Below are 60,948 nucleotides of genomic sequence, written 5' to 3'. Positions count from 1 at the left end.
ATTTTATCTCTATACATAATGCACATGGAACTGTTCTTTGATAACTAAAAGGGAAGAACTGAATTTCATTGTCTCTCTCTTAACCAAAATCACATGCAAAACAATCCAAATTTTAAAGAAAATGGCCTTAACCCATATATAATAACTAGCTAGTCTGGAGGTTTCTAGAATTATTCCTGTTTCCATCGCCTCATACATCTGCTTAAATCTGTACTCCTATAGATGCAATAGTGATTACTCTACAACACAGTAGATTTAGAGAATATATACATAGTTTATTCTCCAAGGTGCTATTTTTCCAGAAAATAATATTAGACACATATATTTAAAGATACATATTTAGATATATGTTGTTTTAACAAAAGTAGAAATAGGATTTAGGACATTTTATTATCATGCCTTCTTCTTTCTTATCTGGAGGAGTAGGATAACAAAGCTTATCACAGCAGTAAGCAGGAAATCCATATCATCCCACTCTAGATAATTTAGAACATAAAAATAGCTTGTTTTATATGAAGAATTTCACTGTCAGATTATAGTGCAGCCACAACAGTATCTTTGTGGATAGTCCAGGGCATAGACTTTGTTCTCTGTTCCGTAGATATAATAAATATATGACTTTGCAGCATATCGATAATGGACTTCAGTCACAGGAATTAGCTCTATGGTCTGTCGCTGAGAAAACAAAATAAAATATCATTGTCATCAGATATAATAGAGTTCTCACGCTGAGGTCTGCACTCTGCTATCTACTGGAAATTCTATCTCTTGTTTTATTAAAATATATGCATACTTTGGGCATGCACAATTAGCATCTCATGAATATTATTTTAGTTGAGTTTTCTGACACACTAATGTGGACTCTAAAGTTGTGGGCATGCTTTAAACAATGAAATCTACTGTGTGTCACAATAGAACCCAGAAATAAAACAGATAATGCTAATGTGTTTTGTGTTTTCTCTCTCTCTGTATTATTTTCCATATGTATATATAGAAAATATATAGTAAGAAATAAGTGGATTGTGGACTGTGAAATTATTATCATTACATTTAATATACTGGGTATAATTGGGGGGAGGCACTGTATCTTGTATCCATACAATAAATGTATCAGAGTCTTTCTATTAAGGGATTTGGCAAAGTAAACCCATGTCTACTAAATGTGCCATTTGCAGGCTAAAAAGAAATCCAAATCTGGATTTGTGGACTCTGATTTCTAAATCCATCATATAAAAGACTCAACAAAATTATGAAATGCATATCATATGTTTTAGTTTCCTGGGTTATTGACGCACAGGTCAAAACTAGAAATATTTAATAACTGTCCCTATAAACTGAGAATATTATTGAATGTGTTCCATACAAGAGTTTGACACCCCTTCCACCCAATTTAAAATACCACATGAAAGTATTGATTGTGTGACTGACATAGACAATTGGTTGAGCCCCTCAGCAAATAAACAGTTATCCTGCCCCACAAAACATTGCTTTATTGGGCTGGATGCTATATGTGATGGGGAAATATTATCTACATTACATACTTAATCTGTACTAATACAAAATATATTTTTATAAGTTCAGCATGAGGATTTCCATTTTTCTACCATATGGTGCGATCCTTGTGCATGAAACAAACATGCCTTACAGGAGGCAGATATTTGGCAATGTACTCGTGTCTTTACTACATCATTGTCTTATTCACAGGGATAAAAGAAGCAAGAAGGATAGATGTAAATAAATAGTTGAACAATTTACTGCCATTGTTTAAGTACCTAAACCATTATGACTGCCTGATTCTCCTAGTGCCAATCTTAAATGCCAGAAGTTCTGGAAGAGGGAAAAATGTAGCTCTCTTTCAAGCTGCTGACATCTTTATCATTCCACAATTTAGACAAATCCAGCCATAGGTTCCACACAGCTTCAACCTACCACATAGGTATTTACATCACAGTATCTCAGAACCTATGAGAGATTTATTTATTTTATTTACACATTGATTAAAGTTTTATCCTGCCTATCTACCCTACAAGGTGACCCTGGATGAATTACAAGTTATAAAATAAGTAAACAATATATAATTAAAACATTAAAACTGCACAGTTAAAGTATGATTAAAAACAGTACTAAAATTGAAAATTAGAGATGGACGAGACTGGATGAGGTCTTCTTACCCCATCAGCCACTTCCAGTGGTGAATGGCCCTAGGCCAGTCAGCAAGCCAGATTTTAACACCCTTCCTTTAACCCTTCTTTTAACAGGCCAAAAGAGAGGGGACAATTCTCACATCTGGCAGTAGGATGTTTCACAGGGATGGGGCCACTGCAGAAAAGAGTCGTCTTCTCCTTGACCTACATCTGCTTCAATTCCTTAGCATATGGGATATACAGCAGACCTCTTTCACTTGCATGAGTGGGCTGAATGTGTCCCATTAGGGAAAGACAGGCTCCTCAGATACCCTAATCCCATGCCATGTAGGGCTTTATAGTTAACAATGAACACCTTGAATTGTACCCAGAAGCAAAATGTAACCAATGCAACTCGCACAATAGCAGTGACGTGTGAAGTCTTAGAACTTCCCAGAACTGTCCATTCTAGCTACAGCTTCCAAATACTCTTCAGGTATCGCACTCCTCATGTAGAGACCGCCTTCTGCCGATTACCTCCCTCCGACCGATAAGATCACACAGACTGGGCCTCCTCCGAATCCCATCCACCAGTCAATGCCGACTGGCGACTACACGGAGGAGAGCCTTTTCTGTTGCAGCTCCGACCCTGTGGAACGATCTCCCCATCGAGATACGCACCCTCACCACCGTCCAGGCCTTCCGCGTAGCCCTTAAGACCTGGCTATCCCAACAGGCCTGGGGATAAGTCTCTAATTTGCCCCACCCGAGTGTTGAATGTTGAATGCAAGTTGTGTTTTTATTACGTTATTTATTTTGTTCACATATTGTTTGTTTTGAATTGCACCCCCTCCCTAATGATTGTAAGCCGCCCTGAGTCCCCTCAGGGAAAAGGGAGGCCTATAAATCCAAATAAAATCTGAAAATCTGAAATCTGAAGGCCATCCCTTTTCTCTAGTCAGAGGTTTGTACAAGACAGATTTCAGATAGGATGACATCACTGTCCTTACCCAACCGAGTCTCAGTTATATATGGGACATGGATGGATGAACTTTTATTATACATAGATCTAAAGTTGACCTGCAACATTTTGAAGCAAGGAATTCTGACAATGTGACAACCTACTTCCCAGAAAGGAGTTATCTGCTCAAGAGTGGAGATAAGTGGATTTCCGTTCACATGGAACAATTTATCTATTAGTCCCCAGTTCACTTTCTTTGCTGAGTACTACTAGGATAGAGTTGCTATGCTACCTTGTTTCCATACTGTATTAATGTATCTCCCCTCCAATGACCACAATGCTGGTGACTTATAATGCTAGGATGTTCAGGTTCCTCTCTCCAACCAGGACTGCCTTATAGGAACAGAAACAAGAAGCCAGGAACACAACAAGTGTTGGACACAACAAGTCTTGGCTCTCCCAAGTAGTTTTAAAATTGTGTCCTACTCATTTTCTGCTATTTCTCCAGTTCCACCCTCTCTGTCCCATGTCTTCTAGTCCATCTCTGGTGGGGAGAGGACAGTAATGTTCCCTTAGTTCCATAATGTATCCATTTTCCCATCGGTCTACAAGCAGCTCTAATATCCCTCCAATACTCAATCTAAACTTTCCTATATTAAAAGCAGAACTATTTGCACCCTTATTCCATGTTCGGGGGCCGTGGGGAAGGCAAGTAATGTTTACAAGAGAGAGTGGCAAGGGTTGAGAGAGATGGGGAAATCAAAAGTATATATTCCCTTTGGTTCAATTTTCTGCTTAGAAAACACTTTATTTGGGGTGTTTTTTTCACCTTTATATACATCCCAACAGACAGAGAAAATACATTTCTTAAGAGGAAGAGTACTTCTCACTTGAAAAGGCTGGTGTCAGAGATACTTTTAAAGATGCTTGCTTTTATTTATTCTCTCCTTGACATGAGCAAACCCTTTCCATTAAGTGAAAAACAAGCTGAGTGAAAGCAAAGTGAAGGAATAAAAATGATTCAGTATGCCATAATTTCAGAGATATTCTGCTAGTACCATAAGTGTTAGCTGGTGTCATCCATAGTAGATTCCATCTGCCTGAGTCCTTTAAACTTAAAGCTAAAAGCAACTTTAAAGAAAACACAGAAAACATTTCCAAGCTATGGGAGTCCTTTGAAGCAGGGATCTTCAAACTTGGCAACTTTAAGACTTGTGGACTTCAATTCCCAGTTTTCCTCACACTGGCTGGGGAATTCTGGGAGTTGAAGTCTACAAGTCTTACAAATTTGGAGATTTGGAGAGCCGTGCTTTAAGGATAAACCAGATCCTTTGACTGTGTATCCTGAAGTAAGATTACAGAGTTTTACACAGGTTTCTTCCCAAATAAGGGTGACAAGAGTAGAGTTTTTGGAATTCATATTTTCCTCAACTACATCTTATTTGCATTGGCATCAACAGAAGTGTTCAAAAAAGGCAACATGATAGTGGCAATAGTACAATGGAAGTCCTACCTCATATGATAACCATAAATACCTTTGTGTAATTCATCCAATCATTGACTGTAATCTGGATTATACAACATAATGTGTCAACTCCTCATTTTCAGTTTCAGAGCACAAAGATTTTTCAAAATTATATAATGAATTCATAGCCTAATCCATTTCTTAAAAACAGGAGAGTGACTTTCTTTCCAGTCACATAGGATTATCCTCTTTGCTTTTCCTCAAAGTCTCTCTAATCTTTAGTACCTCCATCAATCCTCCTCTTAAAAAGGGACAATAAATAGAAAAGGCTCCCTACTTATCACATCCTTTAACCATTATATTCACATGGAGGCCTTGATAGGTTTCTAAACATTTAACAATAATTGATTATTGCAGCAAATATCTTGATGCTCACTCATGTCTCCTCCTGAGTAAGTATGAAGACTGGCCTGTGTGAAAGACAGAATCAAGAAAAGTGGAACTGCATAAATTGTGGTTAAGGATTAGAAGAGCAATGTCTATATATACTAGGCCTTGTTTGAACTAGTAAATGATTTCTATTTGTGTTTTAATATGTAAGGATCTTCTTTTCAAGTCTAAACTGCAACAACACAAATAAAAATAAAATCATCTTCAGCTCCAGATTTATTTCTGGTAATGTTATTGACACATCCATGCTATTTTTTTTAGAAATGGTTCAAAAATGGTTTGCCTCTATAATACCTTCTAAGCAAGTTCATGATCAGCAAGGGAAAAAAAGGTAAGTCAGAGAAATTGTTCTTGGTTGTGGAGTGTTTAAATTGCAGTATTGCAGGCAAACTCTGCCCAGAGTTTGAGATGGGATCCAAAGTTGACTCAAGCTTCCATCCTTCCAAGGTGGATAAAATGAACAGCCAGACTGTTGGGGTCGATATACAAATAATGCTCACATTGTAAACTGCCCATAGAGTGCTATAAAGCACTATGGGGTAGTATAAAAGCCCAAGTGCTATTGCTAATTGAAAAGTATGGGATTAAGAAAAGATATCCATTAGTTATGTTTTTCCATAACTTTCTATCCTTGCAACCCATCCTCACTTCCACCATGTCCATATGCTGTTCCCTTTTTTATAGTATCCTTTTTGAGGATCTCTTCCCTACTATGACAACCCTTGTCTCCCTTTTCCTCTTACTATTCACTCTTCCTTCATATATTTGTCTTGCAATTTGATTTTCATTCATTTTCTCTCCATGGCCAAACACCTCAACATCATTCTTTCCTAGCTGCCACTATCTTGCATATTCAATGATCGTGCATATATATAATATATCACAGAAGTTGAGTACACCCCCCTCACATTTTTTAAATATTTAAGTATATCTTTTCATGTGACAACACTGAAGAACTGACACTTGGCTACAATGTAAAGTAGTGAGTATACAACTTGTATAACAGCATAAATGTGCTGTTCCCTCAAAATAACACAGCACACAGCCATTAATGTCTAAACTGCTGGCAACAAAAATGAGTACACCCCTAAGTGATAATGTCCAAATGGGGCCCAAAGTGTCAATATTTTGTGTGGCCACTATTATTTTCTAACACTGCCTTAACCCTCTTGGGCATAGAGTTCCCCGAATTTCTATAAAGTGATATACCAGTGTATTCAACTCCACATAAATGTTTGTTGCAATGTAAGCATAAGAAGGGTGGTTTTTAAAAAAATAACTTGTGGTGGACATGTGATAAGGCAAAGAAATATTGGGAAAAAATTCATGATTTAAATCAGAAGATTTAAAAAATGGACTTATAATGGAAAGCAGAAAGTTTTCTTCTAGGACTATTAGTTAAAAAAATGGAAGGAAAAATGGAACTTCATGCTATACATATTGATAGCTGTAAGAATTCTATATGCCCAGATATGAAAAGAAATGATAATTCCCATAATGGAGGAATGGATTGAAAAGATGGCAGAGATGGCGAAGCTGGGTCCATTAATTGGGGACAAGAATGTAAATAGTTTTGGGGTTACAGGTTGTCCTCAACTTACAGTTACAATTAATCCCGAAATTTCCATTGCTAACAAGAGAGTTGTTAAGTGAGTTTTGCCCCATTTTATGCCAATCTTGCCTTCATTGTAAAGTGAATCACTGCCATCGTTAAGTTAATAACATGATTGTTAAGTAAATCTGATTTTCCCCATTGACTTTGCTTGTCAGAAGGTCATAAAAGCTGTTCACATGACCCCAGGACACTGCAACCATCACAAATATGAATCAGTTGCCAAACATGTGAATTTCAATCCCATGACCATGGAGATGCTGCAGAGGTCGTAACTGTGAAAAATGATCAAAAGTTTTTTTTAACTTCAGAAAGTCACTAAATGAATGGTTGTAAGTCAAGGACTACCTGTATTTCAAAGATGCTTCTGGGCCTCTGCATGAAAGAGGAGTTGGGGGAGAGAAACTTTGGGTTTGGGTTTTGCCAATTAAATGGATGTCTGCAATAAAAATGACTAATACAGTAGACCTTCTGGTCACAACCATAATTCATTCCATAACTTTGGTTGCCAACCGATTTGGTCGTGACATGAACCTAATTTTAGAAATGTGGTGCTTATAAAAAAAAAATGGTGTGGAAGGGGAAATTGACCGAGAAAACAAAATGTGAATTTTTTGGTTGGAACCCGATTTGATAATGGTGAGAAGTGTTTGTGACCAGAGGTTCTACTGTAGTAACTATTTGGTATAACTAAAAAGTTGATACCATAACTTTACTCCGTATCTTAATGCACCAAAAAAAGTTGGAAGTTACTGCTTTTTGCTTCTTTTTTAAAATTTCTTACTCTGTTTCCCTTCAGTTTATCTCCACAATCCTCTTTCCTTCCCCTTTTCCATTGTTTTTATTTCTATTTCTATTTTATGTTAAGAAAACAAACTTTTAATAAAATATATTTTAAAAAGAGATAATACAATAGAGAAATTAAAAACAGCAGGCAGGGTAATTAGGATAATGCATAGCTCACAAGGGGACACAGTTCCGATCACACTCATTCACTCCAACTATCTCTGTTGTTGTGGGTATAAAATGAAGAGAACGGTGTGCACACTACATTAGCCTCAGAGGAAGAGATATAAAGGCAATAGTAACATAATAATTACAAAAAAATATGCAAATCCTACCACAAAATAAAATGCAACTATGTACCCACTCTGTGCCAGAAAAAATAAATTTCTTGAAGTGCAATATGTGACTAATTCTTTAGCAGATTAGATTTCTAAAATAACTCAATCTAATTTAATATATATTCACCACATTTCCCATTTTATTCCAAATTAATTCTGAATCTTCTGGTAGGTTGATGAGTCATCTCTTCATGTTGCAGAAGATACAGTATTCGTGTTCAGATTCCTGGATTCCTCTTGTCCACATTTCTGAGTTCTCAATGTACATCTTAGTTAATGTACATCAAAATATTGAGCAACTATGATATAACTGATTATATACTAACATAGTAGGGACACTGTGGCTCAGTGGCTAAGATGTTGAGCTTGTCGATCAGAAGGTCAGCAATTTGGCGGTTTGAATCCCTAACGCTGAATAATGGAGTGAGCTCCCATTACTTGTCCCATCTTCTGCCAACCTAGCAGTTCGAAAGCATGTAAAAATGCAAGTAGAAAGAATAGGGACCACCTCTGGTGGGAAGGTAACAGTGTTCCATGGCCTTTGGCATTTAGCCATGCCAGCCACATGACCACAGAGATGTTTTGGGCAGCGCTGGCTCTTCAGCTTTGAAATGGAGATGAGCACCACCCCACTAGAGTCGGGAATAACTAGCACATATGTGTGAGGGAACCTTTAGCTTTACACTAACATAATATGGATGATGATCACATTCAGTTGTGTGATAGAGAGACATTTTAAAACAGAAAGTGTATATTTTTAAACAACTATTCAATTAAAATGTTTGGCAAGAAGGGTTTTTGTTGTTGGGGGCAATATGCTGACTCTGTAAACCGCTTAGAGAGGGCTGAAAGCCCTATGAAGCAGTATATAAGTCTAACTGCTATTGCTATTGCTATTTTTTTTAAGAGCAACACTGAGGGTGAATCCCTTATGAGGGAGAAAGTGCTCTCCGATCATGTAGTCACTCTGCCACCTGGTGCATAAATGAAACATTGCAACAAGTCTCTTGATCTGGTTTCTCCTGCTAAATTTCCATCTGATTTTGTATCAATCTAATCTAATGTATCAATCTATGATGAAAACACGGCCTATTCCAAAGGATTTATGGAAGATTAATGCACATCTTCCAACATTATCTTTATTTCTAAGGTTTACTCTGTCCTTCAAAACTGCTATGCCTCCTTACTGTAACTTTTGCAAAGTCTGAAGATGCCTTTTCATGAGAAAAGATTTGATGTGTTGCATAAATAATCCAATTGTGGCTTATTCAGGAAGTCATTGTTAAAATCACCTGTTTCAGTGGGATGTGTGCCAAAATTCAGCAAGTTTCCAGCCTCAATCTTTGTGTGAGTGGTTTTAAGTGAGTAATGTTTAAGTATCTTCCATTTTAGCTATTACTGCATTTGATGATTGCAATAATGATTTCAAAGTATATTTCATTTGAGCCATTCTTGCAACTGATTAATGTTTATTGGTATTATTTTTACTATGCTTTTGACACATATAAACCACCCAGATTTCCTCCAGATTAAAATGGGAAAAATATTTATAATCTCCCACAGAAACCAGTCTGGGGAAATATTTCTCTTGGAAAAGTATGCAGATAAAAAAAAAGGTTATGTTCCCCATCTGCCAACACCACTTCTTAAATTAGCTACTTATAAGTAAAACAAGCAAACATTAAGATCTCCCAATTTGCATGGTCACCGGCCCCTGCAATAACCAATTATTAGGAATTATGCATTTCTTCCTTACAAAACACACAGCAGATACAGTGAAATACTATGTTTTCCCCAAAATATGACCTACCCGAAAGTAAGTCCTAGCTTGATTTTTACATGTGCACTCAATATAAGCCCTACCACCCCCAATAAGCCCTAATTAAGACCCCTCCACGCCAGGGTGCACGGGTAAAAATTAAGCTAGTGTGGTGATGGGGGTGGAGCTGCCCTACTACTTACCTTTGGATAGTTGCAGCCAGGCCTCTCACACACACCGACACCGGACTTGCTGCCCCACTTCTTCTGCAGCCAGCAAGGCTTTACAGCTGAAGGCCTCTACAGCTGATAAGAGAACTCCAGATTGGTCCGGAGCTCTGTTATCGGCTGCAGAGGCCTCCAGGAAAGCCTTGCTGACCACAAAAAAATAAGTTCCTGATGATCTCTGACAGCAAATGCACACAGTGAGGTGAGCCAGTGGATGACGTCCCCGCCAAAATAAGACCTGGTCCCTTTTTTGGAGGCAAAAAATTTGACAGGGTTTTATTTTGGGGGAAACACGGATATCACTAACAGTTATTTTTCCCTGCTTGTTGTTTCTAACGTAGTGTTGTGGTTTCCAAATTTCTCATATGTACTGAGTTTAAAGTTTGGATAGGATTCATGATTTGAAAATCCTGTTTTGATATACCTGCCGTAGGATGCGAGATGTGCTGGTGAGTGGGCCATGATGTTCTGCGATAGCTCTTTGTGAAGCCAGTGAGATCTCAGCATTAGGGAAATCAACAAGAGGATATACCTGAAACATTAAAAAAAAACCTTCAAAAACTATACGTTTTAGCCGAGGTGGCGCAGTGGTTAGAGTGCAGTACTGCAGGCCACTTCAGCTGACTGTTATCTGCAGTTCAGCGGTTCTAATCTCACTGGCTCAAGGTTGACTCAGCCTTCCATCCTTCCGAGGTGGGTGAAATGAGGACCCAGACTGTGGGGGCAATATGCTGACTCTGTAAACGGCTTAGAGAGGGCTGAAAGCCCTATGAAGCGGTATATAAGTCTAACTGCTATTGCTATTGTTTTATTCCTCTGAGTTGCCGCTGGTTTTTTTTTTAAAGTTTCCCTTCCTTCCTTTCCGATCATGCCCACCCATCCATTGTTTTTATTAGGACACCAGGCATATGAGTTGGAGTAATGTCATTACTTTACAATTTTTTTTAAAGATTTAGCTTTATTGATTAACAGAACAGGCATATAAATTTAACAAAATAAAAAAATATGGTGCAGATGTTTATGAGACGCCAAGCTATGAGAGTGGCATAACTACCAGCTGCAAACCAAGATCAAATATATTAAATACTAATCAAAGACTTATAAAGACAGTTGAATCTTGTAACAAAAGCAGGAGCAAATAGCTGAAGTAGGCCATTTTCTCTGAAGTGTTCCCTTTCCAGTGGATTGGAATATAGCTCCAGAAATTAGAGGTTTGGAAAAACCATTCTAGTAATTAATTAGCCAATATATGAACACAGTTTAAGTATATAGTCAAAATCACAATGAAAGCCCAACTGCGTTTAATATAACAATGCTAGATAAAGTTACATGGGGTAATACATGAATTACAGTGATGTGCAGTGAGGTTTATGGCTGGTGAGGCAAGCAGGCAAAAGCCGCCCTATGTCGGACTCAGCGGCAGGGCGTTCGGACATCCTGGCGCTGAGCACCCCACCGCAGTGTCCGCCATAGGGGCGGGACGCCTCTATGCTGGATGCCACAGCGGGGCGTTCGGATACCCCGGCGCTGTGTCCGCCATAGGGGCGGGATGCAACTACCTCAGCCTTTTTCCTTTTACATTTTTTTTCTTTTCATGATGACAGTGGTGAGGCCCTGCGTCCCTTGCCTCCCCTGACTGCACATCCCTGATGAATTATAACATTAAATCATGTTGTTGTTTCTAGTTGCCTTTTTTACTGGTACTAGTGATGATGATGATGATGATGATGGAGGAGGAGGAGGAGGAGGAGGAGGAGGAGGAAACAATAAGGATCTGGAGGTATCATTTGCAGACACCAGGAACTGTGCCTTAAAGAAGTATTATTGTACTTACCAGAGTATTTTCATCTTTAAGTACATTTTCCCCCATAGCTTTACTGAGCAGATCTCTTGGAAAGCTTAGCTGATGTTCAGAAATGAATTCATATACATTGTTTTTCCTGGAAGATAAAAAAAAGTTTAGAGAAGGATGGGGGGGGGGGAGAAGGATTTAATATGAGGTTTCCCAAACTGTAAGGTGTACTAGGGGAGGATGAAGAACTTTGTAGTTAGATTGTCACAATAAATCCACCTTTCCCAAATTTTAATTGCATTGTTTTCATTGTTCATTTGTGTTTGTGTTGGATTTTTAGGAAAGGTGTATCTTAAGAAGACAGTAAAGGAAAGTGTGATGGTGAAGTTTTGGATTCCCTGATGCAAAATCATACATATATACATACATACATACAGGTAAGGCACAACACCGCAGTTGGTTTAAAAAGATAGACGTATTCATACCGGGCGTCAAACCTGCGGCCTGCGGGCTGGGATGCGTCACACGCTCGCCACACCCACCTCAGTTTTAGTGAAGGGGAAAAAAGTCACAATTCGTCATGTGACAACATGACGCCACGAGTTTGACAAACTGTATTAACAGTTTGCTCTGCGCCGAATGGATAACTGGACAGGGAGGAAAATAATCAGCTTGTGAAAGACAAGTTAAGAGGACAGTAGCACAGCAATAAAAGAAGAGGTCAGCTAAGGTAAACTAGTTCATAATGAAAGCCCACAGTCAAAACAAGATTCAGAGGAACTGGAAAGGATAAGCATGGATTTAAAAGTGAAAGAAATAGTCATTCAAAGGCCAAGCTCTTCGTTCTTCATCTTTTTTGTGTAAATGTCCTTGGTGCAAGTAAATTTTGTTTTCTGATCAATAAGGTTCTTTTTCCTATTAGAAATAAGATGGAAGGAGTGTTTGGAAAGTAAGCAGAATTTACTATAGGGTGAGCCATGGAAGGAGCGAGGGAGAGACTGAGATAGAGAGATTGTCGGGGTTCAAAGTAACATCCCTAACGAAAGAAGATTCTGAAGCTTGAGTTTTCTCAAAGTTCCATTTTATTAGAGATGTCATATTGGCACATCTGGGAAAACCCATGTCTGAAAATTTTCAGGTTTTCCCCACCGAAAAGAAAGTTCAAGTTCCTGCCCAACACCCACATGTCCATCACATGGTCCAATCAGGCACCATCCAAAACTGGAGATGCCTCCCAGTCACCTCATCTCATCGCAGCTGCAAGGTGTCCTTGACTCTCTGAGAAAGAATGTTAGTTTGACTATATATCACCCACACTTTATATAATCCCCCTCCCATTTTCCCACATTAGAAAATGTAGCAGGCCTGAAGTCTCAAAGGTAAAAAATGGCTTCCAGGTCTGACAGAGATCGTAAAAGGCTGGCTTCAAATAGCAATAGCACATAGACTTACTTATATACCACTTCACAGTGCTTTACAGCTCTCTCTCAGCAGTTTACAGAGTCAGCATATTCCTCCCCAAAAAATCTGGGTCCTCCTTTCACCTTGAGCCAGTGAGACTTGAGCTGCCGATCTGCTGATAGCCAGCAGTCACCAGAAGTAGCCTGCAGTACTGCATTCTAACCACTGCGCCACCACGGCTCTTAACATTATTCAAAACAAATAATCCCTTTCTGACATTCTCATTTAATTTTAAAAATACAAACCAATCCTATCCCGATGCTTCTGAAAACAAAATACCTTGCTTATTATCCTGGTAAAAAACTGACAAGGAAGTATAACAAGTATGTAATTTTGAATAAAGGCAACCGTTGTCTTGTGAGAAATCATGTTATTTATTACAATTAAGTACTTGTCTCATGCTGTTTTAGTCAAGTGATAAAGGGTTTGTTTCTCAATGAGTTTCAAAGCAAAGGGTATCCTACAGCATGGGTGTCAAACTTGATCATGTATTATGATGTGCTTTGCCTTTATGAAGCTGGAGTGGGTGTGGCCTGCACATGATGCATCTGGCCCACTGGCTGCCAGTTTGACACCCCTGTCCTACAACTAAACCACTCCAATAAGCCCTGGTGGCACAGTGGTTAAGTGCAGTATTGCAGGCAAACTCTGCCCACAGTCAGAATTTTTTGGATTTTTGGACCAAGATTTTTGTGCTAACTTACAATGTGTCCACTGTCCACCCATACTTTGGAAGAATATCTTCATTAGTAAAACTGATATATTCTCACTGCAACTTAATCCAGGCTTAATGAGTGTGTCTGCAGAGATGTGCAAATGCTTACATAGCTTCAGCACAATTAAATCAGAAAATAACATTGTGTAAATTCTGTAATAAAAAGAGAAGCATAGAAAACTGTGGTGTTTGTATTAGAAAACTGGAACACTATTATGGGTTGCCTGTGGTATCTGTATTTGTAGGTTGCATTCATTTCTAGCACTTAGAGCCTAGGATTTTATGTATAGTTTTACAATCTGTATTTTGGCTTTCACATAAGAGGACTTGAGCAAAGGAGGTGGAGACATGATATCAGTGTTCCAATATCTCAGGGGTTGCCACAAAGAAGAGGGAGTCAAACTATTCTCCAAGGAACCTGAGGGTAGAACAAGAAGCAATGGGTGGAAACTAATCAAGGAGAGAAGCAACTTAGAACTGAGGAGAAATTTCCTGACAGAACAATTAATCAGTGGAACAGCTTGCCTCCAGAAGTTGTGAATGCCCCAACACTGGAAGTCTTTAAGAAAATGTTGGATAGCCATTTGTCTGAAACCGTATAAGGTTTCCTGCCTAGGCAGGGGGTTGGACTAGAAGACCTCCAAGGTCCCTTCCAACTCTGCTATTTTATTGTATTGAGATTAAAAAAACAGTAAATTTAGGTATTACTGGGCAAGTCTGTGAACTGTTTGGTCCTCCTTTGAGAAAAAGGTAGTGCAGTCTGATTTGACCAAAATGAACCATAAATGTTAGTCTGTCTATATTTACCCCAATGCTGGACCTACCTGTGATGAAGACCAATTCTAAGAACATTCTATATCATAAATAAAGAAATAATTAAGATCTGGGTTTGGAACTTTAAGATATCTATCATCATTCTCAAAAATCTATACACTGGTAAAACTCCCATTATGTTTATTTGTTCATGTTTGTATCATCAATTTAGCCTAAATGGTGGAATTTACCACAACAACCTTTGGATCAAGATATATAACATCCACTCATAGGCAAACAAATTTCAGTAAGGTCAATATTTACTTCCTAAACAAAAAAGCAGAATGATCTCAGGCAAACAAAAAAGAAGTGGGAATGGAAGAAACCTTTGATTTCCTGCAAGCTTCCTCTTTGATTTTGCTTGTGGAAAACTGGCAGGGAACATCGGAAATCATGATTAACGCCTGTGTGGATGTTGTAACAGTGAGAACTTTGCAAATAAAACTGATGTGAACATTGTAGAAATTTCAGTTCCATGGGAGTGATAAGTCCCAGAATTTTCATGCATTCTTTAAGTGAGAGGATCTTAGGTACCTTGATTCAAAGATTGTTGTGGCATAATCCTATCATTTGGGCTAAATTGATGAAATAAACATGAACAAATAAACATAGTGAGAGTTTTAGTAGTAGTATATAGATTTTGAGGACGATGATAGAGATCTTAAGGTACCAAACTCAGATCTTAAATTAATATGCCATTGTAAGTATGTGTGACTTTTGTGATATATTATTTAAATAGAAATAATTATATATAAATCTCTCCCTCCAACCTCAGAGAGAAAAAGAGGTAGCTGAGAGTCCAAAGTATAGACTCTCTTCTACATTACATTTTTTTTAAAAGCACCCAAATTCAACATTTGCCTTATCCCATCCTTTTGTGAGGTACCAAATATATCAACAGGACAGCCGATGCAATATCAGGCTAAACACTGGGAAAGAGGACTAATTCCCAGTATAGTTGAACAGTGAAAAAGAGAATTTAAAGTAGTAAGGACAAAAATGAAGGCACACAGGGAAAGGATGCAAAATTAAGAGTTGTTGAACATTCATCACATAGGTGATGAAGAGGCTTTAGCAATGGCAGCAATCGATTTTTCATGCTAACATCAACATAACAACAATACCAACAGGATTACATACCAAGTTATTATCAACTGGATGAAATGTAGCAACTTTTTCACCCCTTGGCAAGTGGAACAGGTTTTGTTGCCTCTTCCAGAACAAGTGTTGCACCTTTTAGATGTAAAAATGAAACCTGTTTATTTATTTATTTTGGTTTATTTTAAATATTAAATATAAAACTAAACATAAAATACCTGTTTTTTTTAAAAAAGATCTCTATATACTATACTATACTATACTATACTATACTATACTATACTATACTATACTATACTATACTATACTATACTATACTATACTATACATACATACATACATACATACATACATACATACATGTGCTTTAAAAATGTGACTTCTATTGTTGGCAAATTCCAGTGAAAGTAAAATTCCGTTTGATTGAAATATTTAAGAGATATCTAGGAAACCAGGAAAAAAAAACCTAAAGACACAGGGATTTTACATGAAGTGGATTTGATATTTCAAATCAACCAGACTGTGGTGAAAGTAGATCCTTAATTGGAATTAATGGTATCAATACTAGTAAGGGCAATTTGTGTATCATTTATTTTGTAGCATTTCTCAAGTCTAATTTACAGAGTAATTGCATCAGTCGAACAAGCATTTAACTTAGCCCAGAAAGACAACAGGGGAGGAAAAATCATGTTCCCCACCCATCTTTTGGCATTTAAAGAGACAATCCATCAGAGGAGGAGACAATCCCTAGGAGGAGGGAAATGAGGAAGAAGAAGGAGAAGGAGAGGAGGAGGAGCAGGAGAAGGAGCAGGAGCAGGAGGAGAAATATAACAACAAAACAACTTGGTTGACACCTAGGATGCTGGCAGCAACCCCTATCAACCATCAGAGCCAGACAACAATATTTGTGATACATTTTTAAATGTTTAGTTGACTGAATTTCATGTTTAATGAGTAAAAGATAACAACAACAACAAGAATATGGAACACCCTTCTCTCAATTAGTTTCACTTCCAAATGTGTCATCCTTTGCAGATCATTTGATCTACATAACCTATCAATGCATCATATTTCCTAAGCTGTTGTGAATATCTTTGTAAAATCTCACACTATCGTGGTTTCTAAAAATTTATTAACTCTGGAATTTTGAGAAATGTTGAAGAAGAGGAAGAATTAAACGTAGCATGGCTGATATGGGTCCACTGTGTGACATTACCATTCCGACTACTAAGATAAAAGTTTAGAAACTAAAGAGATAAAATCTGGCTTGCTTCTTAATTAATTCTGACTCAACAGCTAATTGACTAAATTCTGTGATTTATTCCACTAATACCGAGATCATTTGAAAACAAAGATGGCAGCATAGGTATTATAACTGAAAAAAACCAGGCAGGTCCTTTAAAACACTGTAACCTTTTATTCAGTAGCTGAAGTAGTGTAACAAAACTCGCAACAATGTATTAAATGAAGCCGGCTGGGCGGCTGCAGGAACAGCTGAAACAATAGAGCAATCAACAAGGTTGTTGCTTTAACAAGACAGTTAACTGTTTAAACGGCTTGCCTTTTATACTGCAATCACCTGGCTCGTGTTACAGCTCGCGCTGATGACAGCTCGGCAACTGACAGGCACGTCTGATTGGCTAAGACGCACCTGGCTGCTTCCGAGCTGTCATTCGTAACAGCGAGGACTTTCTTCAATACACAACACTTCTTCCCCCCCAGCTGTGCGCAAGCACGCGTAGTCTTTTAAATAAGCAGGGGAACGACGGATTCGCTCAGACCGCCTTAATTCTATTGCAGGCGGATCCTGGCAACGATGTCCTTGTGGTAATTGTGGAGGAATTGCATAACTAAAAGGTGAAGTGTGTGGATGAGACATGGTGGCAGATGATGCTGGAGGGGCATGAGGCTGGTAGTCTGCCTCTGAGGGGTTTGGGCTATATATATAAGGATCTGGAACCCTTGGAATGGGAGGAGCATTTACATCGGCTAGATTTTGTTGAACTTGCAGTTGAAACCCTTGAACATCCGATTGAGAAGCTACGGCTGCTGTCTTCCGTTTCCTCAATTGATCCAGGTGTCTTCGCCATGAGGATCCATCGGATAAGTCAACCCTATAGGAAACGGGTCCTGTTATTTGTGATATAACTGCTGGAACCCATCTCAAGTCCCCTCCATAATTTCTAGCCCAAACTAGATCCCCCAGTTGGAAAGAACAGGATGGGGTTGGAGGCCCCAGGTTGCCAGACTGAATTCCTGAATAGACGGGATGCAATCTATCCAGGGTGGTCCGCAGGCGCCTGCCCATCAACATCTCCGCGGGGCTCTTCTGTGTCAGAGGGCAAGGTGTGGAATGCTGTGCCAATAAGTAAGCATCCACCCTAGCCTGCCAGTCACCACGGTTTAGCCGGCCCAAAGCCTCCTTGGCCGATCTAACCGCCCTTTCCGCTCGGCCATTGCTTGCCGGGTGGTAAGGGGCAACCAGCGCATGTCGTATCCCTAGTTCAGCCAGGAAAGTTTGAAAAGTTGTGGCTGTAAATTGCGGGCCGTTGTCAGACACCACTGTGTCTGGCAACCCATGGGTTGCGAACAACCGTCGCAAAGCTCGCACCGTGCTGTCAGATGTGGTGGAGTGCATTAGCAATACTTCCACCCATCGAGAGTACGCATCCACAACTATAAGGAAAACCTGCCCATGGAATGGACCAGCGAAATCAATATGTAACCTAGACCAAGGCCCTCGAGGCATCTCCCATTCCCGGGAGGGAGAGGAAGGAGGAGAAGGCCGAGACTGTTGGCATGTCTCACATTTGGCAACCCAGGCTTCAATGTCGGCATCTAACCCTGGCCACCAAACAAAACTGCGAGCAAGAGCTTTCATTCTACTGACCCCAGGATGACTTTCATGAAGGCGTTGCAAAATCTGTTGTTGCAGGACCGTTGGGATAACCACACGGTCGCCCCACAACAGGCAGCCGGAATGAATTGAAAGCTCTGCTTGTCTGTTTTTAAAATGTTTGAATTGAGGTGGTAATGTACCAGAAGGCCAACCTCTCAGGACCCAAGTAAGAAGTTTTGCCAAAGTAGGGTCAGACCGAGAGTGGGCTGCTATGTCTGTAGCAGACAAAGGCAATTCTAGCTCTGCAATTGCCAAAACTGAAAGGCAAGGAACTGGTTTAACTTCCTTCAATGGAAGTGGGCAGCGACTCAGGGCATCTGCATGCCCTATCTGCTTGCCTGGACGGTATCGTAAGGCGTAGGAGTACGCCGCTAAGAATTCCGTCCATCGTGTCATTCTTGGGGATAGAATAGGAGGGGTCGGCTTATCACCTGCCAAAAGCCCAAGGAGTGGCTTATGGTCTGTAAACAAGGTGAAATGCCGCCCGTATAAGTAATCGTGGAATTTTTTAATTCCTGACACTGCAGCTAGAGCCTCCTTGTCAATTTGGCTGTAATTCCTTTCTGCTGATGTCAGTGTCCGGGAGTAAAAAGCTATGGGAGCTTCTGAACCATTGGGCAGGACATGGCTCAGAACGGCTCCCAAACCCACGGGCGAGGCATCACATGCTAGAGTCAGAGGCATCTTGTCACTGTATTGGACTAAGACTGCATCTGACGTCAGCAGGGATTTGACAGCTGCGAACGCTTGTGCTTCGCGGCTGCCCCATTGCCAAGGCGCTGATCGGTCCAGCAACCGATGCAGGGGCTCGGCCAGTGATGCCTTGTGTGGAATGAAAGGTGTATAAAAATTTAAAAGCCCCAGGAACGATTGTAACTGCGCCTTGGAAGTTGGAGCAGGTGCGTCCCTGATAGCTGCCAATTTTGAAGGGGTAGGGTGAATTCCCTGGGCGTCAATTGTGAAGCCCAGAAATTCCACTTGGGGAACAGCAAAGAAACACTTGCTGCGTTTCAATTTAAGTCCCGCGCTCCTGAAACGGTCGAGGACTTTCCTTAGAACTTTGATGAGGTCTGATCGGCTGTTTGCAGCGATCAGGACGTCATCAAAATATGGTACCACTCCTGGAAGCCCATGGAGCAACCGCTCCATGAGACTCTGGAAAATCCCCGGGGCAACGGATATGCCAAATTGTAGGCGGCGACAACGGAAAGCCCCCCGGTGGGTGACGATGGTTTGGGCAGCCGCCGCATCGTCATCCACAGGAAGCTGCTGGTAGGCTTGCGCCATATCCAGTTTGGCAAAAATACAACCCTGCCCCAGGGAATGGAGCAGATGTTGTACAACAGGGACTGGATATGGGTTTGCTTGCAAGGCGAGGTTGATGGTGGATTTGTAGTCGGCACAGACCCTAATGGAGCCGTCGGGCTTCACTGGAATGACAATTGGGGTCTCCCACGGTGAATGGTCGACTGGCTCCAGTATGCCCTGTGCCACGAGCTTGTCGAGCTCGGCTTCAACCTTGGGCCTTAAAGCAAAAGGCACCCTGCGGGCCTTCAGTCTGATGGGAGCAACCTGGGGATCCAAGTTGAGAGAGATAGGGTTACCCTTGTACCGGCCCAGCTGGCCATCAAAAATGTCAGCGTAATCTGACAAAACTAATGCCACATCAGCAGAAGTGTCTGTCATGGAATGAATTCCATGTATTGAGAGACCCAGTGGGCTGAACCAATCCAAACCTAGAATGGATGGCAAGGGCTTAAGCACAATTAAAACAGGCAAAGTTGTACAATGCTGCCCATAAGAAACTCTGACATTATAGGAACCAACAATAGAAATGCTAGACCCCTGATAGTCCTTTAAGATAGAGTCAGGAGGAGAAAGGTGACAGCGTTTAACATGGGGGCACAAAAGAGAAAATTTGTCCCACGATAACAAGGATTTGGAAGCTCCAGAGTCTACTTCCATGTCGCAAGGTTGACCTTCGATCAATGGAGTGACAATTATCTTGTTCGTACCCTCTGAGGAAGAATTGATGGAGACATCAGGAAGTGGCAGGCCAGCTTGCTTGACGTTGAAGCAATTATCCTGTCGCTGAGCAGACGCGCGGGGCTGAGGACTTCTGTTTGAAGCAGCTGCCCCATAAGGAGGTGGAGGAGCAGACGATGCAGCTGTAGCAGGCTGAGCAGCTCTACAAACTTTGGCCAAATGTCCTTTTTTTCCGCAACGGCGGCACTCTGCAGCCTTAAAGGGGCAGGAAGCCCTGGCATGCGGACCACCGCAGCTAAAACAGGCATTTGAATTAGAAAGTGGACGGCTGATAGACTGCTGCTGACGCGGTTGCTGTCTGCGGGGCTGTGCCCCAATCCTGTCCACCTGTAAATTAAGTAAATAGTCTGGAAGAGGGGCAAGCTCATCAATTAAATTGGTGATGTACGTTGGCTGTTGTAGTGGAGGAGGAACCAAGGCAGTTGAGGCTTGACCCGTTGGTAAACTGCCAGCAACTGTCATCTGCGCGAGGTAACGTTCTATCTCGCTGGATGATGAATCTGCCAACTCCGCAGCACGAGCCTCATCTATGGCATAAACTAACGTGACTTTAGGCTTGCCCAAAAGCCGGCGTCTGAGGAAAATGTCTTTTAATCCACAGACAAATTGTTCTGCAAGATTAGCCTCTAAGTCAGGGAAATCGCACTGTGCTGCAGCAACTCTTAAAGCTTGCAAAAACTGATTGACATTCTCTGCAGGCTTTTGGACGCGCCTGCGGTAAGCAAAACGTCTTGCTATTTGGGAGGGGGTAGGGGCATAGTAAGCCTGAAGCCCATCTGTGAGCTCTTGCCACGAGAGGTCATAAACCGCTCTTGGGGCGGCAAAAGACCTTGCAGTTGCAAACATTTCCGGACCGCAAGCTGTAAGAAAAAATCCGCACTTTCGCGCTTGAGAATAACCCTGGCGGTTATTTGCGATCAGGAAGCACTCAAACCTTTCCAGGAATGCTTCCCAAGTCTCACCTCCGACTCCAAAAGGTGCAAAAGTAGGCATACCAGCCATGACGGTGAGGAGAACTCTAAACAACTGAGAGAAGAAAATTGCAGTTGATTTTCTTCAGGTTACAGGTCCCCAGTCTTCGTCGCCAGTATTATAACTGAAAAAAACCAGGCAGGTCCTTTAAAACACTGTAACCTTTTATTCAGTAGCTGAAGTAGTGTAACAAAACTCGCAACAATGTATTAAATGAAGCCGGCTGGGCGGCTGCAGGAACAGCTGAAACAATAGAGCAATCAACAAGGTTGTTGCTTTAACAAGACAGTTAACTGTTTAAACGGCTTGCCTTTTATACTGCAATCACCTGGCTCGTGTTACAGCTCGCGCTGATGACAGCTCGGCAACTGACAGGCACGTCTGATTGGCTAAGACGCACCTGGCTGCTTCCGAGCTGTCATTCGTAACAGCGAGGACTTTCTTCAATACACAACAATAGGAAATTATCATGAACATCTGCACAGCATGGCTATTTTGAGATTCAACAATGGAAGATTAGGTGACCCTTTCAAGGAATGTATTATCCTGCCTGTGACATTTGCAGATGGCATATGTTTATGGTTGGTAAATTTATATAGCATTAGTGTGATACAGATCAGCAGTGATTACCTACTGATTTATTAAACCATTTTTAAGAAACTGTTAGTCCCCAAAGATCCTCATTTTCAAATTATTGTCCTGATTATTTGTTATTTTAAGTTTAATGGAGTCTTATAACATACTTTGAAAGAACAGAGAGGTATTTTGCATTCCCTAAAGATCATGGCAAACGTATTTTAGCAGCTGGAAAAACTAAAACGTAACAATTTGTGAGCTGCATATAAGCTTCAGTAAATAAATATTAGCTGAAGACAAATATTGGTAGAAAAGTAGGAAACCTAAAATCAGTAGAAAAAAAGTTTTATATATCATGTGGAGATTTGGCTCTCTCTCCACAAGATAATTATTATTGAACATAATATCTTGATCTATGATTTAAGAAGTTATATCCATTTCCTATTGAGTTCTATTATTTGCACTGGAAAAATAATAATTCAAATCCTTATATTTTATGGAGGCAGCACAACATTGTTATTAGAGATGGGAGTTGGCTGATAAAAAAGAAGAAGAAAGTAATAGCATTTGGCAGAGAACTGGTGTTTCTCTGTCTTTTCTTAGCTATTTTCTTCTCATTTGTCTCAATAAGAATAATTGTCTTCTCTACCTGTATGTACATTCGACTAGGCTCAACAGAGTAATTTACCGTCTTCCTCCTCTGTTTTATTGGCTAAAATAAATGTAGGGAGTAGTGATTAAAGACACTTGGCTAGAAACCAGGAGATTATGAGTTCTAATCTCTCCTTAGACATGAAGGCTAGTGAGTGACTTTGGGCTAGTCAGTCTCATTCAGTCCATGAAATCGGGTTTTGGTGACAAACTGGTTGGTTAATCCAGTCACAACCACTGGATCAAAACTGGGTTGATCTGGGGGGGGGGGGGAAGCAGACCCTTCAGTTGCAGGAAATCACTAGGAAGAAAAAAATGTCAGGAGAATGGGTCTACTGGATTCCCTATTTAGTTTGGATGTACTGCTGTATATTCCAGGGAAAATACCCAAGAAAGTGTCTAGCACTAATATGACTAATACTACCACTAATGCCACTAATATCTTCAACTTTGCACAAAACACATGACAAACATTTTGTTGCCCATTCTGTATTTCTGGATTTTCCTCAGAGACTGAGGTAATATACTTCCATCATAGCTGACTCCATTTTTGGTATCGGCTGAAGAGACAAGAATTTACTTTTTTTTGGCCTCAGTATTGTGAGTTTTCTTTTCTCCGATCTCCTATGAAATATATGAGGTTGAACCTTTCTGGCTAAATCCTCAGAGGTGGTATTCAGCAGGTTCTGACCAGTTCTGGAGAACCAGTAGCGGAAATTTTAAGTAGTTTGGAGAACCAGTAAATACCACCGCTGACTGGCCCCACCCTTATCTATTCTCTGCCTCCCAAGTCCTAGCTATTCGGGAGGGAATGGGGATTTTCCAGGAACCTTCCCCTGCAACACCAGCCAAGCCACACCCACCAAGCCAAGCCACGCCCACCAAGCCACGCCCACATAACCAGTAATAAAAAATTTTGAATCCCACCACTAGTTAATACATGATGAATAATGTTGCTTCTCTCAGTGCACTTCTAGAAGAAAACCTAATCTCATTTGAACTACTTAATGACACTGTACAATCCTTCAGCCACCATTTTGATGCAGCTTGTTGTTTTGGAGTATGTTTTCTAAAAATGTAGGTTTAGAACAACTTTCTTCCTGCATAGGAAGTGGGAAGAAAGTTTTATGAACATTTCAAAACTTTCAGAATAATTTATTTCTAATCCCAGTGAAAAGCCATCTACTTTATCCATAATCCACCTCCACAGTCTAGCCTGTAAGAAAACACCTCCATCATTGCTTTAGGTCCCTAAATCTGTCGTATTAATCTTTCTTCCAGCTACTTGATGGCTACTGCACTCAGGTAATGAAAAACACTTGAAAAGCAGTTGCAAAGAAAAGCAGGGGGAAACATGATGTTTATGTACCTATCTTCTATTCCAGGAAAGGGACAATGGGCAATGAAGCAATATTACTTTAAAGTATAAAGATATGCATTTCTCTATTGCCAGAAATAATCTCTGATTTTTAAAAAAATTCAAATAATAACTGTGTTCCTTTCTTATGTGGGAAGGTACATAAAATTATGTGGAATGCAGTAAAGCGAGTCTGGTAATATAAGAAGAGATGATTGGTTCAAGAATAAATGGGTGATTGAACCCGAGAACAGTATGGAAGAAGTGTATTTTAGAGGTTATAAAGAAGTCCTGAACTGCAGCCAATCGTTTCAGAAAGATCCAGTGTTTCTTAAGCCAAACTCAGGTATTCCAGTCTACAGTAGATTGCTTATGGTTGGAGTTGAGACTGAACTGTGCTCACTTTAGACCAGGGTGTCAAACTCGATTTCATTGAAGGCCGCATCAGGATTATGCTTCACCTTGGGGGGGTGGAGTGGGAATGGTCAGGGTGGGTATGGCCAGCTTGTTGTCACTCATGTTGGGGGCGCCTGTGGTGGCCCAAGTGCTCTGCCAGAGAAAACAGGCTCTTGAGTTCCGTTTTCGCCTGCGACAGCCTCCTGCAACCCTATGCCAGCGAAAATGGAGCTCGGGAGGGGTTCCATTTTTGCTGGCAGAGGCACCACAGGCCAGTCCTTTGCTGGTTCCAGGGTGGCCCTACGAGCCAGATCTAAGCACCCTGTGGGCCGGATCTGGCTCCCGGGCCCTGAGTTTGACACCCTGCTTTAGACAATGGGCAGCAGTTTGTTGCTTCTTGCCAGTAATGGGATGTGGCAATATAGTACGATGGAGAAATGTACATGAACATATGTATAAAATGAGAGCAGTCACCACTGTTATTATCATTATCTTCATCATTATCACTTTCTTAAAATCCTTACCTTTTGCGACCGGTACCTGAGCACATCTGACACCGTTTCTGATATTTTAAATGTTTGCCTTTGGCTTTCCTGGCTCCATTACAAGTGATACATCTCATCTATGGGGACACAAAATAGCTAAGACAACATCAGGATGGAACACCCCCCCCCTCAAAAAAAATATTTAAGCGTGTTTTTATTTGATTTGGGCTGAAATTCTTTTTGGTCATTCTAATTCTCTTCAGGCAGAAAATATTCAGAATGCTTTTAGCTTTGAACTAGGTATATTGTCCCCCTGCCCCTTATGTAGTGTTTTTTTATGTGAAACATTGTATACAGAAATGAAATTAATTTGAGTTCACAGAAAACTGTGTGTCTACCTGGAATTTTAGGCTTCATTATTAGCATTTTTAAAATGTGATTTTTAAACATGGCAACCTGGGCCTCTTTTCTAACTTTAGGAAAGCATGTTTTCCTTCTAAGCCAAGACTATTTATTTTGGTATGTGAGAACTTGCTTTTTCAGCAATTAAACAATAGAAAACATATTCTGAAAGTCCTTAAGTGCACTTGCAAGGCTAAAAGATACAAACCCATCTGCTAAAGACAGTAATGTAATCCATACTTTCGCCACTTGTGGAATGCTATCCACAATCAATGTTTTCTATTGTTCAATTCCCACATGTAATCAATTTGCTTGATCGCTTGCTTTCTGATATATCACACGTACCGAATGGATGTATCGTTTGTTTCTGTACTCTGTAGAAAGATCTGACCTACTTTAATAAATGTTTTTCGCTTTTCCTTGACATACTTGAGATTCAGGGCACTTGGAGGCACACAAAAAAATTCACTTTGCCAATTGACAGATTACATTTTTATCAGTTCCATACCAAACTCGGGGATCTGAGTTTTTATAGCAACTTTCCCATTAAACAGTAAGTATGTGTAAAAACATTTTTTAGCATCAAAGAATATAAAATAATAAATATACTATCAAAACTCACCCTGCCTTCACCATGGCATCCACTACATTTGTATCGTCCCCGGCCATGGCATTTATGACATTCCTGAAATAGAAATGAGCCATCTACATAGTCACTTAAAATAGACTATTGTATATCACAGTGACGGCAAACCTTTTTGTAAAGGCATGCCAAAATTGTGTATGTGTGTGTGTGCTGTCACGAATTCTCCAGTGCCACAATTCAATGTGCTGCGCCCACCTGCCCATGACCCCAGGTGAAAACAGCCTTCCCCGGCCCTCCGGAAGCCAGAAATGGATAGAGGCCAAACTTCCAGTTGGCCCATTGGGCCTGTTTTTCACCCTCCTCAGGCTCTGGAAGCTTTCCTAAAGCTTGGGGAGGGCAAAAAACAGACCCAATGGGCCAACCGGAAGTTCAGGAATGAACTTCTAGTTGGCCCGTTGTGCCTGTTTTTCGACTTCTCCAGGCTCCAGATGCTTTCCTGAAGCCTGGGGTGGGCGAAAACAGCCTCCCCCAGCCCTCTGGAAGACTGAAAATCAGCTGGCGGGCATAGCAATAGCAATAGCAGTTAGGCTTATATACCACTTCATAGGGCTTTCAGCCCCCTCTAAGCGGTTTACAGAGTCAGCATATCGCCCCCACAGTCTGGGTCCTCATTTCACCCACCTCGGAAGGATGGAAGGCTGAGTCAACCTTGAGCCGGTGAGATTAGAACCGCTGAACTGCAGATAACAGTCAGCTGAAGTAGCCTGCAGTACTGCACCCTAACCACTGTGCCACCTCGGCTCTCACATGCGCATGTGCACCAGAGCTGAAGCTCATGTGCCAGCAAATATGGCTCTGTGTGCCACATGTGGCACGCGTGCCATAGGTTCGCCATAATGGGTATATGGTGACACCTGAATTACGCAAGGCTGACTATCAACAAAGGCAGTTATTCTTACCTAATTCAAGTATTAGCATGCATCTATTCTATTATAAATTAATATGGCAAAGAAAAAAAAGAATTTCATGCTACATAAGACTAGCAGCTGCAGGAATTTCTGATAAAACAGCAAGAAGAAATATAGGCTGAAGAGCCACATTTTATTGATTCTTTAAAATTAGAGAAGTGCTATGGAAATTTTATTTTGCTCCTTAGCAGCAGATTCTATTCATGTTTTGAAATCAATATTAAATGGAGAAGAAGACCAGGTGACTCAAATTCAACATTATGATGGTTTGTTGCAGACATAGACAGTCTGGATTTGGCCTTTTCGTCCACCTGCCAAGTCCTTTTCCAAATTTGAAATATGATAATGGGTAATCTAGGCCATACCATCTCTATATTTTTAAAATGACATTATATGAAACCCTCAACTGATAAATTCCATGAAAGATCTGGAAATAAAATCCCACGAGAAATGGTTAAAGGATCGGCTATTGATCTTTTAATCTACAGGGCGGGGCATAACCTTTTCCTAGGGGGTCACAGCAACACTTGTAATAACAACACAAATAATTCATACACCATTCGAAAGCCCATCAAAAACTGAGTTTATTGACACGATTTAATAGTCAGTATGACCACCATTAGCCCTTCGAACAGCATTCAAACGAGGTGGATAAGAACACAACAAATCTTCAAACAGTTCCGTTCGATTTTCCAGATTTTTCAACACAGTTTCCAAATTCATTCTCAAAGTTTCAACCGAATATCGATTTTGACCTTGCTCCTGAATCATCAGAGCTTCCACTTCATCCTTAATTATGGCCCCAATGTTCTCTGCCGGATTGAGATCTGGCGAATTTCCCGGCCAGACGTCATTGCCCCAAAATTCGACATTGTTTTCCTTTAACAATTGCTGAGTCGCATTTGCACGCATGCAAGGAGCTTTGTCATGAAGAAAGACAGCCTCACCAACCACCAAGACATTGTCTGGATCACTGAGAAATGGAATGACATTCTCCAATAAAATTTTCTCACGGAAATAACTGCCATCCCAGTATTCCCCTTTATCCTTCAAAACCCAATGCAGTTTCTTGGCTGTGAAAATGACGAAAATCCCGATGCAAGTCGGATTGCGAACGATTTGTCAATATCGTTCATGTTTGGCGATGTCGTCGATGTCTTTAGCCCAAATTCGATCGTTCTGGAAATTCGGTTTTCGAATGGCATAAACGAAGAATTCGTCAGATGGCGCCAAATGAAGAAAATCTTCCTCGGTCCATTCAGACAACCAATCGCACAACCAAAGCCGATCTTGAACGTGTGTTTGAGTTTTCAATGGTTTGCAAATGACGTGGAATGGCTTCAAACCTTCTCGTTCTCGATATCGGCCGATTGTCCTTTGATCAACTCGTTTTCCACGAATTTGAAGGATTTCTTGGGCCACTTTTCGGTTTCCTTTTCGTTGTTTGCGACTGCCAGTTGCAATGATGGCTTTGCTTTCTTGGGACAGTTGCAGAGGACACCCTTCTCCAAATTTTGTGAAACATTCTTGGGCTGTTTTGTTCCAATTATCAGTAACCCAATCCGGATGACGTTTCAATTTGTTTGCAATCCATTTTCGATTGATAAACGTCGCTCCAGCATCGCGAGCCTCTCGAAAGGCAATGCATTTTATTCTGTCAATGATCCTTTGTTCTTCCGAATCGAATTTTCCAGCCATTCTTAAAGCAAATTTAACATTTAATAGCTCATTCAATTCAGTTTTTTATGGGCTTTAAAATGAGGTGTCGCGGAAGTTGTAAACTGCTGTCGATCTTGCTGTGACCCCCTAGGAAAAGGTTATGCCCCGCCCTGTACAGAAAGGACTAACAAAGAGAAATACAGTGGTCTTCAAATATAGGATGAACTGTTACACAAAACAGGCTTATTATTTATTGTTTTGTTTGTTGTTTGTTGCGTTAAAATTACCTTGAGTAAAGAAGAATGGGGAACACGAAACTTTTTTGTGTCTTCCTGAAACATCTGTGGAACTTGGACTTTAATGTCCCAAGGTCGAGGAGATACACCATTTTGTGGACCATCCACCGAAGCATCTGATAAAATAAAATAAATAGATGCCACAATTCAACATAAGATTCAGCATTTTTAAATCCTTTGCAATCAATGAAACTAACATTTTAAAAGTGCATCTTTGAATTATATTTATTCACATCAGATATTCCTGTCAATTTTTATATCTGTTGTGGCTTATCCATGGCACTGAATTTATTTTACTACATTACATTATTTTATATTACATTACATTACATTATGAGCTATGGTGGTGCAGTGGTTAGAATGCAGTACTGCGGGTTACTTCTGCTGACTGCCCACTGCCAGAAGTTCAGCAGTTCGATTCCCACGGGCTCAAGGTTGACTTAGCCTTCCATCCTTCCAAGGTTGGTAAATTGAGGACCCAGACTGTTGGGGGCAATATGCTGACTCTGTAAACCACTTAGAGAGAGCTGTAAAGCACTGTGAAGCAGTATAGAAGTCTACATCTTCCGAGAGTGGGCGGCATACAAGTTTTAATAATAAATAAATAAATAAGTGCTATTTCTATTGCTATTTTATTGTCTTGAGAGTATAGATTTGGGACCTGCAACAAAATCTTGTAATATATTCAGCAGGCTTGTATCATTTTATACCAGATATGGGACTATGAGGGAGCCATCTTGCTGTAGCGGCTAAGGCATCCGGTTTAAAAGAGTGTGAAGTTCTAATCCTGGAAGAGTGTGAGTTCTAATCCTGCTTTGGGCACAAAACCAGCTGGTAACCTGAGCCAGTCACTTTTACTCAGCCCTAGAAAGGAGGCACTTCTGAAGTCTTGCAAGAAAATTACAGGAATATGTTCAGTTAGTCACCAGCAGTCAACACTGACTTGAAAACACACACACACACACACACACACACACACAAATAATGGGACCATTAAGCTCAAAGACTGAATGTATATTTATTGTTGGTGATGGACAGAAAAGCTTGCTTGGAATTTTCCTGTCTTTGAGCACAACACATGTTGACTAGCGAGGAACGGGAAGAAAGTTCATTTGTTGCTCTGTCTCAGGCAGCAAAATGATTTGTTCCAGCTGTCACTTATATTGCTTTTCTCCTTCTCCCACTTCCAAGTTACTTGCCAGGCTCTTGTCATCAGCCACAGAAGAGATGAAAAAAGAGAGAAATAAAGGCAGAAACAAAAAGTTGGATAAATCCCCTCATTTCTGTGCTGTATTGCTGATATACATCTGAGAGACAGAGCAAGATTTCAGGTAACAGGTAGGACTGGAGATTGGTTAGAGATGGAAAACCTGTCTCTGCTGAATATATTTTACAAAGAATTCATCACAACTTCCAGCGGGAATCAAAGATGACAAGTTAAGGCTTATTGTGTGACGTCAACTACAACCATTAAAAATATTTCACAAATGGTATATTCCCTCTTTGTTGAGAATCAAGGGAACCAATCCAATATTATACCATTCTTTATATCAAATATTGAAAGGCTTTCTTGAAAGTCTTTTTTTTAATGAGAAGAAAATTTATAAACTGAATTTGAGGAATCAGCTTGAAAGTTTACATGGCATAAAATTCTCTCCACATCCATTTTGGTGAGTCATCTGGAATTCGCTGTAGAAATAATTCACAGATGGCATTTTACTATACAGAATTACTTTTTATTGATTGGGAGTTTTCTTGGCGTATAGCAGAAGTTACAGGCAAACTGTTATATATATTGCAGTCTCTCATATCCCTTTTAGATATTTATTTGGATTAAAGGTTCTAAGGAAATTAGGGAAAAAAATGTAACAAATTTTAGTCATTAGTCTTTCTACAGGCATGATTTCTATGTTTTCCCAAACTTATAAATGAGTGAAACAGAAGAAACTGAATCGCTATTTTTTTCTGTTATCTCCTGAGTCTATGACTGGAAAATACTGAAATATTTTCTTTGGATCAATGGCATTTTACAGTGGGAAATTGTACTTGACTGCAAAAATGGGAAAAACACAGTAATAAAAAGTCTTGAAGAACTCTTTATTTTTATTTATTTATATTCCACCTTTATTATTTTTTATAAATAACTGAAGGTAACAAACATATCCAACACAACTTCCTCCTCCTATTTTCCCAACAACTGTGATGGCGGGTGCCACAGGTGCCACACAGAGCCCTCTCTGAGGGCATACCAGCTGCCACCCCAGCCCGGCTCCACTGCACATGCGTGTGCACCTCCCACTGGCCAGCTGGTCTTTGGGTCTCTGTTTCACATGTATGGGGGATAGGGCACATGCATGGGGGGGGACATCGCATTGCATTTGGGGGCCTTGTACATTCCCCTTGCGCCCCGTTTTGTTTTGTTAGGTTGTTGTAGGAGGCTTTCCAGGCCCCAAACAGGAAGCCAAACCCGGAAGCCAAAATGGGCGAAGGGGGGTTGCATCGGGGGGGGGTCACGTGCACATGCACAGGGGGTCATGTGCATGCCTGAGGGGCGGGCCACATGTGGGGAGGATGCACGTGCATGCATGGGGGGGCATGCAGAGGGCGGGGATCATACACATTCGGCATGTGACAACAAAAAGGTTAACCATCACTGCCCTACAACAACAAGCCTAAGAGGTGTGTTGGGCTAAGAGAGAATGATAGGCCCACGATCACACGGTCAATTTTGATGGCTAAAGAGGGACTTGAACTCACAGACTCCTGGTTTTAGCCTGGTGCCTTACCGCTCTAGGACAAACTGGCTCTTTCCTTAAGAATAGTTGTATTTAGTTTTTCCACTCCATGTTTACCTATTTTATTAGACTTTCTAAAACATCGAAACTACATAATCCAATGTTTTAATCTAATGTTTCATGGATAGAACTACCAAATGGAGAATTTTAATGCCTTTGATCCCTTCAAACAATTACATCCATAAATGCATAACTATAGAAATTTGATTAATAAATAAATACTGTAAACTATGTTCTAATGCCCCTAAGCATCGTATGTGTGTTTTTATTTTCAGTTGATGTTTTCTCCTCCTCATTTTAATGATTTTTAAAATTATTTCTTGTGTGTTTCTAGGTAGTTCGCTTTTTAGACATGCAGAAAAAGCAATTGGTTAATTGACTCATTTGGGAGAGAAAAGTTTAAGAGGAGCAGAGAATGAAATTTTGCCTGCAGATGATAATTGAAAATTGGAAGAAAATGTCCTTGATTAGAATCATTTTCTGTTTCTTCCTCTTTCTGTTGGGGAAGACAAAACAAGCCCTATTGACTGCAGGTCTTACAGTTGCTGCCTTTTAGGGATTGTTCCCTTCTGCTTGGTCTCATTCTTTTTCTTGGCTTTCCTGGATGTTTGGACACTTGGATGATCCTTTGTTTTTTTTTCTGTTGTTCTTTAGAAATCGAAATATCTAAAAAGGTTACATCTTGGCCACTGGATCAAAAGTTTGTTAATCTGAGACGTTTCATTACTCATCCAAGTAACTTCAGCAGTCAAAATAAATGAAAAATAGACCAAAAGTCAGAGAGTTGTTGGAATGTACTGTAGGAAGTTGGCACCCACCCATCTCCTAAAATAATGAAATATCCTAGGAAATATTGAAAAGGCAGAATATTATATTTCCCTGGATATGAAATGGAGAAACATGTTTTTAGGTAGGAAACAGACTTACTCTTAATAGACCCCATATTTGTCAATGGGCCATTAAAATGCCTGAGCCAGTTTGTTTAAAGTGACCAGATTTTAACATTGGTAAAGCGGGACACCATTGACTGGGGGCGGGGGGGTTTCTTGATTAAAAATTTGGTCTATATGCCGCTGCCACCTCCAACAGAACCACCACATTTGCTGCCCACCGCTGCAGCTGAGGTGAAGCTGCCAAAGCTCCTGCTAGCACCCCCGCCCGTGGCAGCAGCGGCGCCACCTCCCCTTCTGCTCAGAGCACCTGAGCTGGGCACCACATTACCCCTGCCGCCGCCTCCAACAGAACCACCACATTTGCTGCCCGACGCTGCGGCTGAGGTGAAGCTGCCAAAGCTCCCACTGGCACCCCCACCTGTGGCAGTGGCGGCACCGCCTCCCCCTCCACTCAGAGCACCTGAGCTGGGCACCACATTACCCCTGCCGCTGCCTCCTCCAACAGAACCACCACATTTGCCACCCGGCGCTGCGGCTGAGGTGAAGCTGCCAAAGCTCCCACTGGTACCCCCGCCCGTGGCAGCGGCAGCACCGCCTCCCCCTCCACTCAGAGCACCTGAGCTGGGCACCATGTTACCCCTGCCGCCACCGCCTTCTCCCCCGCCGTGCTTTTGAGAAGCCATGGGGCCTTTTTTCCTGCTCCTGTCCCCTCCGCCACCTTCCTACTGGCTTCCGCAGCCTCATGGCTCCTCAAAAGCATGGCGGAGGAGGAGGGGGAAGAGGTAATGCGGTGCCCTGCTCAGGTGCTCCGAGAGGAGGGGGAGGCACCGCTGCCATGGGTGGGGGTGCCAGCGGGAGCTTGACAGCTTTACCTCAGCCACAGCATCGGGCAGCAAATGTGGTGGTGGTGTTGGAGGAGGAGGTGGCAGCAGTTATTCTAGTGGTGGCAGGGGCTTTGGGGGTTCATTTCAGCTGCAGAGCCAGGCGCAAGCGGCTAGGACTGGCCGCCCACAAAGGACCTCCCCGGGCTTGCTTTTCTGAACACAGGGCGACTGACAATAGTTTGAGTGGGCACGGCCGGCACAAACTACCATCAGTCTCCCCGCGCTCATCAAAACAAGTCCAGGGAGATCCTTTGTGGGTGGCCAGTTCTAACCGCCTGCAAAGGACCTGCCCAACTTCCGGAGCCTGTAACAGTAGAAATCACTGTGCGGCAGTTGCAAACTGCCGCATGGTGTTTTCTTGCCACGTGCGCGGCTACGTGAAAAAATTGGGACTGTTTTAAAATGACGTGGGACAAATTATTAAAAAGCGGGACATCTGGTCACGATAAGTTTGTTGTACATAACAAAGATCTCCCCCCTTCAGCTCTAGGGTGATGGGATTAAGGCATGATAGCCCTTTACCCATCTCACCACAGGGCACCTGGGAAGAAGCAATGCTCAACCAAACCTGGACTCAAAAGACAGCCTAGAGAGTTGCCCCTGCATGACCCCATGGGAGTCTGGCAACCAATCAGAATACATTTCTTACACAGGAACAGAAAACAGAGAGGTGGGGGCGAACAGAAAGTATAAAAAACCCAGGAACTCTCAGCAAGTTCTTCTCTTTCTTTTTCTTCTTCACCCAACATCTTGAAGTATGTGATCACGTTTTTCCACAGGACCTCAAACCATGTGGTCCTGTCCACCGTTAAAATCCTCTTTCCAAGCAGCCTCCCTGTTTCCAGTGTCTTTTTCCCCACTTGGAACTGAACCCAGAAGGACATTTCTTCCAACAGTACTAACTCTTGCCACACCAACTACAAGAGTTTCTCTCCCAAATGAATTGCAGTATGTGAATGAAGACTCAATCATCCAGGCCAAAAAGTCTATTTTAAAAGATTTAAAATTGATAGCAAGGAAAAGTGGATTCCTTAGCTTCAGAGAAGAAAAGTAGCATTTATGTAACCCTGTAGCTTCATTCCAAAATGTCTAGGATGCTACTTAAAGGTTTAGGGGAAGGGGGAGAAAAAAAGGTAAGTAAAACTTTATAGAATTGGGGGGGAGATGGGAAAGCAAGGACAATATCATTTGCCAGAGCAAAAACTCACTGGTAGATGTAAGAGCTGAATGGATTAATAATCTTCTAAAGAGGTTGGGAACAGAGTGTGGAACGTAATAAACCATTGTTGGATCAATTGCAGGATTTTTTTTTAAAAGCACCTGCTTCCCAGGGAGTACATAAAGATCCAGCAATGTCTAAAGTGGATTTTCTGCACTTTTTAATCTCTCTGAATAAAAGAAAATCTGGTTTGCAAAGATACTATTTTATTTCACAATGGTGAGCACAAGATCTCTGAACTCTGTTAGAAAGGCTTATAGGATAATTTTATTGAAACATTCCTTAAAAATCTTAAAAAATAAGCCTAGTATAATTTCACCTTTCATATTTTTCATAATTTGTCAAAGTTAATTTTATGTAAAATCTGTAAAATGAATGAATTGTAGACATGCCTCCTTATAGGAGGGTTACTACTGTTATATCTGATGGATTTTTTTCACTGGATTTTTCACAGGATTCATGTATTACATACAAGGTGTGCAGAGGTTTTTCAATATGGGTTGCTTTTTTTGCTTTTTACTTGGTTTCTAGGTGGTGAGGGGAATACCATTAAGTGAGGGCACTCTTTCTAAGACTTCTCAATTTTTTTTTATTATTTCAGATACTGCAATAATTTCTCATCCTGGAGGAGAGTTGATCCCCCCCCCCCCAATTACAATGGTTGTCCCACTTATGAAAACATATCACAAAGCCATCAGGGAGGTTAAAAACCCTAGTAATGCATAGGAGAATTTTATTTTTATTCAAAAAAATTGACTGGCTGGTCTGCTATCTAAACATCTCCCTGCCTTCTGACCGGACTTGCATGGTATATATGTGAACAAGATACACAAATACATTCATTTATATCATATTTCCTCTGAAAATTCAAGGCAGAGAGCTTGAAGCTCTTGTCTTATTTTATTTGGACCAACCACAAGTATATGAGAAAGTGAGTTGTGTTAAGAGAAAGAAGGTGACCAACCCAAAGTCACACAATGGCCAAAGAAGAACTTGAAACTCAAGTGTTCTTGAACTGAAAATGGGCCATCTTAACTACTAAAACTGGCAATATCTCATTTCTTAAGGTTGTAGAGCTGCTGTAACTTTGGCTCTGTCTATTGCTCTTCTTGATTAAATTAAAATAAAAAGACAGATGATTTCCCTGTAGACACAGGGAAATCATCTGAAGTGATGTAGTCCAACACTCCTGTCTAAGCAGAGTGTTGGACTAGAAGACCTCCAAGGTCCTTTCCAATTCTGTTATTGTATCTTATTCTATTCTAAATGTGATGGAGCATTAACCCTGATTGATTAAAATTCTAAGATAAAAATGCTCCTTTGCATCTCTACAAAGGTTATTGTTCAAGGAAGACATGCTGCTTTCCGACTTTTCTGGCTAGGTGAAAAGAGTTAGTTGTGACTATTGCCTAATCTAATCACCATTTCATTTGCCAACACAAAATGCAGAATTCAGAGACAGCATCTCTAGCTATAATTAATAAACACTGCCAGTTTCAAAAGTGTCCAAATATTCAGTTGATCTTCATATCAGCAGTCCTGTTTCTCAATCTTTATAACCTTTATAAAATCATATGATGAAGTCAATATACATCTATACCTTATTGTTTTTCCTATTCTAAACATGCATTTCGCCAAACTCAATTCTCAGAATAACTCTTGTGCAAGTAAAAAATGGTTCTTGCATACCCGTTAGGTTTACTGTATGCTACATTCTGGATTGCCTACGTAACCAAATGCCTTGTAGTCAATAAAACAAAGATAAACTGTCCTATATTCTTTTTTTCACTTCATTTTCCACCTTATAGTAGCTAACTAAAGATGTATCTTTTTACCATTTTTAAAACCTGCCTATTTGTTTGCATTTTCCGCTCCACATAAAGTTTACCCTTCCTTGTAAGATTTTAAGCTACTCTTTACTTGTGTGAGGAATAAAGGAAATGGTTTAATAATTTTAACATTTTCTTTTATTTCCTTTATTTGCTGTGGATATACTGTACATTCCAAACCTTTTTAATCACTAGGGAACATATTTTTTGACAAATCACTGTTGGAAGCAGTTGTTGGCCATCTCTTCTCCTGCAGCTTTAAACAATTAAACAGGTATTTCACCTGTTCATGGTGTTGTATTATTTGACAGCTGCTCTATCGCCTGTCATATCACTCCATCTAGTGGAGTCATTTCCTGAATATATTTTCTCTCTACTGTCTTATATATACTTCTGTGTAAAGATTCATAATAGTTTTTTCTTTCAATTTCTGTTAAGATGTGTTTATTATTACTCTTTAGTAGTCTTAGATTAAATTCCTTGTTTGTTGACAATTATAACTAAGATATTGTTCCTTGTCCTTTGTTATGTGATGTTGTAACTATACATTCCGTTCTCATACATTGTTATTGTTGCCCAAAGCTTTTATCCCTTGTCTTGCTTTGACTATCTTGATCATTCTGAATCTTGGAACTTAGATCTCTTTGAAATAAAGTGGACCATTTTTTTTTCCAAATAGGTTTTTAATAAATCTATTATCTCATTCTCTTTTGCATAAATTAATCTAATCCTTATATAAATAGTTTTGACTCATGACCCCAACTGAGACCAGAATTTCAGTTGCTAAGTTATGCAGTCATCAAATGAAAATCATTAAGGAAGAGTATTTAATTTTAGGACCATTTTTACCGCAATTGTTAAGTGAAGCACATGATTGGCTTCCCAGTTGGCTTTTCCAATTGACTTTGCATGTTGGAATCCAGCTGGGAGGGTTGCAAATTGCAATAATGTGACCACAAGATACTGCAACCATCATAAATGCTAACAGATTGCCAAGCTCCCAAAATGTGCTCATGTCACTATAGGGTTGGTACAATGTTCATAGCTTCAAAGATAGATTGTAAGACACTTTTACTGTGACTATCATAAACTGTCATTGAACTGTCATTAAACAGATGGTTGTAAGTCAAGGACTACATGTATTGATCTTACAATCTCAATAGTTAGCTTCCAGGTCATTTCTTGCAAACATACCTGGTCCTTTCATGCTTGATATCACAAATTCATAGCCTATTCCACAGTCTGCATCTAAAGTGTTCTATTTAACTAAATTATACTTCCCATCTTCTGTTTCCTATTACATAGTTCTTATATGGCCCATCTAGAGATATGTGTATTTATATTGCTTGAAATAGACATTGATAATTTTTTTTAAAAAAAACAATCATATATCTCCCGTGTTATTGCATTTAGCCAATCCAAAACTTCTTTTAACATCAAGTTTCTCCATTTTTTTTTCCACTTATGCATTTTAATCACTCCATTAGCAATATTTTGTTCTTTCAAAATACTGTATTTATTAAATATTGATTTTCCCCCTCATTTTAATGTCTTCTATCACTATGCCCCTAGTAAATTCATATACTTATTATGTATTAACACTTCCTGGACATCCACTGTTTCTAATAAACAACGATCCTATCATTTATTGACTTATCACTGAGCACATACTTGGTGATAATCTTCTTGGAGTATCAATGTTATTCTCTTCTTAGTGACTCATGCCTTAAACAGTATGATGTAATCTTTATTTTAAAGTCCCTCTAAGTTCAATCTTCTCTAAAATATACACTGAGTGCACAGCATTTTTATTGTCACAATTCAATATTTTCCTTTTTCTATGTTACAATTTTCTACATCCTTGTAAAACAAGAACCATCTCTACAGTCTTAATGTTACTGAGGATGTTACCAATGAAAGGTCTGAAAGAAAACCACCCAGCTCAGAAAGCACCAAGGACCCCACAAGGACCTTTTCTTTCAGGACTGCACAATTAGTCACCAGGGTTCCCTGTAGCTTTGATCTAACCAGGCCATCCCTGCCAGATTTATTCATGAAAGCCTGATGTTCTCCAGGAACTAGAAGATAACATGTCTCCTGGGAGGTTCTCATCATGAGGCTCCCAAATTCATCTAAGTATTGCAGCTAAACAGTTTCTGAGAATCTCCTTCCACATTTAGAACCAAATATTTGTTTTTCTCAATAAATTTCTTCTCCTAGATCAATCTATCGATCTATCGATCTATCTATATACTTGATTATTATTTCAAGGTCTTCTATCACTATGTCTCTAGTAAGTGCATATATATGGATCATTAAAACTATTGGGAAAGCTCCATTAAAAGAATAATTATTTTTAGAATATCTCTCACGGGTTAAAATATGCAGGAATGTAAGGAGAAGAGAAAGAAATTTGTAGAAACACATTTCTACCTCAGAGATCAGAGGTTACTTAAGATCCTTCTTAGGATATTTCACAATCTGGACATCCAAAATATCTTCTAAACAACCTTGTAGCAATAGCACTTAGCATTTACTTATATACCACTTCATAGTGTTTTTACAGCCCTCTCTAAGCGGTTCACAGAGTCAACATATTGCCCCCAACAATCTGGGTCGTCATTTTATTCACCTCGGAAGGATTGAAGACTGAGTCAACCTTGAGCCAGTCAGATTTGAACTGCCAAACTGCAGCTAGTAGTCAGCTGAAGTAGCCTGCAGTACTGCACTCTAACCACCAAGCCATCTTGGCTCTTATAACATTTTGTGGCAATGATTTACATTTATTATGTACAGAGTAAACAATTTTGATTCAAATATTCACTTTTTCAATTCTACTCAATGTTTACCATTTGTTTGATATCTATTAATGGGAAATTTAGAGATTTCTTTTTGCTTTACCAATACATTCTCCTAATTCCATGCCAGTGAGAATTATGTCCTTATAATCGTTGAATATTTTCTCTTACAGATGCTTGGGATAAATTGTTTTTTAAATAAAACTAGGATTTTCGGGGGGGTGTATCAAACACCATATCTGATAAATTTGATGTAAAATTTCACACATGTATGTATTTGGAAACTCTGAGTCCTAGCCTGATTTGTATGTTTAAATACAAATGATTGCTTACAAGTGATGTGCACAGGTTGCATTTCATTACTGGACCCTTTTCTGCCAAAAACTCTTCATAAAGATTCAGTTGGAATTAAATATCTCTTTAAACATTTACTTACTGGTATAAGGCTCAAATGTCCATTCACATACCCTCGTTTCGTTAAAGGTTTTCAGACGATACTGGGGAGAAAGACATCTTGTCATCAAATGTTAATTCTAGAATCCTTAGTATGAGAAAAAGAATTATTTTTTTTCCATTTTGGATCCTTTCAGACCTCATTTTAACTCACTCACGGATCACCCTATCTGCCATCATCAACGTGGTTATGGAAAAAAAATGTTACTGAGGTCATTAAAGCATTTTGTTTACCCGTATGAGCTCCAGGAGTTAGTCCAACTTCTGAACAAACACCACCTTTTTCTAGTTTCTGACAAAGGTGAGACTTCTGCAATGCCATTGATTTCTCCCACCTAGCTTTGTTCACTCTCTGGTAACCTATCCCAAAACACTTACTCTGTAGAAGGTCTGTGGCTTCAGTTCCTGAATGAGGAGCTCGCCAGCAGCTCTGTTGCCATAGCAACATTTGGAATTGACAAAACTGAGCAGTGCACTCCTGGCCATGTCATCTGTCATTCTAGGGAACCTGGGAATTAACGAGATAGCAAGCACACATTCAGTTATAAAGCATATATGCATCCGGTCTGTGGCATCTCCAGTAAAACAGACGAAATTGAAGCTGGTGAGTTAAGCCTTGCAGCTCCGCTGGCAGAGAACAAGGATCATCTATGAAGAACCACATTAGCTAGTGGTTTTGGCCATGTTTCATTAATAAATGTCATGCTTTTTTTTAAAAAAAAAAACATACTTCAGGAATAATATGATTTGAACACACTGGTTTACCATTGGCTGCCCTAATGCTAAAAGACTTCATTGTGAAATCATTGCCTCCCACAATTTCTAATCCTGAGTATATCCATTTGATTTCACTACAAGTAATCTTCAACTTATGACCACAATTGAGCCCAAAATTTATGTTGCTAAGGGAGAAATTTGTTAAATGAATTTTGCCCCATTTCATTACTTTTCCTGCGGCATTTATTAAGTGAATCCCTACAATTGTTAAATGAATCTGGTTATCCCATTTGACTTTGCTTTTCAGAAGGTTGCAAAAGATGATCACATGACTCTGGGACACTGCAACCGTCTTAAATGTAAGTCAATTGCTAAGAATTAGCATTTTGACTGTGTGGCCATGGGGATGGTGCAATGGTCGTAAGTGTGAAAAAATGGTCATAAGTCATTTTTTCGGTCATTGTAACTTTGAATGGTCATTAAACTAATGTTGTAAGTCAAGGATCACCTGCACATATATTATAGATGGAAAGGACAAATGACTTTCACTATTCTTTGAATCTTTGTTATTTTTTAGACTCTAATGCCTGGATGGCTTTGGGAAAAAACCTATGTTGAACCCAACTGCTATCTGCTAAGAGCCGTGATGGTGCAGTGGTTAGAATGCAGTACTGCAAGTTACTTCTGCTGATTGCCGGCTGCCAGTAGTTTGGCAGTTCAGTTCTCACCAGCTCAAGGTTAACTCAGCCTTACGTCCTTGCTGGGTCAGTTAAATGAGGACCCGGATTGTTGGGGGTAATATTCTGACTCTATTAACCTCTTAGAGAAGGCTATAAAGCACTGTGAAGCGGTATATAAGTCTAAGTGCTATTGCTATTGCTAACAGCACTTGCTAGTCTCCTATAAAGCCAAGACTTCCAACTTGGCCCAGTCTTCTATCGTCTTGCTTGGAGATGACAGCTCATTGAATGTGCAGGTTTAATTTACCTTTTGCTAAATGGAGCAAGGAAGGAACTTATCCAACTACTAGAACCAGAGCCAGGACATTTTCAAAAAGAAAAAGCAATCAGAAATGACTTACCTACACGCCAGCAACACAGGGCTGCTCCTCTCTTCACTAAGTTTTTGCATCATCTCTGGAGGCGGAAATAACTTTTTCCTGCCTAGGCGGAAAGGTTCAAGGAAGAATGAATAATGACGAATAGATACATACACTGATGGGAACAAGATGAATAATAGAGAAAACCACTCATAGCCCTGGGGGCATATTCAATCACACAGCCTTTCTGTGTTCATGTGGTATCTCTATGGGTGATTTATGATGTTTGAGGTGTCCTCACCAGCTGCTCCTGTGAATGTGTCTACTTTATACATTTTCTGAATCATATTTATTATCTATTTATTTGTTTGTTCATTTGTTCCATTTGCTCACATCTCATATGTAGGGTCGAATCACACAATTAGAATAGCAACAGAAAACAGTAAGCAAAATGCAAATAAAAAAGCAAAGTATAAGTAAAACCATTGAAAGCAAATTAAACTCATAAAACATAATCAGCAGGTGAGTATTTGCAGTTTGAATCAGGACTTTCATTATTACTTTGTGGTATGGCATTTGCCAACTAGGTGCCTGAGGAAGATTTATATGGTAGACAGCTCTATGCTATTAATCTTTAGAGTCACATGAGAACAGCTGCATTTTTCAGTAGTATGTTTTCTCCTCTTTTTACTAATAGCAATTCATAAATGGATGCATGCTAAAAATAATGTTAGTATTCCTTATGAGAATTAATTAGAATGTCTATGGAGATTCTCAGTCATCCATGTCATGGTTGTCCCAAAGTTGCTTTTTTTTCAATAGCCAACTGGACTTTCTGGTTTTTCTTTGAAAATGCTTCACTTCTCAACCAAGAAGCTTCTTCAGCTCTGACTGGATGGTGGGGAATGGAAGGATTTATTTCTTAAATTTATTTATTTATTTAGTTAAGGTCACCTTTCATCAGGTCACCTGAGTGGTGCAAATGAATGTGGAGCCTTCTTGGAACTGTTGAAATGACTTTGTTGTGGACTGGAGATAGATGAACAACCATCTCTCAACAGAGGGGGATGGAAAGGACATCATCTATCTCCAGTCTACAACACAGTCCTTTCAACAGTTCCAAGAAGGCTCCACATCCATTTGCACCACTCAGGTGACCCTGAGTGGTGCAGACACAGATAAACCTCCATGTGACCATGTGACCAAACACAGATAAACCTCCATGTGAACTTAACGACCCGCTGAAAGGATGCAAAGGACCAGCTGTCTGCAAGGAGTATAAATCCTTCCATTCCCCACCATCCAGTCAAAGCTGAAGAAGCTTCTTGGATGACAAGTGAAACATCTTCAAAGAAAAATCAGAAAGTCCAGTTGCCTCTTGAAAAAAAAGCACCTTTGGGAATTAATTAGAATATGTTATCATGGAATAGGACAACATATGTAGAGAATACTATTTTATACTATTTTTATATTTTGCTTTTAATCCTAACCAAACCAAAAAAAAATCTACGCAAGAAGCTATAGATATTGTTTAATGTGAATCTGAGCAAAGATTTTTTTATATACTTTACAAAACAGATGATGATGGCATAGGTAAAAAGTTTTGGTTATTATTTAAAACACATTTACCGGTTTATTATTCTATTTCCATTCTATTACTTTTAGCTGCACTCTTTCGGGTCACAGGGACCTAAAAATATCACCTATGATTCAATAGTCTTCCTTTAATCCACCAATTTCTATTATATTCCAGTGATGTCATGTTATAAACAAATATATTAGCTATACCTAAGATAAGACAGTATTGACATTCTCTATTTTTTTTTTTACAGATTTCCACTAAAGTCTTAACAGGGTGACAAGCAAAATAGCCTACATTATTATAATCCCAACATTTTCTTCTCCAGCATTTTATAGAGCATGATTTGCACATACAAATATACTTATTTGTAGAATATAACAATTTTTCCCAGTTATAGTATTGGTCTGACCAATCCAGTTGATATTTGAAATAACATTCATTTTTTATGTTTTTAAAGCCAGGAATCCCAGTTTATGAACAAAGACTGTGTTAAGAATATTATGATTTAGTCTCCTGTCATTTGTTACTATTTTATATTTTCTACAAATATCTTTCATCCTTAAACAGGGTGGTGTCATCTGTAAGTTAAATTCAGGAGAAATTGACTTTTTTTTTTTTTACAAAAATGCTGCTTTTTATACATCAATAGCCAACCAAGATCACTAGGCAACAAAGATCCTTGTCGTTGGTCAGTTCAGGTGAAATATTTTAGAGATCTAGGCTACAGTTAAAAATAGCTGGGCACAGAAGTCATCACAATGAATGAGAATGAGTTGCCTATTGTCTAGGTCTTAGTTATCCAGGAATAAACATTGGTGGTAAAGCACCCCATGGTGATAAAAGACCCTCTTTTGAAGAACAATTTGTCTTGTCCCTCCACAACCAATTTGGCTTTGTAAATACAAGCTAAATGTGAATGCCACTGAAGACTTTGGGTGGGAGGGAAGGAGGGAGGGAGGGAGGGAAGCAGTGGTGAGTTTCAAATTATTTTACTACTGGTTCGCTTGTGCATGCACATGCACAGAAGCCCCTGGGCATATGGGTGGAGCCTCCTGATGCTGAAACTACCAGTTCACCCAATCCAGGGCGAACCAGGAGAAGCCCTCCTCTGGAGGGAAGGAGGTAGGGAGAAAGAAGGATTAACACCAGACAAACAAACAAGCAGAAATCAATACCGTAATCAATCGAACAGAAAATCACACCCACATCAAACCTGGCAGGGCAAATTACTCTATCTAAAAGGAAGCAAACCCCACACTGTGATGTTATTTAGTTGAGTAATAAATGTCAGTAAAAAACAACCAAGTTAAGAGAACACCAAGGACTCCACTAATTCTTTCTCCATCTAAAGGACAAATAATAATAATAATAATAATCCCGCAGTGCAGTTCAGGAGATTGAAAGAACTAGATTTGGCTCATATTAGCACTGAAAGATCACTGTTTTAAATTCTCCAAACCTTATGTTTCAGTAAGGATGTTTTGAGAACTTCTATGTTTCTAATTTGGAATTAAAGGAAAGGTTCTTTGAAGATACTACCTGAACTTCTTTCAAAGACGGAAAGCAGTCTACTTATGCACAGACCAAAATTTATTGTCTGACATGTTGTAGAAATGTTTGTTTTTTAAAAAAAAAATGTATATTAAAATACAAGATAAGAAACACTCCCCTGATAAAGAATTTGTGTTCCTGTAGTTATACAACTGCAACGATCAGTAAAGCTCAATGGGTTATGTATACATACCATGATCACGAAAACTCCATGTATCAAGACCAATTGGCGTAAACAGATCCATAGGGGGCACTGAAGGACTTTCAGGCTCTGATTCCAGTTCCAGGGTAGCTATTTTAAATGTAAACAGTGAATAATATATTTAGCCCAGCCATTTTATTTTTGTGCATAACATATAAAATATGGGGCCAAGATACTTATGGAACTATCTTCCCCCCTTTAAAATCTGTCCATCTCTTTCATTCAGGCAGGGTTCCAAAAATGTGATTAGATAGATGATAGAATGGATGGGTGGATGGATGGATGGAGAGGGAGGCGGAGAATGGAGAGGGAGAGGCAGAGATATGATGATTTCCCAGACTTATGATGGGAAATTCTAGTCCCAGGGATAGTTGTAAATTGGGAATTATCATGTGTACTACAACTAAAAACTATATATTTCTATAATATAGGTCAGTGATGGCAAACCTTTTTTTCTCTCGGGTGTCAAAAGTGCGAGCACACGCACGTGCCTCTGTGTGCCCACACCCATAATTAAATGCCCCCACCTTGTGGCCATTCGCAATGCATGTGTGACCCCCTGCTGCCCCTCCCCCCCCCGCGTATGCGCACATGGCTTTCTTGGAGCCTCCCCCCCCCAAGACCCTCTGGAAGCTGGAAATAGCACATTTCCTGATTTGTGGTGGGCCTATTTTTCACCCTCCCTAGACTCCAGATGCTTTCTTGGAGTCTGGGGAGGGCAAAAATGGCCTCCCCCGAGGACTTCAGAGTCCAGAAATGACCCATTTCCTGATTTCCAGTGGGCCTGGTAGGTCTGTTTTTCACCCTCCTTTCCTGACTTTCCTGAAGTCTGGGGAGGGTGAAAAACAGTTCAATGGGCCCACCAGAAGTTCATTTCTGAACTTAAGGTGGGCCTGTTTTTTTGCCAACCACAGGCTCCGGAGGCTTTCCTGAAACCTGGGAAGGGTGAAAACGGCCTCCCCCTGCCCTCCAGAAATCAGCTGGCCAGCATGTGCATGCATGCTGGAGTTGACATAGTGCAACGCCTCGCGTGCCCTCAGATGTGGCTCTACGTGTCACCTGTGGCAGGTGTACTATAGGTTTGCCATCACGGATATAGGTAGAAATAGCTGTGGGAATTGGAAATTTAGCCACGAAATTCAGCCAGCATTTAGTCAAATGGATTTTTAGCAATCTATAATACAATTCTACAAACAATTGTAGAACAGGTGAGTTACAAGAAATGAAGCTTTTGATGAATTATTCAATTTTTTTCCTCAACAAATGTTGAATGCCTTTTAAAAAATAAATAAACTGTTTTTAGCAACTTCTGTTGTGTGTGAAAAATGTGTTTCTACTTAAGTACTATAGTGGAGTATTTTAAATACTTTTAAAAATCCATACAAGATACAATTTATATCCATGGATGTTACAGGAAATGCCTCCTGCTAACAAAGTACATTTCTAAAAGCAAAACAGTTGTTTGATGCCATCATTCATGATCTGATTGAACAGAATTTTCTCCTAAAAGCTTTCACATATTCTTCACAAAGCAAAAAATAATATTTCTATTTTCTTCCCAAGAAAAAAAATGGAAGAAATAAACAAGCTGCAGAAGATTTCACATGAAGGTTGCCTCCGTTAAACTGAATATAAGTGTGTTTTTTTTGTTCCATGACACGAGCAAATATGCAGTAACTTTTATTGTGAATTTTCTTCACATTCTATAGTAAAATGTATAAATAAATTAAAGTCTTGAGGTTCATATATGTTCATCTCTTTCCTCAAAAACCCATGATGGACTTTTCTAGAAAAAATAAAAGAGTCCGAACTGGGTCCAAAGTTCTGATCCAGATGCAGAGGTGGGTTCCTACCAGTTTGGACCAGTTCGGCCAAGTAGGTAGTAACTCAGAGTAGGTAGTAACTCGGTCTGCCATGTCCCCAAACCGGTTCGATCGGCGGTGGCACCACCTTGATTTTCAGTTCTGTGCATGCTCAATCTTCATTGCAGAAATGTATTTTCCCCCCTTTCTAACGTGCGCATGCTCAGACCTTTTTAGGTGCAAATGTGCACATGCACAGAATTTTTTGTGCACCAAACCAGCAGTAAAACCGGCAGCAACCCACCCCTGCCCAGATGGATGGTTGGTCAAGAACTTTGACTGAATAAGCCTGAATCTTTAAAATGTTTTAAAAAATATAAGAAACGATGAACTTGTAGTTTTTTTTAATCCCTGTATAGATTTTACTTAATTTCCATCCCTCCCCTTAGAGGGGGATAAAATTTCATAATTGACACCAAGTATATCTCTCATGTGACCGATCACCAGGACACCAGGACACAGCCAATGTAAGACTGGTTGTCTCTCATTTGAAACTTATTAGATCTTGATCGTCTGATGTTATTCTGAGTGAATTCACTGTGAATGCCTATCTAAAGTGCAAAGATCCATGAGTTCATTTTCTAGCAGAGGGTATGTACCAGTGGTGGAATTCAGCCAGTTCACACCTATTCGGGAGAACCGGTTGTTAACTTTCTAAGCAATTTGGGAGAACCAGTTGTTGGAAGAAATCTCATTTTGGTTTTTTCACCTTTACAGGGCTAATCCTGTAAGGAAGGCAGGAAGGAAACATTCTGGTGTTGTTTCTAGCCTAATCTTTATTACCCTGCTTACAGAAACTGCCTCTCCTGTTAACCCTTATTACATTGCAACAACTAAGGTGAAGCGCTCATCAATGTGAGTGATGTTGAGTTGGCCACACCTGCCCAGTCACATGACCCCCAAGTCACACCTACCCAGCTGGTCATTAGGGTAGAGAACTGGTTGTTAAATTATTTGAATCCCATCACTGGTATGGACTCTATAGAATAACATCTGGCTGCCTATATAGCAGATGAAATAAATGAAAGCAATGGTGTAACATTTGCCTTGCAGAAGCAAAACATTGCTTCTGTGATGTGAACATTATAGAACAAGGGAAATTTATGGATCCTTAAATCAGCATACCTGCCTTTTCTTCTTCCTCCAGCTAGGCTATTCAATAAATGACCAAACCCAGCAGTCTTGGAGGAAAAGATTGCAACGTTCTTTTTATTAACAGATGGGCATATTTTTATTTCTCCCCTGAGCTGTTTTTTCTTCCCCTTCAACAACAACAACAAACAGATTTTTAAAATAGCAAGAATGTAATAGTAGCTTGGGGATTTGGCAGGAAGAAAAAAAAAAACAGTGTGTGCTGACATAGTTTATGTATGTTGCTGGAACTACAGACAATGTGCTTTAAATACTGGATGTTTACGGGAAAGGTAGCCCGTTATCATTTTGTCTCTACCTCCCCTCCCAAAAGTGCTCCATAGAAATAGCAATAGCAGTTTGACTTATATACCGCTTCATAGGGCTTTCAGCCCTCTCTAAGCAGTTTACAGAGTCAGCATATCGCCCCCAACAATCCAGGTCCTCATTTTACCCACCTCAGAAGGATGGAAGGCTGAGTCAACCTTGAGCCGGTGAGATTTGAACCACCGAACTGCAGTTAGCAGTCATGAGTGGAGAGATGAGAACTTAGAAGCAGAAAACTTGGGGGGGAGGGTAAATATTTGGGGTGAGTTGCAGCAGATTGGCAAATACCGCAGCTCCAACTCTGCTCCAGTTGCTTAACAACTACACTTCCAAAATCTTCGATAACTCATATGTAGCTTTCATTCATTGACTGCAGCTTATTCCAGTATTGGATTCAAGAGGCACTGCAGTTAATTGATATATCTTCTAAGTAACAGTTTTATATTTTTATAAATATATTCCGTATTTTGATATTCAAATGAAAAACAAAATAGACCAGCAAGTTAGGCTCTCTTGTTTTAGAGCCGTGATGGAGAACCTATGGCACACGTGCCACAAGTGGCATGCAGAGCCCTCTCTGCTGGCATGCCAGCTGTCATCCCAGCCCAGATCCACTGCACATGCGCACGTTCCTCCCACCAACAGGAGGCCTTCCAGGCCCAAAATGGGGCGTGGGGGACACACATTGCCCCCCCACCCCATTTTGGGCCTGGGAAGCCTGGCACCAACCTGGAAGCCATAATGAGCATAGGGGGGAGGGGAGCACAGAGGTCATGTGTGCATGCACGGGGGGGGGTTACGTATGCATGTGCAAGGGATGGGGCGCACGGTGGGGGGGTGTCTCATGCACATTGCATTCATTGTGTTGCTTTCAGCACAGAGCGACAAAAAGGTCACTGTTCTAGAGGAATGTTTGTCAACCTCAGGAACTTTTAAATGTCTGGATTTCCACTTGCAAAACTTCCCCAGCCAGCATTTTCTGTGTGGTTATCTTGTTCAATTCAACTTAAGGTATAAGTAATCCTCAACTTATAATCATTTATTTAATAACAGTTCAAAGTTACAATAGCCTTGGAAAAAGTGTTTATGACCTGTACTCACACGACTGTACAACTCTTGTGTCAAGGGATCACACTTTGGGCACTTGGCAACTGACTCACATTTATGACTGGTTGTGGTGTCCTGCAGTCATGCGTTCACAATTTGTGACCATTTGTGCTGATTCTGGCAAAAAAGAAACTCATCCACCAGGGAAGCTGGATTTACTCAACACTTGATTTACTTAATAACTATATTATTCACTTAAAGGTTACAGTGATTCACTTTAAGATCATGGTAAAAATGATCATAAAATTGATAACACCTTGACTTCTGACTGCCCAAACATATGATGGAAATTACTTGTAGCAGAACAAAAAGCTATATATTTCCACAATATAGGTAGGAATAGCTGTGGCAATTGGAAATTTAGCCACTAAATTCATAAGATAGTGACTGCATTTACATTCCACTGAATTCATTAAAGTATAAAATATGGGTAATATGCTACGTGTATTAAGAATATTAATGAGTGTTAATATATATATATATATATATATATATATATATATATATATATATATATATATGTGTGTGTGTGTGTGTGTGTGTGTGTGTGTGTGTGTGTGTTTATTTGTGCTGATAAATAAATAAAGGGAGACTAGTATAGATCTATTTCAGGCTATTTAGCTCTCATCAGCTAGCCATACCCTTACTGGGATTTTGCTAGCTGATGAGAGCTAAATAGCTTGAAATAGATCTATACTAGTCTCCCTTTATTTATTTATCAGCACAAATAAAAAAACACAAATATAACAAAGGCAACAGTAAAAATATTGGGTTTCTGTCGGGATGGACTCTTGTGACGAGCCGAAGGACAGATGATGGAAGCAGTTAGCTTCCTCCCATAATTGGGGCTTACCAGGGGTTGTAAAAATCTAATATATATATATATATATATATATATATATATATATATATATATATATATATATATATATATATATATATATATATATATATATATATATATATATATATATGTTTTCTGAGGTTTTCGCGGGTGTTAGTATGTAGGTCTCTAGTTGTTCGGGTTTTCTCCCGCGTAGAATTGGAGATGTCTTGGCGACGTTTCGACGAAGTCACATTCGTCATCTTCAGGCTGCTGCTGACTACTTCAGGTTTGGTGTTTCCAGGAGTAGTGTGGGATCTTGGCTGTTTTGTTCCTTATAACTGCTGGTAGGGGATTAAATTTTAACTGCCAGTAGGGGATTAAGTTTTAACTGCCAGTAGGGGATTAAAACTGATTGAATGGGGGCTTTCAATCAGTTTCATAATCTGGCCACATGGGAAAGAACAACTGGACATCTTCCTTACACACCTCAACAGCCTACACCCCAAAATACAGTTCACCATGGAAACAGAAGTAAACAACCAACTCCCCTTCCTGGACGTCTTAGTCTACAGGAAATCTAACGGCTCCCTAGGACACACCATCTACCAGAAGAAAACACACACTAACCGCTATCTGCATGCACTCTCACACCACCACCCAGCCCAGATCAATTCCGTAGCCAAGACACTCATCTCCAGAACAAAACGCCTAGCTGATGAACAACACCTAAAAACCGAACTACACACTCTCACCAACGTACTGACATCCAATGGATTCCAAAGAAATAAGATCACCAACCTAATCCAAAAAGAAACCCCCACTAAAGTCCAGGACAGAGAACAAGAAAATGGAAAAGCCCTCCTCCCATACATAAAAGGCACCACAGACAAAATCAGCAAAATCCTCCGCAAACACAACATCAAGACAGCATTCTGCACAGACCGGAAAATATCCACCATCCTAAGAAACCCCAAAGACAAAATTGAATTAGAAAATCAAGGAGTATATGAAATCCCATGCACTACTTGCCCCGCCACATACATCGGACAGACCAACAGAAGAATAAGTGCACGCATTGAAGAACACAAAAATGCAATCAAAAAAGAAGAACCAACTTCTTCCCTGGTCCAACACCTCAAAGCCACAGGACATAAAATTGACTTCAATAAGACAAGAACCATCGCCAAGGCCGAACACTTCAACAACCGTATAATCAGGGAAGCAATCGAAATAGAAAAACACCCACATAGCATGAACAGGTGAGACGACACCTCCCGCCTGCCAGCCCTTTGGAAACCCGCCCTCATCAACAAACGAATCCCAAACATGAAGAATGAGACCAGGCCCACACTCACAATAGCCACACAGAACACTACCAAAAAACATCCACAAAGAAAACAACCAAAAACACAAACTGATGAGGAGACACGACCCAGAACCAGAAGCCAGACTGCTAAAGCACAATCAGCCTCTTCAAAACCCCTCCTACCCTCACAGGAAACACAACCCCTCAAACAATCAGAACAGAACACCCCTCCACCAAATAATGACACACTTCCACCTAATCAAGACACACCCAAGCCCCCATTCAATCAGTTTTAATCCCCTACTGGCAGTTAAAACTTAATCCCCTACTGGCAGTTAAAATTTAATCCCCTACCAGCAGTTATAAGGAACAAAACAGCCAAGATCCCACACTACTCCTGGAAACACCAAACCTGAAGTAGTCAGCAGCAGCCTGAAGATGACGAATGTGACTTCGTCGAAACGTCGCCAAGACATCTCCAATTCTACGCGGGAGAAAACCCGAACAACTAGAGACCTACATACTAACACCCGCGAAAGTCTCAGAAAACATTATATATATATATATATATATATATATATATATATATATATATATATATATATATATATATATATATATATATATATATATCTGTAAAATAAAATAAATGAGTTGAAAATCATTACATGAGCAATGATGGGATTTTATTAGTTATATAAGCAATGTGCAGGCATATCTGGCAACAATGGGCATCATAAATTGTGGGAAAATTAAAATGTACCATGTGAGGTTTATATTTAATTCAGTATATTTAATTAAGAGTTAATTAAAATAAGAGTTATTTAATAAATTGAGATTTTCATTTTGAGTCCCTCAAGTTGCAGTAAATAGTATGACCATAGATACCACTCTTGGTACTTACTTGTCCTTCTTCAAGCTTCTTATGTAATTAATTTAAGGTACTTTAAGAAAATAACCACTGTATCAGCCTGCTGTACAACATTGGCTTCAGCATCATGTTTATTTCCAAGAACACTGTTGAACCACATTATTCTTCCCCCCCCCCCCCGCTGAATGTTGGGACAGGTGTGTTTTTGAATGGGAGATGCTTTGTCCTTAGATTTATCCACAAATTATTTTTGTTTTGTCTGAACATTTTCCTCCTGGAAAATGACCATCTACAACTAGCTACACTTTCCAGAGCAGTCCTTTTATAAATGGAGATGTCCTCCTACATGAGGCTTTTTATGTGAATACTCACAACTTTCACTATTCTGAAAAAAAAGTCTGGAGACCCATTCTTTCCTACAATGCCTAGGCTATTTTGACAGAATACAGAGTTGGAAGAGACCCTGGAGATCTTCTAATCCAGGGGTGTGAAATTTGATTTAATTGAGGGCCACATCAGGGTTGTGTTTGACCTTGGGGGAGCAGGGAGGGGGACATGGATAGGTGGGAGTGGCCAGCCAGATCTATGTCACTCGTGTGATCAAATGCCACTTTTGCTAGTAGTTTGTTTTGCTAGCACTCTGCCAGTGAAAATGGAGCTTGCGCAACATTTCACAAAGAACAATTTTTCACAATGCTTATTTTACTGTATGGATAAATAGCTAAATGATCTACTTCCATATTTATAGTGACTCCAAAAAACTTTATTGTTTCTATTCATTTCCCCCCAAATGACCAGAAGTGGTCTCTTGATTTCAAATGAGAGTAGTCAAAGTTGCAACTTTATACATTATAGAAATAAACATGAGGACACATGAATATTCTCTGGCTGGATTTCAACATAGTATTGTATTTTCCCAGCTGGATTGCTATAGCAACAGGACTACTCTGGAAAGTATATTCTCCAAACACAACTATTTATAACTTTGTTCTTTATTAGATAAATTATTTTTGGAATGGCTTGAGTCACATACACAGACTTTTCCCTTTTTAATTAACCTTATCTACGGCATGTACAAAAACCAAACTGAAGTTTTAAATCAGTCTGAAGAGATTTTATGATGACTATTTTATATCCACATTGAATTAGTGTTTAAGTTAATGGCTGAGTAAAAACAAAATCTTGAATTCATACTTTTTTGCTCAAATATCAGCTACCAATGAAATTGGAATTATGAAAAATTTGCACATCTATAGCATCTTTACATTGAATCATGGTTACTCATATAAGAATTGCAGCACTGATAGAGAAACATTTGAATTCTCAATTTCCCGAGTACCAGGTGAGCATCTTCACCTCTAGGCCACCGTGTTGCAAATATTGCTTCAAACATACTTGCATCATAATGAATGTGACATTTTGTAGACTTTGGAGCTCATTATAGTTGCCTATGGCTGCATGATTTGCTCTTTAAAAAGGTTCAGAAAACTATTAAGGAAGTGGTGTTTTTGTTTGTTTGTTTGTTTGTTTGTTTGTTTTTGTTTGTCTTGTATTATTATAACTGTTAACCATTTTAGGACTAAATTTGTGTCAAAAGAATGTGTGACCACTAATACATCTTGATAAAAAATGTAGTTTGCTCCATTGGGGCTTCATCCAAATCACATGACATAAATTGCTTGTTATAGTTGAAGTAATGTGGCATATGTTGAACAGGGGTGTCCTACATGCTACCTGAAACATTCCTCACATGGCAACCTCTTGATGCTTTCTTGGTGGTACCCTGTTTCTCTGAAAATAAGACCTCCCTAGATAATAAACCCAATTGGACTTTTGAGTGCATGCACTAACATAATCCCTCCCTCAAAAATAAGCCCTCCCTGAAAATATTGCAACACAGCAGCAGCCATGAGGGGACCATGCTCGCCACCTCCTGCACCTCAAAAATAATAAGACCTCCCAGAAAACAAGGCCAAGCTTTTATTTCAGGGGTCAAAAGAAAACAAGACCCTGTCTTATTTTCAGGAAAACATTGTATATAGCAAATTGATGCAAATAGTATGGTGGAAAGAATTTTGGATTCCTGGGAGTGGGCCTGTATTGCAGAAGAATAAGAGACAGTGACATTTAGATAGTTTGGTTGGGAGAAGGAGGGCCAGAGTAGCTCCTCCTTAGAAATTGTCAGAGTACATCTTTAATAATGCAAGCAGTTGCTTTAGTCTGGAAATATTTTTGTCTATACATAAAGAACAATAAAGGAAACTACTGAAACTCTGCAAGCCTTTCTTGGTTTTGGAGCCTGACATATAGGGAAGGAAAGGCACCTTCCCAGATTTCTTTCACCAAATACCCTGTAATTATGTTGGACTGCAATTTCCAAACTTCCCATCTACTACAATTGCTGGAAAGCTAGAGAAATCTGTGTAAATGATCTATCACTTTAAGCAGAACCTCAACTTGATGTGCATTAACACATCAATTTCTATGCAGTACTCTGTGCAGTCTACTTGATACTACAGAGATCAAAAAAGTGCACTTTGGTTTGTGAGTTACCAATTCCAACTTCTTTGTGAGAAGAAAACAAATCAGGCAGTAACACACAGGTCTTTTGTATAGCTATTTAAAAACTAAAAGAAACATCTATTAAACAAGAAGAAATGGATCTAAGTGAAGTTGTCTAAACTCCAATAGACAACTTTACTTAGGTCCATTTCTTCTATTGGAGTTATAGAATCCACATCTGGGGAAAAAAGTTATACAGTACACCGGAAAGTTACTTGATTTGTAAATCAAGTTAATTTACATATGAAAACTGCAGCAAAAAGTATACTGTGGAAACAGAACAGAAAAACATGTCCTGAGGTCACTTTAAAGGAAATTAAAGTGGGTGGTATTGTCTGTTATTCCCTTCCAAAAGCATTTGCCTGTCCATTCTAGTGAAGGAGTAATTGGACAGTTTGATAAGTTATAAGCCATTGATTCTTGAAACTCATAGAGTAAGGTCTTACTAGCTGTATTATTGCAGCTTCCAATAAGTTACAGCTTCCAACAGGCATTGGAACTAAAACCAGTGGGTTCGAACTGTAGGTTTCAAGCTTTTGGGTCCAGATCTCCCTGCTTTGTACTTAGGCAACTTTCAACTTTATCAGATTGTCTTTTGGAAAAATGAGCATTTGCATAGACATATCTATTATTGAATTCATTTGATGAATGGGGAACCCTCTCACAGCAGCCATTTTATGGGGATGCACAAAATACCTTCTCAAAGTTCCAAGATACTCACTGCCCCCCTAAAAGTTTGAACATCTCAGACTTAGATTAAAGAATAAACAACAGAGTTTAGTAATTCACTACAGTTGGATCGGATCAATTACATTTCCATTTTTTCCAGGCTTTATGAAGAGGAATCTTTACCATTGTAAGAGTCAAGGGGTATAAACCAAAATGAAAGCAGATGAATGTCTCCATTAATTGTGATTTGCTGGCATATATGTTCTTTTCTGTGGATAGAGATGTTTAAGTAGCCTAAGCTGCACCACTTGATTTCTCTAGTCAATTGTAAATTGAATAGACTGAAGCATTTTGTACTACTTTTGATGCCACAAAAATTGCTTTCTTTCCAAACCAAATTTCAGTTACCCTATATAAAGAAAAGGGCTTCAACCTAATTCTCACTATGTTTAAAGTTGAATATGTCAGTCCCTGGTGGGATAGAAATTAATATCAACTTGACATCTTAATTTTGTTTTTAAAAAACAAAGTGTTCATTTACTGGCAACAAGATTTTATATGCAAATATCTGGGAGCAAAAATCTCCGAGACAGATAAACGTATTACCTGTGCTTATAATTAAGTTGTCCATCTTTGAATGTGGTTACAAATAATTACTTGACTGTTTTTTTTACTAAAACATGCTTATAAATTCAATGCCTCCAAATAGCTTAGTGCTGCATAACCAGCTTTTTATAACCCAGCTGTTTTGTGCACATTTTCCTTATGAGTTAGCTAATAAATGATCACTAAACTTTCTGATCACTAAGACAAGCAGAAAACTAAGAATGGTCTCAAATTACAAGTACAAGCCAAAGGAGTATAAAGGAATTTTGCACTGGGTTTTCAGCAAATATTATGATCCGTCCTCCAGTTTCTGAGATTCATGCTTGACTCAGTATGAGCCAAATTTTCATCACAGTCTAAAAAGGGAATCACAAAGTACATATTATAGCTCAAGGTTCAATCAGCACCCTAAAATACAAATTGTAAGACATTGGTTAAAACAGTACAGACCATTCTGTTTTCTGAGATATTTCTTTCTTGTTTACTTACTGTCTGTGTGCTCTTGATCCATTCTCATGATGCAGAGAATACAAGGAATACAGGCCAGGCAAAGTCCCACTGCGACTGTTTGGACTTGTATTGTTTACTAAAAGTTCTGTGTTAGCAGCAGTTCAAAATCCCAGGCCAGCTCTTGCAACCACTCCCAGAGAATAAAACAATTTGGAAGCTGGTGATTAATCATCGGTCACTACGGAAATGAACTCTCAGCTCTGCAATGCCAGTAAGAGTTGCACTGATCACTACTTGGAAAGACATCCTGTCATCCTCTACATATGACATTGCCTTTAATCTGTGTTTTACTTCTATTCAATTTACAGAAAACTTTTAGGGTCAGTTAAAACCACTGTTGCATAAGTAAAATGTACTATGCTCCCCAAATGTATAGGTAGATTTATCTGTTTGATACCCTCTACTTTTTGGGTTTAAAAACTCCTAATTCCTATTCACTTAGGTATTATGGAAATGAAACAGCAATATATCAAGAGAGCAGTCACCAAGGAAGAAAAGACTGCCTTTAAGAACCACAAGGTAAAGGTGAAGATTCCCCTCGCACATATGTGCTAGTCATTCCCATCTCTAGGCGTTGGTGCTCATCTCCATTTCAAAGCCGAAGAGCTAGTGCTATCCAAAGAAATCTCTGTTGTCATGTGGCCGGCATGACTAAATGGCAAAGGTGAACAGAATGCTGTTACCTTCCCACAAAAGTGGCCCCTATTTTTCTACTTGCATTTTTATATGCTTTTGAAAACTGCTGGATTGGAAGAAGCTGGGACCAGTAACAGGAGCTCACTCCGTTACGCGGCACTAGGGATTGGAACCGCCAAACTGCCGACCTTTCTGATTGACAAGCTCAGCATCTTAGCCACTGAGCCACCGTGTCCCTTTTATGAACCACAAATGGACACACAAATAACCTAACATATGATGACAGCACAAGAGTTCATAGAAATAGGAAAATCAATTTTCATTCTGCACTCAAACTAATAGGAATATTCAGAAGAACATGGGTAAGTAACACAGTCTCTAAAATCCGTTCCTCAAAATTTTTTAAAGCTTCTCTAGATCATTCCTACAAGATTTCTTCTGTTGGGGTCTCTTTAGTAGGTGACGTGACAACTCCCCAATTTACTGCACAGATCTCTTTGGTGGCATCTCTCACTGATATTACTAGAAATGACCTTTGCTTTTACTATGTTTGTCACTGCAGATGCAGGTAAGCTTGGCTGGGCTGCTGTTCTCCTTCCTCTCCAGCTATCACTTTGTTCTTCACCTGCTCAGCCTTAGTAGAGATTTTTTCTAAGTAGAGTTTTTTCAATTTGTTCCTCAATTCGCTGGCAGACTTTCACTTTCCAAAAGAAAGCAACAATCTCATTTGTACCAGCTGCCAATAAGGGGAAAAATACCTTCTCTCTCTATTGAACTTCTGACTGTTCCTTTTATTTTACTGTCATCAGAAGATGGGTTTGTTTGAAAGGAGAAGTTCAAGGTCTTGCTAGATATTGTCTTCTCCACACCACACTGACACATGTAGAGCCCTGGGCAATGTCTTGACTTTGACTTCTTTTTTTACTTTTGTTGATGTCTCTGAGTCTGTAGTGAAATCCCCTGTGACTCCTCCTACATAACACATGCACATCCATTCCATGTTTTGCCTTCTGCTCCTTCTGTGATTTTCAGATCATTGATCTATCAATTTCCTTTGAAACACTATCTTCTTTTTTCTCCTCTTCTGTTTCTGTTTGCTTTCCAAATTCTTCACTTACCACCAACAATTGATTCCCTTCAAGTCATGATAAATTTGACTTTTAAGTGTCCTGCATTGGTTCCTGGCATCATTCAGTGCATTTGGCCATTTAGATCTAAAAATAAGCAAAAGCATTAACTTCATATAAATTCATGTTTTCTACTCGATAAGGGATAGCAGGAGCAAAGGACAGCGGATGATAAAAGATGTATAATGACATTTGCATCTCACACAGGCAAGAATATAATTGTAGGATTTGTGATAATGTCATTAAATGTGTATCATTTTAACAATGTAACAGTTTGCTGATTTACAAGATTAAATAGCAAGATTATATCATTTTGATTTATGTAGTCTTAAGAAAGCTTCAGTGCCTATTCTCTACCTTTGATACTTATACTTTGCTAAGGTCAACTTTCCCTCTGCTCACTCACTTTCTCACTCTTCTTTTTACATCTATTCCTACTTCTTCCCTTTACTTTTTCTCCTAACTACTCCATAGTCCTCATCTGAACTATCAGTTTATATCCTTTGATTCTTTCCTTGTCATTTCTGTCCATCATGTTTCCAGCAAATTCATATCTCTCTTTCTGTCTGATTCTTCTTTAATGTGTCCAATCATGCAATACTACCCCAGCTTTAAGAAATATCTTCATCTCATTTAGTTATTTGTAAAATGTATTGATAGCCCATCTAATCACAGGGTAACTATCTTCATCCCATTTTCCCTCTCCAGGTAGTTTCAATTTTCTTTTGCTTTTCATTTTTGATGCTTGTTATTTACTCATACCATCTCAACTTTTTATTCTCTAGGTTCAATTATGATTCTATCTAATGGCATTTCCACATCTCTGAATTCTTCTTAATCTGCCACCACAATTCAATAATGAGTTGTAATTTCACTACATCTAAGAAACCTTCTACTAATCATTATTTTTATGCCGTAAGTTTCTGTATTCATGTTTTGAATTAGTTCTTCTGCTTATTGGACTGCATTCAAAATCTTTCTTCAGTTCAACTCTTTAAGCAGTGGATGTATTTATCATGGCTTCACTATTGGCTTTCTGCACTTTTCCTTTACTTTCTGTCCTTATCATTACATTATTCCCTCTTCTATATAAATATGTTGATCTAGCCTTCTATAATCCATTTCCATACCTCTAACTGCTTTCTTAGCATTTCTGTACATGCTTCATGATCTTCAATTTATTTATTTATTGTACTTAGAAATCACCCATCTCCCTCATCAAATCACTCTATAGTAATAAGGAAAAATTGAATCTCTCCTCCTCCAGAGCTCCCTTCTTCTCATTCAGGGGTGAAATCTGCTTACCTTCACTACCAGTTCGCAAATGTGAGCTTTTCTCGCTTATACCACCTCTGTGCATGCACAGGCCCTTCCATGCATTTGGAGAGCATCAAAAACAGACATGATGATGTCCAGGTGGGTGGGTGGAGCCTGCTACCAAGCATGCCTGCTATGGTAAGTAGTACAGTGAGGGGGGAATCCGCTGGAAATCCTGCTTTCTAGCTAATATAAATTGCTTGTCACAGCTGATCATTGGAAATACCGGTTCGCCTGAACAGGTAGCATTTTTTACTCTTGGTTCAGGCAAACCAGTCCAAACCAGTAGCATTTCACCCCTACTCTGATTATATATTGACAACATCAGTACCAACCCATGAATTTAAGTTTTTTCTCTTCCTTAATCCACACATTCAATTTGTAGGCAATTTGTAATGCTGTTCTCGTAACATCATGGAAAAAGTATGAGAATTACTTAAGTGTATGAAAAACCATGCTTTTTAATGCCTACCTCATCCAGCTAAAAGTAGTGAATAAACCCTTTCTCCTGTTTGTAATCCCTGGTACTGGTATTTAAGATATACAGATTCTGAAAGTGGGGGTAGTAGCTCAGAGCTGCTACTCATGGGCAATCTTATATTCCATTAAGTAGTTGATTTTTTTAATCCACTAGCACCATCACCACCATTCACCAGTAGCAAATTTTATGAGACACAAAACACTACACTGAATCTCATTGCAATCTATTTCACTGGTTTATCTCAAAAGTATAAAAAGATAAAATGGAAAGCAGATTGGTAGCAATTGTTTTTTCTGCAGATCTAATTATCCATTGAGGTCTGTGTTTGTCCTGTTTTGCAGAGCCAAACCAGACAGTTATGGAGGTGCAGATGACAGACTCAATAATTCCTCTGTAGAACTGAATCAGCAGCTCTTTGGGCAGTTTGAGCCTTCTGAGTTAGATCTACAGAAAAAATAATTGCTACCAATCTGCCTTCCATTGAGGACTTATGTACTACACGAGTCAAAAAGAGGGCTTTGAAAATATCTACAAACTCCCCACATCCTGGACATAAATTGTTTCAACTTCTGCCCTCAAAACAACACTATAGGACACTACACACCAGAACAAGGACAGTTTTTTCTTGAATGCCATCATTCTACTTAACAACTAATTCCCACAACACTGTCAAATAATTTTCTAAGACTGTATTACTATTATTCTTCTCTTCCTTGCTAGTTTCAATCTCTTCCCACTTATGACTATAGCCATGT

General features: G+C 39.5%; 1 protein-coding gene across 2 annotated transcripts; it reads right to left on the bottom strand.

Annotated features, from left to right (window-relative positions):
* Nucleotides 1-254: 254 nt before the first annotated feature.
* SSUH2 (ssu-2 homolog) lies at nucleotides 255-56,767 on the bottom strand. 2 transcript variants are annotated; one of them, XM_032211811.1, is made up of 12 exons: nucleotides 56,612-56,767; nucleotides 44,847-44,945; nucleotides 41,563-41,644; nucleotides 40,143-40,272; nucleotides 39,748-39,808; nucleotides 28,885-29,009; nucleotides 26,007-26,069; nucleotides 25,022-25,119; nucleotides 15,643-15,735; nucleotides 11,556-11,661; nucleotides 10,146-10,253; nucleotides 255-675 (listed from the first exon to the last, which is right to left on the bottom strand). In XM_032211811.1, the coding sequence occupies exons 1-12, from the start codon at nucleotides 56,637-56,639 to the stop codon at nucleotides 529-531; spliced, it is 1,140 nt and encodes a 379-aa protein (XP_032067702.1). In that variant the 5' UTR covers nucleotides 56,640-56,767; the 3' UTR covers nucleotides 255-528. The 2 variants fall into 2 exon arrangements, with proteins under 2 accessions (XP_032067702.1, XP_032067703.1); XM_032211812.1 differs by lacking the exon at nucleotides 15,643-15,735.
* Nucleotides 56,768-60,948: the final 4,181 nt, after the last annotated feature.

This window comes from Thamnophis elegans, chromosome 2 (assembly GCF_009769535.1).
Source record: "Thamnophis elegans isolate rThaEle1 chromosome 2, rThaEle1.pri, whole genome shotgun sequence".
NCBI lineage: Eukaryota > Metazoa > Chordata > Lepidosauria > Squamata > Colubridae > Thamnophis > Thamnophis elegans.
The sequence above is the reverse complement of the archived record's forward strand: the minus strand, read 5'-3'. Positions and strand labels throughout refer to the sequence as shown.

Coding starts and splice junctions, on each gene's coding strand:
- SSUH2 (XM_032211811.1), bottom strand. CDS start 56,639: ATGAGAATGGATCAAGAGCACACAGACA. Junction 40,273..41,562: donor CCTGTGTTGCTGGCGTGTAG/GTAAGTCATTTC, acceptor GTTAATTCCCAG/GTTCCCTAGAATGACAGATG. Junction 15,736..25,021: donor TCAGGTACCGGTCGCAAAAG/GTAAGGATTTTA, acceptor TACATCTAAAAG/GTGCAACACTTGTTCTGGAA.